This window comes from Zosterops lateralis, assembly GCF_965231275.1.
Source record: "Zosterops lateralis genome assembly, chromosome: 14".
NCBI lineage: Eukaryota > Metazoa > Chordata > Aves > Passeriformes > Zosteropidae > Zosterops > Zosterops lateralis.
The window spans coordinates 867558-928375 of record NC_139774.1 but is presented as its reverse complement, the minus strand read 5'-3'; the positions used below and the strand labels follow the sequence as shown (position 1 = coordinate 928375).

Sequence of the window (60818 nt, the reverse complement as noted above, 5' to 3'; positions counted from 1 at the left end):
CGGCCTAAGGCACAGATTAGAACTTATTAAATAGAACTTTTTATTAAGTAAACAGTACAACAAGCAGAGTCATCGCATGAGTCCATGTATCACAGAATCCCAGGCTGTTTTGGGCTGGGAGGGATCTCAAAGCCCATCCAGTGCCACCTCCTGCCATGGGCAGGGACACCTTCCACTGTCCCAGCCTGCTCCAAGCCCCAATGTCCAACCTGGTCTTGGGCACTGCCAGGGATCCAGGGGCAGCCACAGCTGCTCTAGGCACCCTGTGCCAGGGCACGGAGGGATCAGATAGGGGGAGTCTCAAAGGCGCTTTCCAAGCTTTCCATCCCCCAGCGTCCTGCACCAAACCGCCGCCTCGGCTTTTCCCACACGGTTCTGCCCCGCTCGGCAGCCCCGGCAGCGCGGGAGAGGAGGCTCCGGGGGCTCCCGCCGAACCACGGAGGCGCTCCCGGCCCGTTCCCCTCCGCCGCTCCCGTGTGGGGCCCCTCAGGCCGCCCCTGCCAGGCCCGCGCCGCTCCCGGCACCCCCCGCGCGCCGCCCGCGCCCAATGGACAGCGCGGGGCTCCCCTGTGGGTGGGGCCGGGTGCGCCGGGGCCCCGCCCCTTCCGCGTGCCGTGACGTCGCAGCGGTCGCAGCGCGCGTGCGTTTGCGCGTGCGCGTGGCGGGGGCGGGCGGGCCGCGGCGGGGCCTGGCGGGCGCGGGGTGGCGGCGGCTGGGCTGGGCCGGGCCGGGCGGGCGGAGCGGCCGCCGCGATGGAGCCCGACTCGGTTATCGAGGACAAGACCATCGAGCTCATGGTGAGTCAGCCTCGGCCCCCGCGCACACCTTCCCGCCCCCTGTGGCTCCCCCCCCCCCGGCTCAGGCCCCGCCGGCGCGCCCGGGCCCGCGGGGTCCGACGCCGCCGCTGCGGGGGCTGTGCTGAGCCCGCGCCCGGCCCCGGCCCGGCCGCGCTGCCCCCGCGGGGTGATCCTCTCGCTCCTGCCTCCGCCGCGGCCCCGCGGCGCGCCCGGGGCGCCACAAGCGCCTCCGTTTCATTGAAAATAAATAAATAAATAACGACAACAGTTAACCCCCCGCAGAGGCAGAGCCGGGCCGGGGGCGCGGAGCGGCGCGGTTGCGCTGCGCGAACCGAAAGTGAAATGCCCCGGGCGGGGGGGGGCTCCGGGTCTAGCCCCTCCTCGACCCGGCCGGACCCTCCCGCGCCCCCGGGGTCGGGGATCAGACCCCGCCCGGGGCCCTCGGGGCTCCAGCCGGGGCAGCAGCGGTGCTGCAGCTCCGGTCCAGCACACACGGAATTACCTAACGAGACCTAATTGGTGTATTGGATATACCCCTAATTAACGCTTACGCCGCTAAATTCGCGTTAGTGAAGAGGCAGCCAGGTGGGAGCAGTAGAAGGAGTTGGTTTTGGTTTTGTTTGTTTTCTTTTTTAATCTAAGCAAATTAGATTTCTGTAGGCAAATACCAGAGGCCCCTCGTTTTACTGCCTTTAGGCATGAATAAAATTAAGTTAGGAGTTGAGAGAGAATAGTAATCGGTAAATATCTTCTAATTTATTTGTCATAAGCATAACTGGCTTTTCTCCTAAGCGTAATTTGCTTTCACATACAAAATTTCGTGCAGTTCTCCAGAACTGAGGGGCAAAAAGCAAGTAATTTCCCTTTAAGGCATTCTGAAGGTGAGCTGGGTTCAGTGGAGACATGAATGGGTTTTTTAGCCATTGGAGTTGTTGCTAAACTACCTGATCCAGAAAATATGAACTTTCTTTAAACGTGCCCTCTGGTTTCAAAAAGCAGAAATAAAATGAAAAAGAAAAAGGGGAAGCCTACAAAGCCTTTGTGTATCTTTCATTATTTTTACTGATCACTGAGGGAAGGAGTGTAAAAGCCGTTCATAGGGAGACTCCTCCCCGGTGCTGTGATCTCTCACCTGCCCCAGGGAACATCGGAGCCATCGGTGCCCTCAGCAGGGAGAGCAGGGCTGGGCAGCTCTGTGGGGATCCGGCTCAGGACCAGCCTCCCGAATTCCCGAGGTGGGAAATGTGCTCTGGTGGTTTTTTCCCTCTGTGGAACAGTCACCAGCACTCCTCAGCTTTAGGTTCTGTGAGGTGCTCAAATAGCATTTGGAGCTGGAAGGTTTGGCTCTGTCAGCTTTCAAAAACCCACACTTTCTTTGTGTTTTTGCAAGTGCTCTCCCATTTTAGTGTCTCCTCTTTGTGGCCAGGTTGTATCAGGAGGAAGCAAATGTGACTTTTACTGGTGAGTGTTGTATCCTCCACTTGCTGGAGCTGGGAAATGTGCTAATCCATGCAAATATCAGTGGGGTTAGTAGGAGTTTTAGTATGTAGTGGGAGGTTTTAGGAATACAGTTTTCTCTCTTTCACAAGAAATGGATAAATATAAAAATTGAGTAAGATGAACACTTAATTGTATAGTTTCCAAGAGAAAATGGTGCTCTGTGCAATGTAGTTGGTAGTTGAATTTAATGTTAACCTTAGTGGAGGCTTGCACAGGATCACTTGTGGAAATTTTGAGTGGGGATGTTTCCCTAAAATCGTTGAAAATGATTCCTAAATGCCTGTGTGGAGGTTTTGCCTTCTGGTGTGGTGCAGAAGGGGAGATTCTCCGGGAGATTTGTTTGAATCCCTAGGGCAGAAGCTGTTTGGGCTGAGTTCCCCGTTGGGAATTTCTGTGTGACCTGGAAACATGGGAGTCAGTGCTGTGGGAAACATCCCAAACCCAGGATCATCTCTGCCTGGCAGACTTAGGGGGATGCTGCACTTTTTAAGAGTGTTCCACATTCCTAAAAGCAGATGTTTCATGCCTCTCTTTGATCAGGGAGATGGTGTTTGGTGCACTTCTGCTCAATCCCTTCCCTCCAGTGCCAGGGATGGATCTGTAGTAAATATAGGAGCAAATGTGTGATGTGAAAGTTCTGAGGAGCAAATACACCATGATTCTGAGGGGTTAATAAACAAGAGGTAATGTGTCAACATGTTAATTGTATGTAAGTTTCAGAACATGCCCTTCTAGCCCTCAACTGTGCCTTCCCTTGGATAGATCATTTGCATTTATTTAAAGTAAAATCAGTCATGGAAATAATACTGTTCTATTTTTAAGGCTGGAATTTCAGAGTAATATTTTTAAGTTTTGGAGTGACAACTTTGATTTGCTGCATGAAATTTTAGTGAGTGTTCCCAAGCCGCTGTGTCCCTCAGGACAGCTGAAGGCTCCCTGTGCCGTGTGCTGGTTGTGTGGATCCTGTTGTTAGTCATTCCCAGGGAGATGAGCATTGAGTGATGCCATTCCACAGCCTCCATGTGTGGGTGGTACCCAGCTGTAGGGGTGAGATTCCTGCCGAGGTTAACTGGGACTGACTGGGATGCCCAGGCTGAGGCTCACAGTGTCTGGCAGGGTTGGGGCTGGTTCAGTCGTGGACTCAGGGAAATGCTGGGTGAGCAGGTGACTGGGGAGTGAGGAAACAATCCAGAACAGATGGAGGGCCAGCCACAGTCACTGAAAGAGCTCTTTCTGCCCCTGGTTTTGGTTTTCTCAGTGAAATTAGGTAACTGTGACCTTTTTGCTCTTTTAAAGAACTGACCGCAATGCTTTGTGAAATAAGTTTTGTTACCTGCAGATCCGAGTTGTGTATCAAATCTGTGTTCAGTTGCATCAACCCCGTGGTTTGCATTTACCTTCAATACCTGCTAAAAGCCTTGTGTTCTTCTTTTCCCCAGGAAGCTTCCCATAATTGTTATTTAGTGTTACCAGCAGCTTTCAGTGTGTGGGGGAGATTAACTGCCTTGAGTTGTACTGAGGTGGTTGTAATGGAATACATCAGTGTGGCAAGTAGTTTGGGGGGCTTTTTATACATTTATGGGGTGGACTGTGTGCAGCATGAGATGTGCATGGCATAACAAAATAAATCTGCTGCTCCCAGACTCCTGTACTCACCAGCCACCTATGGAGATGGCTCCTGAGCAAGAATCCAGCGGTGTGGAAATTCTCCCACTCACTTAGCTTATGACCCTCATGTTTCGCTGTGGCCTTGCTGCCCAAGCTGCTCTCTAAACACAAGTCCCTGTGCTGGCAGGTTAAATTCAGCATTCACTGCTCTGTGGTAGGAGCATGAAAAGGTTTGGGAAAGGCTATGCCTGGGAATAAAATGGGCAAGCACTTGTTCACACTGCTATCATTTGTATCTTGAAGTTATATATATGGAAATAATCTTCGTAACACACAGCCTTCAGTGTTTATAATGCCTCTCTCTGGCTCTCACAAAAGCATCCAGTGTTTAAGTACCTCAGTAAATAATAAATGAAGAATTATAATTGAACATCTTGCCAAAAATCTTTCTGTTTCTCCTGGCAGGACTTTGATGTGAGGTGGAGGTGTTCAGAGGTACCAGTCTGAGAAGGAAGTGTTTCACACAGGCCTGCCTGAGCAGCAGCAGCTCCTGCTGTACATCACTCCAGGGGTACCTGAAGTACCTTGGGTTACTGCAGCTGGAGATGGTTGTGCCCCCAAATTATTTAAAGCTTAAAGTGCAAAATAAATCCCAACATTCTGCCTGAAAGCTGAAATACAGCTGCTGTGTGATCTGAGGGCTATAGTGGTCTGGCTTTTTTCTTCTCTGTCACAGTCATTGCAAGCCACGCAGGCAGTTGGATTTGTGGGATTATTTTTTCCCACATATTCTTAGAGGAATCCTTCAAAGAGTTGACTTTTGTAGTGACACAGATACAGGCAATGATCATCTTTGCAGCTGAAACAAAGGAGGTACTGTTCTAGCTGAAATGTGAGTGGTTCTTAATTGAAGCCTGGGAGTAGATGGAGTGTTAGTGAGGTGTTTGTAAACCTGTGTGTAACCTAGATGTGCTTTCTTCAGCAGGGTAAAGATCTGTTTGCTTTGCTGGTGTCTTTTTCTAATCTTCAGCTAAATGAGCAGAGTTGAGAGCTGCATGTTGGACAGTAAAGCATGCAGGGTTTCATACATGGGAAAAAAGGCAGTGGCTGGAGCAAACAGCTAAAGAGGTGGTGGTGGGATGGATGTGAGGAAGGCACAGCCTTGGGATGAGCCCTGGGGCAGGGGATGTGAGGTCTGTGCTGCTGCCGGGCTCTCGGAGTGACAGTCCCATTTCAGAGAGGGCCTCACAGAGGAAGGATGCATATCTGAAGAGAAGAGATTGCTGTGGCTTTGGCAGCGGTGCAGAAAATGGGAAGGAAGAGCTTAAGAACATGAATTAGAGCAAGGCAACTCCACTCGGAGCCAGCAGAGCGGTTAAAGAAGGGAAGTGCACAAAGGAGTGTGGAACGCTTTATCTTTTGGGAAGGGAAAGCTGAAGGAATGGCCTGATTGGGGAAATGAGATGGCAGAGGGAAGGAGGCTGTAAAGATGCAGAAGTGTTTAAAGGAAAGTTACCTGAGGTTTGTGATGATGGTGTCAGCAGCCATCAGATTATTCAGGTGAAGGAAAGCTGTAGATGTGCCAGTTGTGGGGGAACTTCTGAAACTAAATTGCTTTTGGTTCTTAATAAAAGGAAGTTACCAGTTCTTGGGGAGATTAAGCCCTGGTGTTTCACCAGAGGCTTTTTTAAATCTCATTCGGGACTTGGGGATTTCTCACCTCACAATGCAGTTACATTTTCTAACCTGACAAAATTCTCCAAGCTCTGCCTGGTGCTGAGCTAGTGAGGATCAGCAGAGGAAGTTCCCTGCAGCCTGGAACACATGCAGGGCTCCTCTGTGTGAGCGTGATCGGGCAACTTTTGGCTCCATGGGCTGCCCCAGAGGTCTGCCTTGGGGCAGGAGCTCCCAAAGTGAATCCCTGTCCAGATGTCTGTGTGGAACCAGATCCCATCTCTGCAGGCAGCTGCTGTGGGTGCAGCTGCCTTCTCTGAAGTGCTCTGGAGTTGCTGCTTTGAAAAGCCTTCTGCCTTTGCGGCATGTCAGATGGTGCCAGCTGTGTCCCTCAGTAGGCAGAGCTTCAAGCACTGCTAAGATTTGGGTCACCGAGGAGTGTTGTGAGCAGCATCACAGCAAAACAACCTGCCTTGTTACAAGCTGTACCCTCAGAGAGACCTGCGAATGTTCTTTGAAGGATGAATGTACCTTTTCATTTAATTTCATTTCATGTTTTATAAAACGCCTCTGCTGCTTGTTAAATCAACTTGTCATGTTTCTCTGGGTGTGCTGGGTTTATTGCTGTGTGGTTTAGAGCTTGCTGGTGCTTTGGCATTTGCAGTTGCCAATCCCTGGGCAGCTCAGAGTGCTTGTGCAGCAGTGTGCTCAGGGAGATTGCTGATGGCTTTCAGATGAAATGGATGTTGCAGCAAATGTGCCAATGCGAGAGGAATGATGTGTGGGAGAGAACAAGAGACTATGCTTGTGAGAGGGCTGCTCCGTGACAAGGAGGTTTTTTTTGTTGCAGGGCAAAAAATGAATTGAAGGGAAATGAGAATATTGACTGAGTTGTTTAAATTAATGTTGATTGGTAAAAATCCTTTCCTTCCAGCTTTTTCCTTGGGTGACATCTTCTTTATATGAATGCCACTGTTTATGTTGTTACATAATCTGATTCAGTGGTTTGATTTTTATGGCATCATTGTTCACATAAAATCCACTTTTTCTGGGAAATACCTTCCTTCCCCAATTTATTGATGTATTTATGAGCTCAGTGGTGTGACATCTGACAGCCTATTCCGTTTTCCTGTGCCACTTCCACATATTTCCCAATATGAGCAATGCGTGAACGAGAGCAGATAATGCAAAAGTAACATAATGCCATTAGTGTTTTGACAACAAAAAGCACTGACTCTTTCTGAAAACTTAATTTGCTTCTCATACAGGCTAAATTAACAACAGGAACATTTGAAGGCATGTTGTTTCTTTGGTACTTTGTTAATCCACATCCCTACAGGACTTGCATCCTTGTACTTTCAACCCAGGAAATTAAAAGTTTTGTTTGGGATCAAAGAGTAGTTCAGCTTCCTGGGCCGATTTGTAGCATGAATGCAGATGGAAATTTGTAAGATGTAGGTAGGGACCTACTTGCTACGAATAGGGAGCGATGTGTTTTCTGGGTAAAATGGAAAAAAAAAAAGCCTTTTGGGTCAACTTCAAGCTGTTGGCAACACTACAGAATTTTGGTTTACTCACTGACTTAAAGGAGAAAAGGAGACTCACCATATATATATATTCAGTGTTGCAAGTTTGCTCTAGGTTTCATTCTGCTGAGGAGTTCTTGAATGTGGAGTTTTGGTACAAAAGTTGTGCCATTGTGCACTGTTTGCCTTTTTGAGAGGTGTGAGGTTGTATTTCAGCATAGTTTACATGATGGGCCTGTTTTCAAGTCTTCCAACCTTTGCTGTGAAGCCAATTTTCAGTTTTCAGACAAAAATACCTAAATGTCTTTGAAGATTTATATTCAGAATTTGCAAAATTTACTAAGTTCCAGCTTGGACTTGATAGAGAATCTCTTAGGACAGGGGAGGACTAGCCAGGAAAATTTGTTATTCAGGCTGTCTCCAGCACACCAGTCCTTTTGAGACAAAAATCAGACCTGTGCTGTTACACTTGCAAATAATGTTAGTTTGCCTTCATGGAGAAGTGTCTCTACTTCCAGCACCCTGCTGGCTCTGCAGTGACTTAGCAAATCGGTACATTTATATAATTTGATAGCTGGCTTCTTGCTGAGCTATATTGTACTCTGAAAATTCTGAGTCATATGCCTTGACATCCTAGCACTTTCCTTGGCAGCCTTAAAAATCATGCATTGGACATGGTACTGGGCCTACAGCGCTGCTTTGCCCTTGAAATGCTGCCCCAGGATTGACTGCCTTTGCCAGTGACTGGACAGCAGGAAATCACCCCACCGTGAAGATGCTTCTTTCTTTGGGGAGCTGTGGGCAGTCAGGGACAGTCCTGTCCTCATGGAGACAGTTTCTTGGCACACCTGGAGACAGTGGCAGTTTCTCCACCCTTCTGTGAGTTGCTGGAGCTTGAGATGTGGGGCACAGCAGTGGAGGCTGAGGTTCAGCTTTCTGGAGGGACTGCAGAGCAGAGGGGGTGAGAGGTAGTGGTGATGCGTTCCCCTGGGGATGCTGCAGCATTTTGTTCTCACTGCTGGTAGAGGAAGCTCTGTAGCCATGGCCCAAAGTTTTTGAACCTCATGGTGGAAGTTGCTCGGTTTGGTCTCCATAGGCTGAGCTTGCCGTTGCACATGGAGTGTGAGTTTTCTGCAGACCTCATCTTCTCTGAGGTGTCACTGTACCAGCTGTGTTAAAGTAGTCACACTCTCACTGCTGCTGGCAGGACTGGCTGGAGGCCTTTAATCTCCCTGCTTAGCAAGAGGGGACTGTCTTGTCTCAGGAGTAGTGTAGTGTCTTACTCTCTTCTGGTTCTAGCTTGTTTTCTGGAGACACAGCAGTACTGCAAATATACTGAATTCAGTTGTTCAGATCAGGAGTGTCTTGACATCTCCATCTTTGTGTTGCAGACATGTAAGGCAAATGAGGTAATTTTGAGTCTGGAAGCAGGGAAATAATCATTGCAGTGAAGTGCTTTAGCGGATGTTTATGACAGACCAGGAGAACTGCATTGAGCTGTTGTGCAAAACTGTTCCTGGAGCAGGCCTGTGAGGTGTGGGCTGGTGGTTGAAGCTTTAGGACTTGCTTTGTTATTTGCCTTGTAGCTTCTCATCTTCCTTAATCTTAGCAAGGTGAGCTATGACCCAAAAGACTTGTTTGGGTGACCCAGGGTAAGGGACGGAGCAATTTCTTGTCTGTAAATGCGTTTCTCTGTCTTAGATCCACCAATCCGACAGCCCCACTAACTTAGTTGGTCCCGGGCTGAGCAGGTGCCTGGGCTGCCTTGTCTCTAACAGCATTAGCAGTAATTGGGATTTCATTCAAGAAAGAAGTAGATACACCAAGCTGAAGATGATTGGCTGCTCTCTTTTAACAGACAAGTCTGAGAAGGAAAACCCATTCGAATCCCCTTTCATTCTGGATTGGTGGATCTGAAGCCCAGAAACAAAGTTTCAGGTAAGAAGTCACCCTGTACTATATCTTGCTGCTTCTGCTTAGATGAGTTTATCCACACATTCAGTCTCTCGCTTTAATTGCTTGGTGTCCCCCAAGTGCTAGGGGACAGGGAATCAGCTTCTGAGCTTACAGTTAGACAGGGAGTGGCCAGGAAATACAGTACAGTGGCCAGGAGCAGTTCTAGAGGCAGTTGCCAGTCTGCTGTGGAACACAGGCCTGGGAACACGAGGTGAACTTCTGCATGTGCAGGGCATGGAGCCATTGGGTGCCACATCCTGCTTCTGGAAGGGGAGAGCAGCCTTGCCAGTGACTGCCTTGGACTCCCTGTGGAGTTCAGGGAGGTGCCAGCTCTGAATTCTGTCCTGTCCTCTCATGGGTCCATCAGAACTGGAGAGAACTTACCTGGTTATTCCTAGGACAATTTCCTCTAGCTTTTCCTGCTGAAATGCACTTTGAAATTCTGTTGTGGGCAGCAGTTGGAGCCAGTGTCCTAAGCCCTTCCTGGGCTGTCAGTGTGAAGGTGTGGCCCCAGCTGTTTTGGGACAGATGTAGGGCCGGGGTGGGAAGAGGAGCCTCACAGCCATAGTGGGTTTATTTCAGAGTAGGGGAGAGCGATTGTACTTGGAGTCACATTCCTCTGAGATTTGGAATGTCTGCAAAAGACTACAACAAGTTATCTTGGAGATGAGTTTCAAAGATATTTCTGTGCCTCAGGAAGGCAAGCTGGGTCCCTGGCTGGCAGAAAAATAAAGTTGTGTTAGTTCAATATCATATCCGGTGTGAATGGGAGAGCTGCAGCTCCCAGTGCCCAGCTTTACTGTAAGTTGGTGCTTTGATGGATTTGACAACTTATTTATAAAGTCATATGAAACAATGTACCTGGATTCCTGTGGATAGTAACAGCAGTAATGCTCAGCCTTGTGTGTCTTCTCCTTTGTAGGCAGTTACTGCAATGAGTGATGAGGCCTCAGTTTCTCCTGTAGCAGAAACTCCTGTAGGTGCTGTTGATCTCATGCATGGTTTTAGTTCTGTGTTTGTTTTGCTGGTGTGGTATTTTGTACCAAAATTATATTTTAATTTAATTGATAAGTACATTTATAATGAATTATCTGTGCAAAGGGTGCTGGTGTTTCCTGGTTTGATTTTTCAAGTAGTCAAATTTTATTTGGTCAGGATGGAGAAGTCTTTTTTAGTGTGACTCTTTAAAATAAACTGGAGGGAATATCTAAGCAAAATACTTACTAACCTTAGACTGATACTTTTCTTGCATTCTCATCTAGTATCAAATTGAATTTGTTCCATATACCCATCAGACTCACTTTGGAGTTAAAACTGTAAAATAACATCTTTCTGTGGAATATTTGCTGTTAAGGGTGTGCCTTTTTCTAATATGAGAGAACAGGGAGGCAGAAGTGAACTTGGCATCTTTAGTGATGAAAACTGAAAAAGAGGAAATAATTTAAAATACATTGAGCAGGGAAAAAAAAAGAGGAAGCATAAATGAGTGCTCCTGCTGATCAAGATCCTCAGTGTTATTTAATATTGCTTAACTTTTGTGTTTTGAATGTTCAGAGATGTGAGGCAGCTGTCAGAGCTGTGTCAGTATTCTGTGCAGCCTGGGATGTGCAGCCCCTGCCTGGGAATCCTGGGCTTGTTCCTGGCAGCCCAGGCTCTACAGGCATCGGAACTTGTCGAGTGCTTCTACCCTGCCTTGGCTGTTGTAGGATTTGTTGCTAGCTCTGTTAGGCCTCAGCCTTGAAAACCTAGCACAGAAGGGTCTGAGACAGCTTTTAACATGTTAGACAAGTTTCAGCCATGCTTTTCTCTGTGTTTGACTTGCTACAAGTTTCTCTTGTGTGATTGGCAGTGCTGGGTCTGTGTTCCCCACTCAGGATTTGTCCTGAGCTGTTGGCTGGAGATGTGTGTAAGTCTCTGTTCGGCTGCAGGAGAGCAGAATGAAGTGTTTTGCTTTAGAAATGGCCTTTTTAGTGTAACACAGGGGATGTTAGTGCAGAAAGATGTATCACACAACTGTGGGAGTTGGAGTGTATGTACATGAAGAAAGCAAGGGCTAATCTAAATGCTGTGTATTTTGGAAAATTGAGATTATTTCAGTTAATGTTCAGAATGACTTATGCAAACATCTTAGGATTTTCTTCCCAGTCCTTTGTATCTTCTTGAAAATGAGCTGCTGCATCTCATGAGTCTTATCCTGATGAATAAATTATAATGGAGTAAGATGGGTATTCTATTCAAAGAAAACATTTAATCTTCTCTCCACTGAACCCATATTCCTTTTGTAGCATTGACTGTGTGTAGCACACACTTTGATCTTCAGGAACAGAGTGGGACAGCGTTATCCATCAGCCTCCTGTGAATTCAGTGTCCTATCTAAAGCATCGCTGTGGTAATGAGGAGAATTTCTCTGCTCAATTATTTTCCCTTGTCTTGCTTTAAATTTCCTGATTCCTCACTTAGTGTTTTTCCTCGAATGCAAGTGCTTATATGCAGATCTTGAATGGCTGTTGGAAGATTGTTCCATTGAGCAGTTTTTATTGTGGATGGCAATGATTTGGCTTAATTGATTTTCCTAATGGCACTGTGAGTCAGCTATTGGTTATCTATTTTTTTGAATGATCTGATAGCAGTAAAAGAATAATGAAAAAATTTTCACAAGTTAAAAAGAGTTTTCTACTCTGTGTGTATTTATTTTTGAGAAATTCACTTTTACATTTGTAGTTCATGGAAGGACAGAAATAAATACGAGAGTAAATTACATTCTAAAACAACTTTGTTGACCTGGGAGTCCAGTTCTGCTGAAATTGAAGCAGATTGCTGGAATGCACATTTAAAACTCCCTGGACTGTGGAAATGTGTTGTATGGATGGTACTCCAACAGCCTTCCAAATCCCCCAGGCCCAGTGAGGTTGTGTTTGGCTGTGGGAAAGGCAGTGATGTGATGGCACCGATTCCAACAGACTTGTGTGGAGCACGTGGGCACAGGGTATCTCCCTGGGCACAGCCTGGCTGTGGAGTGGCAGCAGGAGGAGTCCAGAGTGCTCCTGTTGGTCAGGCAGCCGTGTCTGTGCCTCCAGAGATGTGCAGTGCTGTGCCAAGGTGCAGGGACTGCCCCCTGCCAGCCGGGCTGTCCCTGGGGGAGCTTGTGTCACTGCTCCCTGCATGTCCCACACAGTGTTCACACAGAGTCTTGGATGTTCTGCTTTCCCACCTGTGCACACTCGGGGCACTCCTTCCCAGCCCAGGGCTTCACCACTACTCTGCTTGGCACTGTTTGAGTAAAACCCTAATGGGAAAAGTATCAGGTAAGATCTGGAGGAAATCCCAGCCTGCAGACTGGGAGGGAGTTGGAGTTGGCTGCTGTTCCTACTGAGTGTAAAACATTACTGAAGGCATTGAAACAGTGGTACTGCTCGTATTTTTTTATGTCTTAGTGTGGTTGATGCTGATTTTTGAGGAGATCTGAGCTTGCAGTTAAGTTGGACGTGGGAGCATAACGCTTTCCCAGACTGTCAGACTGCCCTCAAATCTAAGTTGGCTTTTCAGAGCACCCCTTGGGCTGTGTTAAACTGAGCCGTCAGCCATGGAGAGGGCTCAGTAGCACCACTTACCCATAAAATGATCAATATTAAGTGTTGATGGAAATAAAGAAATACCAATTGTGTTGGTCCAGGCCTAAATCAAAGTAAACTAACGAGGAAATCACCAATGTTGAGTATCATTTGAACTTCTTGTAGCTAAAAATCTGAAAAAAAAAATCACAATGAAGGTTGAGGTTATTTGTTCGTGCCTTTTTTGCATATTTTTGCCTTAAGACTGGAATTTCCCAAGCTGTAAACACACCGATAAATTCGGATTCCTTAAATTATCTTGTACAAATAAAACGAATGCAGTGAAAACTTCCAAGATGATAATTTTAATATTTTATAAAACTTGCAGCATAAATCTGGGTTAGGTAAATGCTGTCATTCTTGATTATGACACTGCAATATTGCCATGCCTGGTTGTTTTAATTCCATCAGGAATACAGGCTATAGGCATTTCTTGAGTGATTTAATGGACTTTAGAGGATAAATGGGTGAGGTTTTTTTAAGGGGTACAAAAGCGTGAGGATTTCTGCGTGACAGTATCAGATGCACTGAAAGAAATGATTTCTGGGCATTTTATAGTGCTTTAACCAAGGCTGCGCTGTAATCTGAGAGAAGTCCAGAGTGAAGGAAAACCTTGGATAGTTCAGGGCCCAAGAGGGTGTTTTTTATATTTCCATCCTAAAAGTTCCCAGCTACAAAGTTGGTTTATTGGATGCACACTGGTGTGTGCTTTGCTGTTAATATAAGAAGTTCTTAGCATTTAAGTCTTAAAGACATTGAAGTATCTTCCCTTTTTACTGAGTATTTACAGGTTTCACTGGGAATGCAGCATTTTGTATAGGCTGCTTAAATTTGAGATTTAAGATTGAAACGTAAAGCTTGAAATGTAGTTCCTGGGGCTAGACCACCAAAGCAGTTCTTTGTGTATGGAATTTACAGCAGTCACCTAATAATAAAATTAGAGTTCAAATCTCCATGAGTACAAAGCATTGAAGAGATCAGAACGAGGGCTTCTGTGTCTGTTTCCTCCTTGCCCTGGAGCTTGCAGCCCCTCTCAGCTCTGCAAACACGTCCTCCAGGTGATCCACAGCCCGCACAATGTGAGGCAGTTAAAGCTCTGCATCACTAATTACCTTATTCCTTAAAATATGAGTTTCAGTTGGCCTTCCCTTAACCTGTGCAGTTCTGTTCTCTGTGTTCCTATGTAATTCTGTGCCCGTTGGCCACTGGCACTTTCCCTTTCCCAGACTTTATTAAATAGTGCTGCACCTCCCTGGGCTCCTGGCGAAAGAAGGGCCAGTGCAAAGTGAAGCTCTTGGAACATTGTTAAGCTTTTATTCATGACAGGGTCAAGCAATAACATGTCAGGGAAGCACCCAAATATTTGCAGTTCCTGTTTTGGTGTGAAGTGGGACACAATATTTAATTTGTAGCATTGTGCAATAGCAGTGCTGCAGCTGAGTGTCCAGGGAATTTTTTTAACCCTTTCATGCAGGGTTTCGTAATGCTGTGAAAAGGTTTTTGTGTGGCTTAACCTTGGCGTGGAAGTGGCCTCGGTGTCTAATGCATTTTGAATTAATCTTTTTTTAAATGTTCTCAAGTCACTCATTTTTCTCTTAAGCACTTAAAATTCAGTTTATTTAGCTACAGTAGTTCCTACCCCCAGACCCCCTTCATACCCATCATAACGACTAACCAGTGATTTTTAGCTTATAATTTGTGGACAGCTACAGGTGTAGATTCATAATGAACATTATAGTCAACTTTGTACACCTGATCTGAACATCTCAGGAGAGGAGTTTGCTCTGTTTTCTATCAATGACTTTTATAAAGTCATGTGAGCAAAGTGACTTTTTTAAACAGGCCTGTATGTTTAAAAATGTTTTTGGGCTTTAATCAACACCTGCTGCAATACCCTGAATTTTGCAGGTTCAGTGTTGCAGAACACCACAAAGGTATTTTAGGAACGAAGAATAAGAACAAAGAATGAAACACATTGGAAAGGGAGTTTCTTGAATTATACCCTCTTGCTTTTAGAAACAGACCTATAAAAAGTGTGTATCTTTCATCAGTGGATTTTAACAGTACATCCCACCTTTTTTGAAAATATTAAAACCTCTTCTTTTTTGTTGAAGTTAAGGTAGTTTCCCTGTTGTCACTGGTTGACTGTCTTAGAAGTGTCCTGGGAGCTAGATTTCCAGTGTTAGTGTGAGGACATGTCAAAGTACTGCAAAGTAATTACAGATATACTAGAGTAATTACTTTATAGCTAAATCCCATTTCTCTAAACATTAAATAAACTTTTAAAAACTTACAGTAATTGAAAACTGTGGGTTTGTTTTGCTGTTAGCAAAATAATAATACAATAAAACATAAATATGACTATTTTTACCCCTGTCCATAAGGTATATGCTCCCACTCTTGCCATGCCAAGTGCATAGCACAGGATATCCCTATGGAATCAGCACCTTCCTGCTGGATAAGAGGGGGAATTTCAATGTGTTTTGGTGCTGCTAGGGGCATTCTTGTGCTGGTTTTGCTGTAATTTCTCTCCTTAGCATGGAGATGAAAAGATGAGCCTTTCTTTTGCTTTATTCGTAAGATAAAAAAAAAAAAACAAACAAACAAACAAAAGAAAGAGGTTTTAACCCCTTCAGGTGCTCTGGGCTCTTTTCCCCTCCTGACTCCTGGCACAACTGCTTTCCATGAGGCTTCACCTCCAGTTATTCCACTTTCAGCTTTGACCTGTGTGGGACTTTTCTTTTAAAGTTTTGGTGTTTTAACTAAATTGGAAGCCTGTTTGGAAAATAGTGAAAGCTTAGTCAGTGCCAAATACTGGAGGTGATTTTGTGTGCTGCTTAATGCTGAGAAATCAAATACTTTTCCCTAACTTTATCTGGTGTATGTACTACTCTGTCCTTAAAAGGAACTGGGAAATAATATTGGGGAGCTAGAAAAGTTTTGAGGAGTCTGTCTGCATCAAATTTCTTCAGCTTTAGAAAAGAAACAAAAGGGATCTCCAAACTTTTCCTAACTTCTTGTGTCAGCAGTGGGGAATTTGGTAGTTTAGCTTGGGCAGCAGGATGAGTAGTAAATGTAGCCAGGGGATAATTTGGCTTTAGGATATCTTCAACTATAATTCCAGTATTTTTCCCCAGTTCATTAGGATTCCTTGACTAAGCAGAACTTGGTCATGCAGTTTGAACTTAGCTAAACGTGGTTCCTCTCTAAAATATGCTCCCATTGTCAGGTTGTCTGTCCCAGATAGTGCAGAATAAAGAACCACAGGTGGTTTGAGAAAGCCGAGACACTGGGAGTGCCAAACCTTAATTCCCAAAACTCCTTCAGGTGGATTCTAAAGCCTTGCCACCCCAGTGGCTCCTCCTGGCCTCCTTCTGCAGGGGGATTGTGCGGGGCACAGCTGGGCAGGGATTTTGGCCAGGCTGGGTTGCTGGATGAGGCCTCTGCCCTAGAAGCTCTGCTGTGGGCAGCAGTGTGGGTGAACTAAAACTCTCCTGCTGCTGGGAGTCAGTTAAAACGTTCAGCTGGGCACTAAAGCCACGAGTTTACAGAGGGGGAAAAGGAGCTCAGGCCGAGGGATGGCTTGTCCTTCATTGCTGCACAGGATCCTCAGTGATTATTTTACCCCTGGCCGGTAACTGTGATGAATGTAGAAATAACAGATAAGTACCCACGTTAACATACTAATGAGTTGCCTGCCTTGAGTGATTTGTTGTGGCATCTAACTGCTTCTTCTCTTCCTTCCTTTTTGTCACCCTGCAGTGTTCTGTGCCAAGGTCTTTGTGGCTAGGCTGCTCCAACCTGGTAGAGAGCATGTGCGCACTGAGATGCCTGCAGAGCATGCCCAGTGTCAGATGTCTCCAGGTGCCTTTCTTCTTTCTTGTTGTAAATGTTATGCTGTTGAACTTGTGTTAAACTCTCAGGACTCTGTTTAATCAAATTGTTATGTCTGCTGAATGTTTTTTTGTGCATCCTTTTCTGAAATCTTCTACTTAACTGCATTGTAGGAGTGACTCTTTAAGGGCTTTCTGTGCAGTAGGGCTGGGGGGATGAGCTGTTGTGTTTTATTGCCTGTTAACTGAAGTTGTGATATCAGTAGCATAGTGTTCTGCATGTTGCCTGCTACGTTTTGCTTTCTCGTTTAACTTTAAAAATAACATAATGAGTTCTGCCATTTCTCTTAAATTGCAATGAAGTGACCAGCCTGTGATATTTGTGTGATCTAGTTTAGAAAAGGATAAGCTTTATATTTGCTCCTAAGCGCAGTCCTGGGTGTAGCCTTACCTTAGTCTTTGCACATGTTTGAATGCAGAATAGTGAACATGGAGCCCTGGGTTCTTTGGGTTGCCCTGTTAGCTCAGGTTTTTAACTTTTAAGAAGTGAAGAACTGGGGATTGGGCGGGGAGGGGGGGGGGGGCGGGGGGGGGGGCGTGGGGGAAGAGTTGGTCTGCATAGAAAACTACTAAATCCTAAGTTCTCTGTTGTTTCTCTTCTAGTAAGCTGTTGGAGCTGAGCCTGCGTAATTTATAGATGGGGAATTGCTGCTTCATTGGTTTGGGAGGGATTGCAAATGATAAAAAAGGAGCTTTTGGGACGAGTTAACAATTTTGAACTCCCAGGGTATTTACCTTGGAAGGAAAATGCCTGAACTTGTGTAGTAACTGTGGCACTTCCCGAAGTGTTTCTGAATGCAACAATTTTTAGCAGAACACAAGGATTATTTAACATTGGTCTGTTTGGTAACATAAGAGCATGATTCAGTAGTTCAGTCTTTCATGTGTATAAAATGAGTACTTAAAAGAGATTGCTTTTTGTGAATGAAAATGAATAATTGAGTTTTACCTTGGAGAATAACCAGTTATTTCAAAACCCTTCCTCTCACCTGCAAAATTTGGCCACCTGAAATTCAGCAGTTCTGATAAACAGTACCAAAAATTCCTTCAGAATTTTTGTTAAAATACAAATCTGTTTTTCCATTTGAATGATTTATGTTTCCAGTTTTGAAAGAATATTCAAAGAAAGGACAAAAACTCATGTCCAACATAAACTCATAGATGGATAAATCAATTCTATAGAAATGAATACTCTCATGGCCAAATAATGCTTACAGAAGAGTGCCTACAGTCATGCCAGGGCGGAGTCCCACAGCTTTGGTGTCTGTCTTGGCAATATTTGCAAGCTACTTCTAATTTTGACAGGGTGGGATTGTTGGGGTGTCTGCAGGGCCAGGAGTTGGACTTTGATGATCCTTGTGGGTCCTTTCCAGCTCAGGATAGTCCATGGTTCAATGAAATATTGTCCCAAAATAAAGGATTTTTTTTCTTTTATTAAGATTGGATTGTTATTGTAGAGCTGCAACCAGAAAAGGCTTTGAGACTTTTGGAAGTGTCTGTGAAGGATTATTAAAAAAAAAAAAGTTCTCCTTTTGGTGTGTGACTCAGTGATGCCTGAAGAGGAACTTGGAAGCAAAAGTGGCACCAGCTGCTTTCCCTATTTATTATTTTTGGCACGGTGACTTGCCTTTCATTGTTTCCTGAGCTCTAAGCTCACGTAGTAATCAGGTGGGGCACAGATAGCAGGTGCTCTTGGTTCTATGTCACACATTCAGTTAGAGTGAATTGATTAATAGGAAGTGCTGGAAGGGAAATACAGAAGCTCTTGGGTGATTCACAGAAGTTACCTGGGATTGTATCGGTTGTGTATGATGTGTGTAGAGTAACCAGTGAACAGGCCAGAAAGGGATAAAAACAGTCTTCACTCTGGAGCCTTGGAGGATCTCTTCAGGAAGCTCTTACTCAGTCCTGGGACTTTTTCAAACCTTTAGTCTTCAGCAGTCACCTGCCATCCACGTAAAGGAAGAAAGCAGGGATTAGGTTTGCTCTGCCTTTCTGTGGTGTTGTTTACAATCATCAAACCTAACAAGGCTGTTTAAAATCATGCCGTAGCATTTCAGCAAATCCCCTCTGCCCGTGGACTGGGAGAGGTGTTCCACTTCCTCAGTCTGGGTATATTCTGTGCTTTTCCTCATAGGGTAAAATACCTTCATAGTATCTGCAGTTTGCTGGTGAAATATTTGCTTTCTGCATTCTGTGAGCTTTTAGTGAATGCAGAAGAGAATCAGTTAATTTATTAAAAAATATTTACTCCTATTTGTGATACTTGAGGTTTGCTCTCATCTACTCTGGCTTTTGATTTAATGTTATTAGGAAATAAAGTCCCTGACACTTAACACTTGTTTCTGTTGCATGGAGAAGTACATATTAAATGCCAGTTCATAATACTTGAAACTGCTACAAGGCCTTAGTTTTAACTGCTTAGTTACCTCTAATGATGTTTTTGTACACGAACACACTGGTATCCAATAGCTCCTGCTTCATTTGCTTTGATATGGATTTTTCTGCAAGTTTAAAACCAAAACTCTTTTTCAGGTCTTTAGAGAAACTGATTGTTTTAGCAGGTGTGTGATGCAACCCTGTGGATACAGCACCTTGCGTGGCTTCATCCTTGGAGCACGGCAGGTTTTTGAGTGTGTTTTGTGGTGCTGATTTGGGAAATGGCTCCAGCAGGGCTGCCAGGCAGAGACAGGCAGGGTCCTGGGCTCTGTGAGTAAACTTGGCCAGTGTGAAGTGAGCACTGCTCATTGGGCAGCAGATGATAAGAGCCCAAGCATCACTTTGAATTATTGCATAATGTAGGAAGTGATGAAATAAGTCTTGGGAAGTGAATTATTAGAGAGATAGAATGAAATTAACCCAGTAACCAAATACTGCCCAACCAAGTTTCTTCCCTGTCTTCAGTTACACTTTTCTTCCACTTCTGTTTTTAAAAAAATCATTTTGTCTTTCTTCTAAAACTCTGCTTAGGCTTTTTCCTGCTTATTTACACCCCCCCAAGGTCTTTGGGGTTCTTAGAAAAGGTTCTTTCCTATATCCTTCCATCTGTTCTTGAAGTTTTCAGCTTAATTGCGTGTAGTGCCCTGCTCCTCTTTCCCTCTTGTGTTCACACATGGGGTGTGTGGCCTGGAGGCTTTAACAGAGTTCATTCACTTCAGGAACAAGAAATGTCTGCCCCAGTGGGAGATGTCAGCTTGTTCCTCCACAGGCCATATCTTAACATTCCTGCAGTGGCCTTTTCAGACTTGAGGCTCCCATGACTCCTCCCAGTACTCAGGAGGCTTGGGATAGCACCCTTGGCTTTCTTGTCCTTTATCCTTGGCTTCTGCCCAGCAGGATGTCCAGCTCCATAGGTACTCCTGGATCGGCATTTTCCTTTTCGTGGAGTCCCTATCCCCAGAGGTGGCACTCAGCGCTCTGGGCTGGGTATCTAACATAAATTTTCCTTCTTTCAGTTTAAACACAGAAATTTCCAGAAGGAAGTTTATCTTTCTGTTTATTCATGTTACAATTTGGCATTAACTTGTCTAAACTTCTGTTTGTTTTTCTTTACTGATTTTGAGTTTCTGTTGACGTTTCTATTTTGATACCAGAGGGAAGCACAACAGAAAGTGTAGTAGGAAAATCTTGTAGCTGAAAGCTAAGAATTGAACATGAAAACTTCTTCATCCTCTTTTCCTAGTACAAATTCAGGCCCAATGCAGTTTTCTTAAAATGACAGCGAATGCCAGAGATGGGCTCTGCTCAAACCTTCTCCTCTAGAGCATGAAATCACAAATGGGAAGTGATGAGTGGCCTGTCGCTCTGGAGCCTGCATCCCTTTGGAAATGTTATTCTCTGCAGCTGTTGAAATGAATTGTCATAACCAGACAAATGCTTTGCTGCTTCTGTTAGGTCTGAAGTAATTTACAAATACCTCTTTGACGTTTTCTGGTATTCTGCCTCAAAACAGTGGAACTGTTACCATTTCTTTTTGGAAACAGTCCAACAGATCCATTAAAAAGAAATACATACTCAGTTTCTTTTCTTTAAAGGAACAGAATGTTCTCTCCAATATCTGAAATATTTGTGCTTGTTCCCTGTGTTTAAACAGACTTTTCAGAGAGACAGAGCTTTTAAGCCAAGGCCAGCAGTGTAGAAGCAATTAAAGGTACTCATGGTGGGTCTGGGGGCAGTGTGGGCAGGGAGATGGCCTGGATTCCACAGTCCTTAGATCCGAGGTAAAAATGGCCAATTTTCCCTCTGGTAATCAGCAGTGGTGCTTTCTAGTGTTGTTCCTTCTGGCTGGAGTATCCTCTCAGTGAAAAGTGACACCAGTTTGTGGTTTGCTTTCAGCGGTTTCTTGTAATAACTTTTTTTTTTTAGTTCTCGATTTGGGTGTTTGAGATTTTGAGGCCTGATCCAACAGCTCAGTTTGGTGGCAGTTGCACATACTGCAGGTATTTTGCAAAGGATAACATCGCATTTTATTCCCCCGGTGCTTCAGTGCTTGGCCATCCTGGTTGTCTCCACCGTATCCCAGCCTGTTTCCTTTGGAGTGCCTAAACTGGGATGAGTACTCTGGAGGCAGTCTAGGCATCCCTTACAGTCACTGCAGCTTCTTGTGGCGCTTCCTGGTGGTGTGGCCAGCCATGGCTAGGTGCTGCATCCAGACACCAGGAGGATGGGGAAATGTGAAATGCAAGGATTACTTTTTTCAAGCATGATTTGTTATCCAAAGGGAAAGGTTCTGATAAGCACTTCTCTGGTGTCCTTTGTGTATCTGTGTACTTTGGGCTTTATGGCTTTAGTTTTTAACTGAGCCTCTTCATTCTTAGAGGCAGGAAGGGGCCTTTTCTGTCTTGGGTCAGTTCCTAGTGTTCATTTGGAAGTGGAAGTGAATGGTTGCTCACTGGAGTAAATCCCAGGACTGAGCTCTGAGCCAGAGCTCTGCTCTTTGCTTTCCTCAGCTGAGGAGCAGAAATGTGTCCCTGGTGTGTGAGAATCAGCAAAATGGAGTAAATATCTGTGAGTTTTGATTCCTGGTTTGCCTAGGACATGGCGTACATCCGTCACTTGGAGCTGGCTGTGCTCCTGCTGAGGATTCCAGCTGTATTCCCTGTGGTCAGCAAATTAGGGAGCAGCCTGTGAAACCTTGTGGCAGGTTGGGGTCACCTATTGTGGCCTCCCCTGACTGGCACCATTTGGGTGCTGCCAAGCACTGACCTTTCTAATTGTGAGGAAGGAGTTTTGCTGCTACAAACAACATGATACACACAAGTGGTTTTTTTTGGACTTCGTTGTTTTCAGTGGTTTTTGGAGAGCACTAAAGGTTATACTCTTCGTCCCCAGGCTGCCAAGTGTGCTTGAACAGAAGAGTCCCCCCTTTCAGGAGCCTGTTCCTCTTGGTGGGCAATTCTCTCATCCTGGTCTTCTCTTTAGAAGTTGCCAGTATTCAGAAGTCAGTAATTGACTTAATCACTGGTCTTTATGAGGCAGATGAGGTGGAAGGGGTGATACAGTCCCTCTGATGTATGTCACTAAGCTGGTGCTTCAGGAGAGACTTCTGAACACAGCAAAAGTCATGGGAGCTTAGAGATCCAGTCCTTACTCCTTAGGGTGATTTGCTGGCCTGCCTTTTGTTAGTGTCTCTCTCCTGTTCCGTTCAGAGATCCAAATTGTCCACTCCACACTGGGCAGGATCTGTCCCTGTGGAGGCAGGTTCTCCGTGGTGAATTCATGGATCATCACGAGGCACTGGACCTTATCTTGGCAAATCCAATGGCCGTTGCCCAGAGCTACAACAGTGTGTGCAATGTCAGACATTAATTGTGTCCCTCAGAGAGCGCAACTCAGTCCCACTAAACCTGAGAGATTTCACAAGTGGTGGGCAGGAGCTGTTATTGCTGATGGCTCTTCCAAAGTGTCTGCAGAAGGGATGCTGTTAGCCACAGCCTTGTGTTGATGCTTTCTCAGCCTCCTGTGGAAGAGAGGATTTTTTTTTTCTCTCTCTGTTCCTGTTACGGTGGAAAGAAATGTGTTAAGAAATGTGCCTTGCTCCCTGCCTGCCTTCTGGCAGTGCCACGCTCATGCTGGGAGGGGTGGAAGAGGGAAATCTGCCTGAGGAGAGGAGATGCAAAGCAGTCTGTTCTGGGTGCGTGTGACAGTCCTCTTCCTTGCAGGTGTTGTCTCTTTCCCACAGAGGAATTTTCTAGGAAACAGAAATATATAATCAAATATTTCCCGCTAAGGTTGAAACTACATTTGTGCAGTGTCTTTGCACTGCAGACTTCTCATCAGATTCCCCTGGCCAGTAGGGTGGGTCCCTTGCTCACGGGAATTGAGCAGCTGTATGGGTACCAGTGTTGATGGTTTCGCTGATACTGATGGTGCCACTCTGAGTCACCATCAAAAGGACACTTACCCTTTCCATGTGACAAACTCCTGGGTGCTTAGCAGGCTGCCCATTCCCAGCTTTCCCTGAGCCTTTGTGATTTGCATCTAATGAGTTGTTTTATGTGCCTTCAAAACTGACATTTAAAAGTCTTCTCATAGGTGATTCGTTTGTGATCCTTTGAAATGGTGGGAGAATCCAAATGCATCAAGGGAGGTATCAGAGTCAAGGGTAGCACAGCTGGCTACAGACAGAGCAGGGGATTGAGCAAATTATACCAATCCCCATCTGACAGGTGGAGGAAGTGCTACAGCAGAGAAAGAAGGAACTATAACCTGAGCTTTTTACTCCTCTGTATAATATTTCTGTGGCAAAGTAGTCCTGTTTGCAAAGGCTCACTGTGGAAAGGCTTGGCTTTGTGGTGCAGGATGGTCTCCCACTGCTCCCAAGTGGATTTGGGATTCCTCAGAAGTTTGAGGTGATGTTGCCCTCGAGGAGCAATACTGTAACTGATCCGTGTTGTCCTGCAGTATCTGTGAAATTCTATTTCAGCCTTGCTGACTCCAGAATTACTCTTCTCAAAGCCCCCTCAGACTGTGGGTCAAGCCCCAGGAAGCAGAGCTAGGGCTCTCTGAGACTGTCCCTGTGTTCAGAAGTGAGGGCCGGCAGCTTTCCCTGTCAGTGCCATCCTGCCCAGGCCCTGGGGAGGGGATGCTGCTGGCACTGCCACAGGCACAGCGCTGGGGTTGAGGTGCACAAGGGGCCAGCTGGTCCTGGCTTTGGTTTGCCCTCTGCCACGTTTCTCTCACACAAGAAGCTGTGCTGTGACATCAGGCACTGATGTTGTATGGAATGAAAATAATCTTCCAAACTCAGGAATCTGAGACGTGGGGCAACTGTTCTTGCTGTTCTCAAATCCTGTTCTGTAGAGTCCTACAGTGAGGTGCTTTTGATTTCATCAACTGGATCTTGAAGTTGTAGAGAGAGAAGTGGTGCCGACCTTCCAGGTCAGGAACATTTAGCATCCATTATATAAATCATGTGAAATCTAAATTATGCAATTGCACATGCCTTTGAATAGCCAGATAAAATCAGCACTCGAGTGCAGAGTGTCTGCCTAACCTCAGGCAAGGCTGGGTGGATAATTAAAAAAAAAAAGAGTATTTTTTTACATGTTGTATTACTGAATTATTATTTTTCCTTTAGCTGCAGTTAGACTGCAGCCTTCGTGGAGGTAAGATTTTCTCCAGGTTCTGGGTTACTTGGATATCAGCAGTTCCAAACCCACATTTGTGCATAAACAAAAGCTTGTGTTTCAGACAATTAGTAAGTGATTAGAATTTCCTAAGGAGTTGTGAAGATTGATACACTTTCATGAACTGCCAAGTCTGGAATACACAGCCATAGGTCTCTGGAGGAAACAACTGAACTTCAAACAGGACAGGATTCTTCCTTGGAGTAGCTCACTGGTTCTAGGCTGCAGTTCTATTGAATTTTCATAGTGGTGGCTGCTTTTTCTGTATTTCTTTTCTATGCAAATACCTTCTGTTTTGCAGAAGATGAATAATTGAGGTTTACTGCAGGTTTAGTATTTCAGACTGGTCAGTGGCTTTGAGTAACCTTTGTGTAGCTTTTACAGTAGAAGTTTGTATAGAAGCCCGTTCAAAACCTGCTTAGAGTTCTGCAGTGTCTGAAGCCCTTGAGTGTCCCCTCCCTCTCACAGCTCTTCAAACCCGTCGTGCTGAGGGTTGTCCTTTGGGCTGGCAATTTGAGGCAACTCCCTTTGGTTTGGTATGGAAACAGCAGGAGAGATCTGAACCTAAATCCCCTCTGGGAAACCGGGAATAACCTTTGAAGTATTTTAACTTGGCACCAGGCAACCAAGTTGCAAATGTGTAGTTAATCTTAACTGAGGATAATTTATTTTTGATGAATTCGAACTGATCTAATTACTAGCTTAGCCTGAAATTTGCTTCCCAGATGTTACTTATCCTACCTTCAATCTGGAATAGTGTTAACACTTATTAATTGTGTGGGGCAGAGTGCTGTCTTCTGCCTTGTTTGTCCATGAGTGTGGCACAGAGATAAATCTCCAACTTTTGTAGCTTTTGGAATTTGATTTTGCCTTATCCTGGTGTGGGGGTGTCCACACAGCCCCTGGGGTTTTGGGAAGGCTGCTCCATGGGAATGGCAGAGCTTGTAGGAGGGGATGGAGCAGGTTCTGGGCTATGAAACAGCAGTGCTTGATGGAGCAGTTGAGTTGCAGGGATGCCTCAGCTGCCTCTGGAGTGTCTTGGCTTCTTCTGGAGCCCTGGAATTCAGCTGCTGTTCTGTGCTCAGCCCTTTGGTCAGATATGTTAATCTGAGCAGTCAGCACTGAAATGCAACTTTAAATAGTTTGTTTTCCTTTTAGAAGTCCTGTAAATGATAAGTGGATCTGAAGAGGTCTCTTTGTCTCTGCTCTAAAAGGAAGAAAAGCAATGATAATCTAGAAGCCAGTATTTTCCTTTCAAGTTCTCTTTTTTGGATGCTTTTTTAATACAGGAAATAAGGGCTAAAGGGACTCTTTACTAGACATTGAGGCAGTTTCTAAGGTAGTAAATATGACTTAATGTTTTCATTATAACAGAAAAAACAATCCCAAAAGCTTGACATACCTAATCCTCCTAACTGCCTAACAAAATGCAGTTATTTGGAGTAGATTTTTATACAGTTATAGGTGCAGATGTTCTGAACAAGTGTGTAGTGGTGTAGTCAAAACTTTAAAAACTTAAGCTCTGCTTTTGCTTCAGAACTTTTAGTGAGTTCACTGTGTAAGTAACATGGTTTATTACTTACACAGTAAGTAATGAACCATGGTTTGAAGTTTGCCCTGAGTCTTAAAAGTACAGAGGAAAAAATATCTACTTTGGGATGAATTAAGATTAAAAGTGCAGATTCTACCTAAATGAATTTATGTGGAAAATAGATGAACCATTAGTGCAATACTACTACTACTAATTCTATCTGAGAACTTGTGGTAACTTCTCTGCATTAAAAAAAAATGACATGAAAAAGCAAACCAATACCTTGCTCCTGACATCTGTGTCCCTTCTTACAGCCAGTTTGTCAGGACCAGGTTTCTGGTTTAAACATTTTGCTGTTAAGAAAAGTTAGGCAGAAAGGATTTCTCTTTTGAGGTATTTGGTCTCTAGAGTAGTGAAAGTTAATTGAGAGATGTTTTAGGCAAGTGACTGCAAGTGTTGGCAGTGATACATCAGTGATAAGCCTGGTGCTCTGATACACAATTTGAGTACTGAGATTTAGCTGCTCTGGCAGGAGTGTGGATTGGGATTCTTGCACATTATCAGTGTCAGCCAAGGAAGGCTGAGTGACTGGACAGTGAAAGGCAGGAACTGAGACACCTGGAAAACAAACACCACTTGTAGGCTGAAGGTGGAATTAAAGCTCCTGTTGGGCTGGACAGGGGTGTGAAAATCAACCCAGTTTTCATCTGGATGAGCCGCAGGTGAGCGTTTGCAGGGAGTCTTGCTGGCTCCTCTTACTGCTGGCTGCTCTTGCACAAACTGGGAGAGTATTACAATTATTATTATTTGAAAATTTCCCTCTGGCAGCACAAGCTGAGTATGTGGGCACCTTAATGTAGTCCCCAGCCCTGGCCTGGCTGAAGTGCCAACTGCTTTTGCCATTTCTCCTGCTCTTGCATCAGTGGTGCTCTCTGTCTGAGGGGCAGGTGGACAGTGAGTGGTTTCTCTGTGTATTAGGGCTCTGGTTTTCCACCCAGCACAAGGGTTTTCACCAAGTGCAAGTTTTGCAGGCCGTGCTTTGGTGCAGGGATGAGTCATCAAATTGCTACAATTACACAATTCCCTGCTCATTGTCCTTGTAAATACAGCGTGTTTTTATAGGATGGATACAGGCAAGTTTGGGTTACTGACTCTTTACTCCAGACACTCAGAATATAAAAGGAGAGTTTAGGGTGACTTTGAAACAGTTCTGCAAGGAAGGTGTTGTTAATGTGATTCTGCAGTACCTGTTGAGGTAATGCTGGCCTTAAGAACTAAACAGTTACTGCGTATTTAAAACCCAACAAAACCAAACCTAACCCCCACCGGATGTCTCTTGGGATTGCAGTAATTACATTGTTTTTCTGGTGACATCAGCTTGCTGTGTGGAAATGGAGGCATGCTGGAAAACAGCTCAAAGTTGGACAGAAGTTAAATTGTTTTATTTCTTACGACAACCTAAATTGAACTAACAGTCAGTCAGTGACTATTTTTGATGTAAATCTTTTTGAGAACTTGTAATACATTGTTTCAGAAGTTCTAAAAGCCCCAGAGTGATTTTGCTGTTACGGTTTTCCATCAGCTGTGGTCCTTCACCTGCTGGGGTAAGGAATAAATTCCTGCCCTGCCAGGCAAGCTCAGGCTGCAGTTTGGGCACACAGCTGCCTGGTAAAAGGATATGCCATCACCAAAGGCTCACTGGTGCAGTTTGAGTCCTTGCTTAGTGTTTCATGAAATTGGATCAGAAAAGTAATCTTGAGCTGCTGAGCATTTTCATGTATAATTTCAGTTTAAAAACAAGTTATATGTTGTGACTCTGGGCACATCCCACACTCACCTGACTTCTGAGGGCCACAGCACTTCTCTCATGAGGAAAGGCTAAGAAAATTGGGATTGTTCAGCCTGGAGAAGGAAAGGCTCTGAGGAGATCTGAATCTGACCTTCCGGGAGCTGAGGGAAGAGCTGACAAGAAACATGGAGAGAGATTATTTACATGATTTTATTAGTTGCATGTGAAGTCAGACATACTGAATACTCAAAGAAATACAGTTTTATGCATTTATATATATACATACAAGATTAGCAAGTTAATTTGTAATGACTTTAAGGTGAGGACTGATACTCTTGAAACAAAGTGAAAATAGTGCTACAAACTGCCAATCATCAAAGCATTAGTGATTAGGCAGAGTGATCTGCTTAGTGACTGCTTGCAGTCTTTGGAACCAGCAGAAATAACTGTTCTGGAACATTTAGACGAGGAATGGCTTGAGATTTTCCTTCTCTGAGCAGAGGCAAGAGCATGCAATTCTAGCTTTGGGGAATTTATTGCTCTGGCCAAAACCTCCTGCAAAACAAACCCTTGAGAGGTGTCAAACTGGGGTATGAAAGAGCATTACATATCTTTTAAAAACTTACCATCTATAAATTGTGGTCAAATTTAGACTTTGTAGCAGCTTGAAACACAAGCTGAGGAGCTGTGGTGCTGAATTCAGCATGTCTTCCTTGATACTTTTTGGTGGTTAGTCAGAGGCCAAATAAAAATTGATGCCCTATTTTCAGTTATGAGGGTTTTTTTCTAATTTTGCCTTCAGCTGTTGGCTCTTGGTAGACTTTTTAAGTATTTTAAGTATATTTTTGTTTGAACTTCCAGCAATAGCTGCACTAAAATAAAAACCTGGCAACTGGGAGAGCAGTGTGCTAGGTAAGAGTTGAAGCATGTTCAGCCGAATTCGTGCAGATCCCCAGTTATTACATAAATAGTTTATTTTAAGCTGAAACAAGCAGTTACCAACACAGACATCAAATACAGGCATGGCCATGGTCAGCAGAGTAAACCTTAATGTCTGGTGGACAACCAGCTGTCCCTGGGGGCCAAGGAGGCCAATGGAACCTGGAGGGATCAGATTTTTTGTATTTCTTTGCAGACAGATCTTGAGGAGGGTGAGAAGGAGGGGATTTGGTCCTTGCTGTGAGAGGGGTTGGTTCCCGTCTTATGCAGTCTAGGTTTGGGGTTCTCCAAATTAATTTTGTATTTGTGCTACAGGACATTTCTAGTAAGAGTTCATTGTTCTGTTCGTTTGTCTTCATAGTTCAAAGGGGAAATCCCCTTTTATCCCTGATCAAGTATCAAGATGTTGTCAATAAACATGGTTTAACGGTTCCCGGGTTAGCAAATGCTGCCCATTTCTCCCTAAGGAGAGGCTCACATTCATTTGGAAATGTTCTGAAACGTTTGGCAGTTTCTGGCGCTATTAAAAGCGGGAAGCCGTGTGGGGCGCGTGCTCATCACTTTTAGCTGGTGCAGAGGGCTTCCCAGCTTCCTCCCTTGCTGCTGCCCCCAGCTGTCCCAGAGGATGGTGGATTCCTCACTTTCCCTGAGAACTGTGTGCTGGGATCTCCAGCAGTCCCTGTATGGCAGACCTGGCTTCAGGAGCGGATTGAAGCTCCAGCTCAGTGTACTCCACCTGCAGAGTTTGACTCTGAGGTATCCAAGTATGTATTAGTTTTTTTGTGTTTGTTCTTCAGCTTCTTCAAAGTCAGATGTGGTTTGTTAAAGGACATCAGAGCCTGTTTAGCTGGATTGCTTTAATTGGTTTTGCTAATTTTGTAACTTTAACTGGAATTTCCGGGTGTTTTTTTCCAGAGTGGGAATCTTGTGAAAAGTTGGACTGTTGAAGTTGGGTCTTTAACAGAGACGGGAATTACTGGGGTAGTTTTCAAGGGCAGTGAGATACAGAGGTTCTTACTTCCTTTCCTTTTTCCTTTTGTTAAAGCTCAAATATAAGACTCTCTTCTTTTTTTCAAGTAACACAGCTGTTGTCTTGTTCTTCCCATCCTCTATATCCTGTGAATCCTTTCTTTGTCAGGGAAAACTTTGTCATGAGAGAGACTTAGCAGTGTTATGAGCCTTGCTCAGTGCTGAAACTTGTGTGTCCTGTCCCAGTTCCCAGGATTTCCTGCTATCACTTTCATAATTGCTCTCCTGATACTGGAGCTCAAAGTGAGTTATGAACAAAGCTGCACCAGGCTATTCCCCTGCTCAGGCAGTTAAGTGACTCAAGGCACTCCCAATTCCTGGAGCCTGCTGGAAATCTGGAGCAGCCTCTCCTGGTTTGGTGGATTTCTCCTGGAAAAGGTGCAGCTTTTTCTGCACCTGCTGTGAGGGAGGGGAGCCTTGCAGTGCCACTCACCTGCAGGAAAACATGGGGTGCTTTTGCCCCTCACAGTCTCACATCCATGAAGTGCTGTGCTTCAGACATCAGTTGCTATCTTGGTATCCACGGGTCTTAATTGACGCTCATTAGGCTTGTCAGAACCTCTTTCTCTCCAAGTAACTTGTGAACCTGTTTTTGCCGTGGTTTTCTGCACCCCACTAGAAATCCCAGAAACGTGAGGTATTGTGGAGCAGAAAGACTAAAGAAAGCCTGAAGTTTCTGCAGGACTAAGCAAGGAATGTGGGATGCAAATCTCCAGGAAATGAGCTTTTAAATTCGCCCAGCTTGTGGAGCAGTGTGTGAATTTTACTGCCATTTCTGGTTACAGTCAGTGGAAATAGAGGCTGGGGCATGTTCCTCAGTGTAACTTGATTTAGTTGGGTTTTAACAACTGTGAGGCAGCAACAAAACATCCTAGTTTGGACCCATTGTTATCTGTTGGCTGTTGCTGCTGTTCCCAGTAGGGATGGAAAGCACTTACTCAAGGCTGACTAATTAAGGAATGACAGCTGGTTGGAAATAATCATTCTACTTTTGCAAGAGCTGTGAGCAACTTCACGAGAATCTCTGGAAAAAATGAACATATAATTGACAATATTTAGAAGATGAATTGACAATATTTAGAAGCTCTCCTTGCACTGTGAGAAGCTGCAAGGCTCCTGTGAGGGTCGAAATCACGCCTGGGAAATGTCTGCAAGGGCAGCTCGGCCTTGCTGGGATCACTGGGATGACATGTCAGTGCTTCCATCAGGCCTTGGAGCTGTTCAGCAGCAGAGCTGCAGGGAATTGGGGTGAGTTCTGTGGTGATGCCACTTCAAAGCCACTTGAGAAACTGGCTGTATGTGGAGGTGGGTGGAGTGAACACGAGGTACTGCTGAGGGAAGGGAAGAGCTGGACTTGGAGATGCCTATCTGTGTTCTTGCACAAGGGTTGGAGCCCAGAAGCCAGGACTGGTGACACCAACTGTCAGGAATTCTGAAATCCTTTGTCTGCCGAGTGCTGGGAATGGACAGGTCAGATCAGAGCTGTCTAATTACTTCTTTCAGACAACAGGGCAGGATCCACCCATCATCTCCTGGTCTCCAATTAGTAGGCTTAAGTGCTGGAGAGAGAGACTGGAGTCTGAATTGGGATGTGTGTCATGACCCCAAAATAAAGTGTTTTAAGAGAGAAGCAGAACAAGTTTATTAGGAAGAGAAGGTATAATAGGGGAGGAAAAAAAAAGTATTTGGGAGCAGAAAGGGAAAGGATGAAAGATTGAAAAACTAAAATATAGTAAAAAAGTATGGAATGAGTCAGGATGGGGAAAGAGAGAACACAAGAAACTGTAGTGGTAGATACCATTAAATTAATTCACCTGCCAACTTCCTGGTGAAATATCTGGATTCTGTGTTCATTTCCAGCCTAAAAATCAAGTGTTATCTGCCCTCACAGTTACAGCTCAGATGGTGACAGGACATGGGAGTGTCTCTGGGCAGCAGTGCAGTTTGGAGTCCCCATCCCTGGAGGTCCAAGGAAGTGCTGGAGGTGGCACTCAGTGCTTTGGGCTGGGGACAAGATGGGCATTGGGACTTGATGGTCCTTGAGGTATTTCCCATCCTTAATGATTCTGTGATCCTGTGACATTCGAAGGCTGTAGTCTATCCCCATAGCCTGCTGCCCAGTTATTTCCCTGGGCAGCAGTGGAGGCACAGTGGAATTGAGTAGGGGCACAGCACAGAGGGAAACTCACTCTACTGTCTGCTGGTTTGGAAGTCTGCTGATTTTGGAGACATTTGTGTCCCTCCACTCTGTGTCACAGTGCTGCTGTGCTGTGGTTTTATTGGCTGTTCCCAGAATGACATAATCTTTAGGTGGTAATTCTTAGTCTCCATTCCTGGGAAAGCTAGCAAAGGTCTCTGAGATATTTTCTGATAAAGGGAGAAATGCAACGGCAGAGTCCCACCATAGCCTGCTGAAGGAAAGTTAGGGGTATAAATGGATAAAATATGGAATTTCTGCTGAATTTGCTGACCCAAGCCACCTGTTTGATATTCTCAGTGTTCCTTCTTGCTCATAGTGAAGCACTGATTTAGAAGAATTAAAGAATTTAGTTAAAATAAATATTGCTGAGGTAAGGGAGCTAAAACTTCCCTTTTGTTAACAGAAGCCAGACTGAAGGAACTGATAAATCATGGAAGGAACTGATAAATCATGGAAGCTGTCAAACTAGGCTTTTGCATCCTGAATAATCAATAGACCTCATGAATACAATACAATCATAAATCAAACAGTCCTGGAAAACAGGATTCAGCTGTCAAAGGTTAAAAAGTCAAAGAGAGGAAGACCCATCTTCTTCATTTTAGGACCCTACCCCATAAAAAAAGACCACCGACCCATTTCAAAGAACAAACTATGCATGCTTAATGGCTTTTTGGGCTAATTACCATACAAAGCAGGGAATGGGATGTACCAGAGTTATGAATATGCATTTATGTTTTGGGTATTCAACACTCCTGTACATAAAAGACCCTGTGATCATCTGTAAATTGCGCGTGTGTATTTGGGAGCGATCCCGCACGCTGCCTGGCGTCATAATAAACATACACTTTCTAACTTTAAACTGTTAGAGAGTCTTTGTCCAATATAGTTGGATATTGGTATTAGATCAATATCCATAGTTTTTTAGTCAGTCATTAGCTCCCAGGATCCATGGGTTTATTTAGCCTTCAGCTGCCAAAGGAGATGAGATGTTCCTTACTCATTTAAGGACACACTAATTGGATGCACTGTTAAAAACATATGATCACTCTAATGAGTATTTTTAGCTATTCATACTGAAAGAAAGTAAAATCAAAGACACCCTGCATAGTTTCCTGGTGGCATGTTTGCTTTTCCATGTTTGCTCTTCCACTGCTCACCAGTGTAAGTGGTGTGGGCTGACTGGGTCCCAGTCAGTGAGGGGCTGCTGTGTGTTCCCTGCTGTGGGAGAGCACCCCTTGCAGCCCCAGTGAGAGAGGCTGCTTGGGACTTGTGGATAGCTGGGATGGTCCTGCAGAAACTATGGCTTCAAAAACCATGGAAGATGTGGCTGTCTGTTCTGTGTATGTCCAGAAACACTAAAATCCATGCTTTTGTGGAGTCACCCCAAACACCTCCTGTATTTATCCCTTTCTGGATTCTCCTCCAGCCCACCTCCTGGGCTTGTACATCTCATTGTCATGTGTGTCAGAACCAGGTAGTTGAGTCTTTCCATCACCGGTGGCACAGTTTTTATCCTGTCATCCAAAGTCCATGTGCCACATGTTTTTCCACACCTTCAGGGAGGGCTCAGGGTAAGCTTGAGCTGAGGCAGGTTGGGCAGGGGAGGAAGGGTTGCTATAGACAGGATACTGCTCATTTTCCACGTTCTCTGGGTTTGTGCGGCATGTCCTTATGGAAGAGAGAGGAGGAGATGAATGCTTTTGAGATGGAATTGAGTGGGAGGGATGTAGTTTCTAAGAATTATCCATAATCCAAGATGGCAGGAGTAGGGGAATGGTGTGACTTATTCCATTGTGTTTTACCTGAGCTCTTGTTCCTATTTCTGTTGAGACAGAAGGGAAGAAGGCTGAAATAAATACAGTGTTTGAGAACACTCAGTTTGTCCTGCTAACCCTCTGCCAGTCTCCTGGGCACGGCGATGGGGAGGGCAGGACTGGGGGAAGCTGGAACTGCCTGGGAATGAGGGGCTTGGGAGCAGGGAGGAGGAGATGGTGGCTGTGCAATGGACAGCAAAAGGGAGCAGCTCATCAACAATGGTGGCAGAAAGGGGGGAAAGATTTTAGGAGACAGAGGTGAGCTCAGAGAAGTGTTTGCAGCTGGAGGTTTATAGAAATCCTTCCATCCTTTGTTGGTGAAGGAAAGGGAGGGAAGCAGTAGTAAGGAACAATTCTGATGTGAGGAAAACACTGCAATAAAGGCAGAGGTGACGGCCAAGGGTTGTAGATACAGCCTGGGCAGTGAGTTGCAGAGATGATTTGCAGAGAATGATCCCTATTCCTCGAGCTGGAGAAAAAAAAGCATATTCTGTTGCATGTAAGTAGTGTATAGTGCTCTTTTTTTTTTTTTTTTTTTTTCCTAGCTGTATGCAATTTAACTTTGGCAGAAAGTGCTGGGTGAATACATTGACAGGTTTAATTGCTTTGGCTTGAGTAGGATGAAAGTGAATTTATTTCCCAGTGAGAAAAGCGTTTAAAGGCTGCATGAAAATCTGTCAAAGTAAATTGAAGTGGAGTTGGGGAGTTATCTCTACAGTAAATGGAATTGATAAACATGTCAGTTAAAAGGGGAATTTATTTATAATACTCAGGTTTTGTGGCCAAAAGTCTTTGAGAATTCCATTCACTGGGAAAATGAATTTTATCTGTTTAATTGATTTGCTCTTTTGTAATGCTTGTAGAGCAATAAATTATCACAGAGTAAAAAGCTGAAGTAATATTTGTTCTTCTTTTCCAGAACACGTCAGTAATGGAGGATCAGAATGAAGATGAGTCTCCAAAGAAAAATACCCTGTGGCAGGTAGGACTAACATGAATGTAGAAGGAGGGATGCCAGGATTTTGTATGTTCCTGCTTTTGAGAAATGTCCAAATCTCGGGTCTGCATAATCATCCTTGGATGTCATTGGCTGTATTCTCCTAAAATTAGCTCAGCCTTAAGTGAAGGATGATGCCAGTGGATAATCCTTGAGAAATTACCAGTTTGGCTCAGATTTTGTAGTTTGTGCCGACCTTGGAAGGACAGTGCTGTGTCAGAGCATCCTCAGGAATAAAGTTCATTTTTATTTCTGAGCATGTGACTGTTGTTTAAAAAGAGAAGTTCAATATGGCAAAGACTCACAAACCATACACTTCGAAGAAGTTTGGGATTATATATTGGAGCTCCCAGTTGCTCCCCGGCAGCCCCTTGGCTCCTGCGGGCCTCACAGGAGCTGGCATCACTCTGACGCTGTGCTGTCATTAATTAGCAGTGACTCCTGCTGGGGTGTTCTGGGGCAGGTTCATCTAGAAACCTGACGTGGAGCTGAAGCTCCCAGGATTTTCATAAGGTGTTCATGTGGATGTCCCAAACATTGACAGGAGCTGTTTTACAAAAACAAACCAAGCCCTTGATTCTCAGTCTTTATTTATGGACAGCCAGTGCAACACTGACACAAGGGTCTCGAATTCTGATTTTAACTGCCAGAATCTGGGCAAAACATTTGTGGAGACAAACTGCAATGTGCCCAGAAACCACTGCTTTGAGCTGGGAAAGGTAGTTCTAAAAACAGTTACATCCCTTGCAGTTTAAGTGGTAAGAGGTGTAAGGGAAGAATTCAAGACTTTCAGTGTAAGAAGTAATTTAGGAGCAAAGTCTATGAAAGACTTTGAAAAGTCTTTGAAATTCATCTGATGTAACTCATTTTCCTGAAGAATGTGTTTTAAAATTTAGTTTTGATTATTTCTTTGCAGCTTCTTGCATGTCTCTTGAGAGAGTATTTTTTTAAGCTGTTCCAGTAGTTTATATATAAAGTATCAATATTTAAAGATATACCAACATATAAATAACGTTCCTTTTCCAACCCCAGATAAGTAATGGAACTTCATCTGTGATTGTCTCAAGAAAAAGACCATCGGAAGGAAACTACGAAAAGGAAAAAGACTTGTGTATAAAATATTTTGACCAGTGGTCTGAATCAGATCAAGTGGAATTTGTGGAACACCTCATTTCCCGAATGTGTCACTATCAGCATGGACATATTAACTCTTACCTGAAGCCCATGTTACAGCGGGACTTCATCACTGCGCTGCCAGGTAAATCCATGGCATGGAGCAAGGGTTTGCTCTGAGGTGTGCAGCCTCTTGGGAACATCCTCCACATTACCATTGTTCCTTAGAGATCCAGTGCCTCTTCCTGGTGCAGAGAAGAGCAGCAGGGTGGCTGAATCCCTTCTGTGATTAATTGAATTGGCCACTGGATGCCAGTGTTGTTCCACGTTAAAATATTTGGACTTGTGTATCCCAAAGAATTTGTGCTGGAATTCGAACTGAGTTGTGATCAAAAGTTGTGTATCTGCAAGCTTTGGTCTGAAGTCCTTTTTCCTACAGAAAATACTACTGCAGAGGTATTTTAGTTTAGGAGGTCTTATAGTTTAATATTGTGCTGAGTTTCTGCTTAGATGAGTGCATCTATTTTGTCTACTCTTGTTGCTGACCTAAGAGCAAAAACACTTGTGGATTTTTATTGTGTTGTCCAGCCCTGATTCTTCCTTTCAGTTACTCAACCTCTTCTGACACCCACAGGCGTCAGGCTGTGTTGATGTGTTCAGATAGAAAATCTGGTTTTATTCTTGCTATATGCGTTTTTTCACAAAAATGCAAAGCAGCAAGAAAAGGGTATATAGAATCTTTAGTTTGTAATCTGCTGGTAAAGTTGTATTTTTTTTTTCTTTTTACAAGAAATTGTATTTCTGGATTTTTGCTTCTGGGGATATTGATTTGTTTGTTGGAAGGGGGAATGTGTGGACATTGTTTGTAGAGTGGGAAATCAGCCTAGGTGAGTGATCAGTGTGTTCTGTGTGCCCCTGGCAGCCCACTGGTACAGCCTCACCCTGCAGTGTGTGAGCAGCTTCTGGGGTTATGCCAGGAGTGCCAGGGCAATACTGAACACTGAGGGTGGAAGAGGAGGCCATGCAAGCCTAAAAGCTAAATCCTAAAAATCCAAATCAGCTGCTCCTCCTAGGCCTGACTTTACAGACCCTTCATGTGCAAGTCTGATATCCAATTAAAATTTTATTTTCTTTGTTTTTATACCTCAGGGCTGACACAGAGCACACAGATCTTTCATGTTATATATTTCTGCCTAAGAAAATTTTAGGATCTTTATAAAATGACACTTGTTTACACCACGTTTATATAGATCAAAATACATCTTTACAACTCCTGTTGCTTTTTCCCAATGTAAATATTGGGAATTGTTCCCATATTCAGCCTTCCTTGAAAGTGCTGTGGCGTGCGAAGAACATCTGTCTAAATTTACCCAGGAACTTAATCCCAGCTGATTGAAATCAATCCTGTGTTGGGCTGCAATCACATTAAAGGATAACTGGAGTACCACTCTAAGGCACGTTGAGGTGTTTTTGGGGTTATCCTGTGCAGGGCCAGGAGTTGGAGTTGATGATCCTTGTGGGTCCCTTCCAACTCAGGATATTCCATGATGCCTTTTTAAAAGATGGCTTCGCTTGTCTTGAAGAAGTCAAATTCTTTTATTTCAAGTAGTTTTTTTGAGTAGTTTTTGCTTACTGCTATCCTGACCATTTTTACACCTGTGAGAATGTAGGAAAAATGGAAGAAGAGTTGATGGAATCTGACTTCCCTTGTTTTCAGTGACAGAGTGGTAACTGTGGTGTGTTTCCTGATCTAAGTTGGCTGTTTGTATCTAACGTTTATCACGTTTAGAGAATTGACAACACACGTTTGGGTTTCATTTTCATACAGAGTGATATTTATACATGGACCTTTGAAATCCCTGTGAATTTTAATTGTTTAAATTTATTACTGAAATTTAACCAAACCTTCAGCTGCTCCCTCTAATCAGAAATGGCTTTTTTTACCATTTCTGTAAAACTGCAAAGACTCTGTAGAGGCATAAGGGATGGGTGTCATGTTTTCCTTTGAAAAGTCTACCAATAGATGTCAAATTCATTTTACTTCAGAAAATGAATCGGTTTTAGTACCTATTTCGGAAATTTCCTAAAACAAATCACTGTCTTTCAATGAAAAATAGGGATATGCAGCTATTTCAGGCCTTAATGTGTCTTAAACTTAGTCCTGCATGCTGTCTGACATCAAATCTATTCTTGAGATTTTTACTGCTAGGAGAAGTGCACAGATTTAAATTGCTACATTCAAAAGAGATGTCAACTGAAATATTTACCCTAATTAACATAATAGGAACAGGTCCAAAGCACAGACACGAAGGACAGGCCCACTAAGCTTATGTTATAGTTCTCTAAATTATGTAGAATAAATCAATATATGACTAAGACTTACAAAAATTAGTTTCTGCTTTCTGCTGCTGTTCATTTTTATGAAGGCCATGTGAAATTCAGTGTGCAGTGGAGGACTGTATGAACACACTTTCTTCAAGCTTTAAAAAAATAACAGTAGTTCCTTTGATTTGTCAGGACTATTTGAAGCCTAAAGTGGGCTGTCATGAGATAAAGTGGAAAATAAAAAAGGTCGTCATCTCTTGGTTTGAAAGATTTTTTTTTTATGCTTGGCCAAGGGGTGTATGTTACTCATGAAAATGAAGTTATTCAACATCTCAGGTTCAGGGGAGCTTTGTGGAAAGCAAAATTGCAGGTCCTTTGAAGGAACAGACTTAGCAGTGACTTTTTCACAGGGAGGAATTACACTCCAATATCCTGTCTAACCCTGCCCTCTGGCAGGGAAGCCATTTCCACTTGTCCTGGCACTCCAGTTCCTGATACAGAGGAACTTCCTTGTAGCCCTTTTTAGATGCTCACAGGGGCTCTGAGGTCTCCACACAACCTTCCCTTCTCCAGGCTGAACATTCCCAGGTCTCCCAGCCTGGCTCCATAGGGGAGCTGCTCTAGTCTCTGGAGCAGCTCCATGGCCTCCTCTGGACTTGCTCCAACAGTTGCATGTTCTTGTGTTGGGGACATCAGAGCTGTGATCCCTGCTCCAGGTGGGATTTCAGGAGAGCAGAGTGTAGGGGAGAATTCTCTCCCTGGGCCCGCCCACGTTGCTTTTGCGGCAGTGTTGTGCTGATTCTCCCTCAGGGGCAGAAGCATGGTCCAACAGGCAAGAAAAACATAAAACCTTGGAGATATTTTGGTGTCTCTGTGTGCACTCACCTGTACCTGGTGCCTCTGCCAATGGCAGTGTTCTCTTGTTGCTGCCGGGCCCCAAAGCCCTGGATTCTCAGTGTCTTGCAAAGCTGGTTTGGTTGTTTCTGTGCACTCACTGACTGCTCTTCATTTCTTTGTAGAGCAAGGCTTAGATCACATAGCAGAAAACATCCTTTCCTATCTCGATGCCAGATCCCTCTGTGCAGCAGAGCTGGTGTGTAAGGAGTGGCAGAGAGTCATCTCGGAGGGGATGCTCTGGAAAAAGCTCATTGAGAGAATGGTACGCACAGACCCGCTCTGGAAGGGGCTCTCGGAGAGGAGGGGTTGGTAAGTACCTGATCTCACCTGCTGCAGTGTCTTCCTGCACAAATCCTTCACAATGACCTCTTCCCAAAAGGAAGTTTAGAGTAAATGGGTATTGCTGAGCTCCTGATCTCTGCTGGATCTCTGGGACTGGGGACCAAAGCTGTCAGCTCCCCTTTCTGCTCTGGCTTTGTCCCTATCCTTTTGTGCTCCCATGTCTGTCACTGTTTTTTCTTGCTTGAGTCTAGGAAAATTTGGAATTTCTGTATTGCAGGGAGAACTGTCAATTCCATCAGCTCACAAAACACAGTAGCAGCACATTTGCAGGGCTTTTTCTCAAGTGAAGCATTTCTAGTTTGACTTTTTTTTGTTTGTTTGTTTGGTTTGGGTTTTTTTCTTAAAGTATAAAATAGCAGCTTGTGCTGCAGAAGCCTCTCGGAGAAACCCTTGCTGTTTGTGGCAATGGAGTTTTCCTGTCCTTCCCAAGTTTCTGGAGAGCTATTCTGCCTCAGAAACCTGTTTCCCTGTGCTCTCTAGTGGTGTGCCTGAGCAAAGGCATGTACAGAGCAAGGGGATGGCACCCTGCTGCCTGGAAACCTTGTGGAGCAGGAAATCAGAACCAGAAAACACTTATCTTTTTAACCTTGGACATTTTAAATATTTGTCAAATTGCAAAATCACAAGGGTTGTAATAATGATACTGAAAATTCTTCCAGTTATTTCTGAGAATATGTGCTGAGAGTTTGTTCTGGGTAGACTTTGAATTCCTGTGAGGTTTGGATTCTTTGTGGTACACTGAAAACTGTTTCTTCTTTCCTTCTAGGGATCAGTACCTGTTTAAAAACAGACCAACAGATGGGCCCCCCAATTCATTTTACAGGTCCTTATACCCAAAGATAATCCAGGATATCGAGGTAGGTGTTCTAATCCATCCTGTCTGCAGGACAGATAATGGTGGTGATTTTGGAGTTCCAAAGGAGGTGAATGTTGGAGCAATGTATCTGTGTCACTGGTGCTCTTGGGATGATGTAAAAAACACCCTCAGCATCTCCCTGCCACAGCAGGTGCATTGGTTTAGGCATTAACTTTTTTTTTTTTTTTTTAATTAGTTTTGGAACTCTTCTGAGACTATAGATTTCAATAAAATAGCAGGTTTAGGACACACTACTCCAAGATAATTCCTTGTATTGCTGAATGTTCAGTATATTGGTCACAGTCACTTAGAAGGTGATCTGAGGTTGATGCCTTAAACACCAATTATTTAAAATGTGACTTATCACTTCTAAGGCGGTGACTGAATGTTGCAAATGCAGCTTTGGTTCCCATAGGGGATTTTTCCTTTCTGCAGTGGTTTGATGGGAACAATCATCAGTCCTATGATGATAAACCTACAGGGACATCAGTGGTAAAGAAGCTTCAGATATAAAATTTTGCTTATCTTGTTTTGAGATTTACAGAGCTGGGCTTGCTTGGTGGTTTTGGAATATTTCCGATAAATCAGGATCATCCCCATGTTCCGCCAACAGGAGAAAATGTCTCTTGCTCTGTTTGCTGTACCCACCACAAAGCTCTGAAGTTACACCACAGACTGTCATGGATTTATTTCAGGATAGGAAATTATTGGTCTGAAATTCATTAGTGGGGAAATGTGTTTTGATGTTGAAGACAGATGTGAACTAATGGAATCACTCTGCAGAATGGCAATTTGTGCTGCTTGGCACTCAGGAAGCAAAATTATCCTCAACTCTGAACCTAGCTGTAAAATGGTTCTGCTGGAAGCGATAATTTCCAAATACGTTTCTATAAACCTTGCTATATAATTTATAGACATTTAAAGATAAAGAACTAAGCATGAAATATACCTTAGGGCAAAATATGACCAAACTTGATATTTACCTGTGAACTGAATGATCCACTTTGTTATTAGAGGAGAGATGTATTTTCCCTGTAGGGAATGAGAGTGATATTGCAATGATAAGAAGCCTGTGGGATCAAAAGCTTTAAGTGTGATATTTTCTTGCTTTCTGCACAGTTTCGGCCTAATTCTGTAAAGAAAATGGGCAAAAAGCAGCATGAAAATGTTTGCATAGAGCACTAAAACAGTTTGACATTACTGTAACTCACACTTTTAATGTTATTCTTCTGAAGCTCATTTGTGTAAGTGGAACATTTATGTTGGCACTATTGTTATTAGAGATGGAAGGACTCCTTGAAGGTGTTCTGAGGGCTTTTGAATACCCCAGTCTGCTCTTTATTGCTTTGGTCCTTTAGTTCCTGTAGATTTTCTTTCCAGTGCACAGAAACAAAGCTCCTGAATTGAATACTTCTTGCTAGGATTAAGCAAGTAGGAGAAACCCAAACCCCTTGTGTTTCTCTCATCCCCAATATCAATAATAAATATAAAAACAGTCAGTCTTTGAATAGCTGAGAATGGGAAAAGAATAGGATTTAAAACGTATTGTAGCAACGAGTATGTTTCTGCCACAGCAGATTTCCCCCTGCTTACCTATTCCCTCAAGCCCTCTGAAATATTCCTGTTTGCTAGGTCTCTGACCTGGAGTGGAGTTGATGTTTATGCTAAAAGTCAAGGGCCCAATAATTCTTCCACTTCCAAAAGTCTATAAGAAGTTTTCTAATAAATCACCCATTAGAGTACTTTTCACAAATTGCTTCCCTAAAGGGCTGTCAAAAGAAGTTTTTAACACTGTTTAAAATGTAGAGAGTGAGTAGCAATAGCAACCAAACTTAGCTTTAAGATTAACTTTATCCTCCTCTTACTGTTTTTGTTGCTTTTCCAAAGTTTTGTACTTTCCCCATTCTTCTGCGTTTCACAGCAATATGCAGAAGCTCTTAAATAAGACTTTGATCTTAGATGTGATGAAGACCTTTCTGTCTCTGAATACCAAAATGTTTTTTCTTCAAATATTTGCCTGGATCTTTAATAAGATCTTCCTGTTTCTGTCAGAGGGTCAGAGTTTAGGGACCCATATTAGCATTTACAGAATTATATATCTGTTGAAAACAAATCCAAAGGATGTGATTTTTTTAATACAGTAAAAGATATTCGATGTAGCACAGAAATCTTGTCATTTGGTATTTTACCACAAAGATTGACGAAATCCTGCTAGATTGTTTCCAAGAATGAGAGTTAGGAATTTACTGCAGCTGGTGCTGAATTGGGTTGTGGGCTGAGATAAGCTCAAAGCAGAATGTGCTCTCTGACTGTAAGAATTTGAAAAATAATCCCAAACCTGAATTAACAACTGGAAGGAAAAATGAGGAATGATAAACAGCAAATATGAATTCTTTCCCTTGGGCTCTACTTGAGTTGTGGGTCAACAGTTCATGCAACCACAAAGTGGTGGGAGCTGAAGATAACACAGGCAGGGGTTTGGCAGAGGGAGCTTCCCTTGCCTCCCCAGAAATGTGGTGGTGCCAGTCAGTGTCTGTTTACTTTGTGCCAAACACAATTTAGGAACTTAATGTCACTTCTGAAGTCATTTGATTTGAAAATAAGAGGACATTTAGAGATCAGAAACCAAATTCTTGGAAAGAGTTGGTTACTTCCCAGTTCCACTGTGAAGCCAAATATTTAATTAGGTTTCATTTCACAAGAGGTGGTCCAGTCCCTCCAAACATTTCCAAGTCACATGCTGCACTGCCAGGGCTCTTCAGGAGCTTTTTTTTAAAGGGAAAACCTTTTTGAGTTTGGGGGTTTTCCTGAAAAACTGGACTTGGTGTCAGCTCTTGTTTGTGGAGAGCCCCCGGGTGAAGTGGGGAGTCCTACTGGCCCGTTCGATGGGGCCCTGTCCTTGGGCAGAGTGCCAGGCTGGGAGGTATAATCCTGCTGATTCCAGAACCCCAAGTCCCTGGAATTTTTCCATATTATTTGTGAAGCTTCGCCAACTATTGTGTTGTCCCCTCAGGATTAGCACAAGTATCTGTTTCTGGTGATCAGTTGAGAAGACTTCATTTCATAAATGTTCTCCTTATCTTGAGGCACATGGTGAGTGCCCTCAGTTCATTTCCATGGAGACTTGGGTCCACCTAATTAAGATGAGAATAAAAATCTGGGTTTTTTGAAAACTTTAGGAAAATGTGGTGCCAGGCCATCAGATAAACACTCTGTGTTGTTCTGATTTCTGAAAACGTTCAGATTTTAGGACTGAAACTGAAATTTTAAATCCTTGGGACTGTTTGAAAAGGGGAAGAAGTCACTTCTTGCCCCAAGTCCCTGCCAACGTTGGGAAATGGCTGTTCATGAAGGTTGCAGGGTATAATTTCTGAGGGAAATGAGTTTGTTTAGTACTGTTTCATGTGCATGTGTGGAGAGAATCTGGTCAGTATTATATGCCTAGATTTTTTTTCAGCCAGCCTTTGAAATCTCTATTCCACAGACACTTTCCAAAAAGCATTTCTTATAAATGAGGCTGGCCAAGGAGAGGGGGGGCTTTGGAGCAGGAGGGACCAAGTTCTTGTGGTGCATGGCACAGATTGCAGCTCTCTCCTGCAAGGGCAGAACTGCCCTTTCAGCTGCCCCAGCCACAGGGTGGGGCCCTGGCTTGGCTTCTTTGGTTCCGTTTGCCCCACATCACTTTGGCTTTTTTAACACAAAGGGGCTGGAGAGCAGCCCTGGAAGGGGTCCTGAGGGGTCTTTGCTTATCAGACCCTCTCGACTTCATCATGAATGAATTATTAAACCCTCTCTACCCTGGTTACACAAGTTCATTTACTTCTGCCTTCTCTCTGCCATAGTCAGGAGGGATTTTTTTTTTGTTTTGTTTTGTTTTTTTTTGGTGGGTTTTTTTTTTTTTTTTTTTTTTTTTTTTTTTTGTTTTTTTTTTTGTTTGTTTTGCTTTGAGGAAATCATGAGAAGAACAAACGGTTTGACTTTCATGGCCTAATGCATCAGGAGAAATCCCTACATACGTAACAAATGTGGATGTTCCTTTTGCTTTTTCCTGCCCCACTTGTCCTGCTGGAAAATTGTGTATTCAGAAGGAATAGAAACTCCTTGGTTTATGGGATTAAGATAAACCCACTTACTCTGCAATAACATTCACAAGCATAAAAATGCAATTGTTAGCCAAGGAGCTGAATACAGTGTAGATTATCCAATGGTAAAAAAACCCCTCCTGTTCCTAGTAGATTATCCTTAACACTTCCAATGTATAGTTAATGTTCCAGCTGTTAATGCGGATGAATTGCATTTCTTCACTGTGCATCTTTGCACCAGTGAGTGTATTCTGGCATGGTCAAGACTTGGCTACACCTCCACATCTTGGACTATTTTCTGTTTATACTTTTCTCACTAAATGCCTTTTTTTCTTTCAATCCATTTGTGCACCACTTTAGCTGCCAAATTGCTCTCCTGCTGTGGCAAATGCTTTGGCAGATGCTTGGTCTTTATCCCTTGTATGTCCAGATATTGTTGGTTGTGCAGCATTTGTGAGCTCCTCACTGCTGTTGCTCTGGTGAGCTTTTAGGAGAATGTGAAAAACTGTGGGTATGAACTCAGAAGACTGTTCTGTCTTTTACTGGGAAACCTGAGTTCAGAGGCAGAGCAGACTTCTGAAGGCATCTGTAGAAAATACAATAGTGTTGGTTTGGAACCATAAATTCACAATATAAATTCACATAAATTCAAGCCTGACTCCCTGATGCTCATGAGAGTCCACAAACACAGTGATCTCCTCATACCTGCTGTCCTCCCTGCCCAGTATATTCAGTTAGGGTATCTCCTGGCACGGAGGTGCAGAGGAAGACTTTCAATCCTGCACCATGGAGCAATGACCAGAAATTCCCTGCAGCAGAACCTTTCATGTGGTTGCCAGTTCTTCATTAACATTTCTCTTGGAGAGTCCTCCACTTGCCCACCCACTCAGTCTATTCAGTCATCCCAAATATTATTTCTCGGGATGTGCACATCTGGTTTCACTCTGCTGCCCAGGGAAGTCCTGCTGTACATTCTGTATGTTGTGGCTGCTTTCCCAGCATCCCAAGAATTAAGGCAGCATGAGGGGATTGTACAAGTTCTCCAAAAACAGGCACTGTTTTCCCACAGTAGCCACACCACATAATGGCTACATGGAATGAAATCTCCTCACAGAACTGAAATGTGCATCTGTGCGTACCTTACTCAGAGATACACAAGACTGTAGCTTCCTTTATCTGAAGGCAGCATTTTCTTATGGGAAGCAACTGAAGAAGCTTCCTATAGTGAACTTGTGAGAATTGAGCCAGCTCATTTCCCCAGTGCCTGGTGAGCAAACTTCCACTGCATGCTGCTCTGTTTGGGAAGTTGTGACCAGCAGCATTTCCGATTTTTGGGGTTCCCAATGTATTCTGGAGCTGTTGAGAGTGGCTGTCACAGGAAGCTGAAGTGTGGAAGTGTTCACTGGGCATTCACAGCTCCTCTGGTACCTGCTTGGTGCAAGCTTTTAGTGCAGACCTTTCCAAGAACAGGGCTTTGGGGAAGCTCTCCCTGAGAGTATCCCTGGAACTGAGTATTTGAACATAAATAGTTTCTAATACTGTTTCAGTTAGCTGACTGGGATCTCTAATGCCTTATCTCCTGTGTCTCCAGTGTTACTATTGCATATTTAAATCTGCTGCCTTCAGATCTATAATTATATTGGTTCCTGCTGTTAATGCCTGCAATGCTCTCCTGTTTCTGAGGGGCAGAGGAGTTGACGAGTTGTGCAGTTGTGCCCTCCTAGCCCAGATGAGATAAAGCTTGGCAATTGCCTGTCCTTCCCCCTCCAACCCTGCATTCCATGCTGAGCAAGGAGATGGGCTGGGCTGACCTCTCCAGAGCAGTGTCACGTTTGAGCCCAGTTGACAATCAGCAGGGCACTGGCTGGCCAGGAAAGCTGATCCCAAACTGCCATCCCCTCTATCCTGAAATAATTGGCTTCCCCACAAAATTGGAAGGGAATGAGGGGGGATGAGTGATCTGTCAGCTGCTCCTCTAGAAACATCCCTTCATATTGGTGATTTAGGTAAATTCCTAGGGCACATCAGGTTTGTATTAGGACTGGGTATAATTCTCTCTCCAAATTGTATCATGAGAGACAATTGGAGGAGCAAACACATGAAAAACAAAGTGGAGAATCAGTCTTCCCTTGAAGCAGACATGTTTTCCTAGAATCAGGATGTCACAGTCACACTCCACTTCTGTCTTTACTGAGTTAGTTTTAATCTCAGGGCATCTGCAGAAGTGCCTGCTACAGCTTTGGAAGTTAGGATTACATAATAAATATGCTTTTCCAAACAAACTGCCAGCCTGTCAGCTTCTCCCCACGTTTCCATGCAGTATTTAGGGAGAATCCCAGGGAAATAGCTTAACAGATGGCCTGTTGGGGTGAAAGCACCCCAGCCTGCTCAAGTGCTGCAGGTGTTGGCCTGGAATTCTGGGCATACATTCTCTTATGGTTGTGTTAGGATCTTCCTGTCCAAAACCCTACATTTCTTTGAATCCCGCCTTGATTTTCCACAAAGGAATAAAGCTGATTTAGACCTGAAAATCGTGCTGGTTCTGCTGTAAATAGCTTTTTTGAGGTGTGCCAGGTCTCTCTCTTTAAAAATACCTCTCAGAATGGAACTGTTGAGAATTACTCTTCCACAGATTTCAAGTGGGGGGAGGAAAGCAAGTTTGGGTTATTTGAAACCTTATAGTTCCTGTTCAGCTTTATTTTTATGAGGGTTTTAGGTACTTCCAGGAGGGTTTCATATTTCAAAACCTCTTTCCAAGGTGTGTAAGTACAATTAATGGGTGATACGGCTGGGTAGGGGAAGGGAAGGCCCGGGAAGTCCCTTCACCCACATGTTGGACTCAGCAGTTCTGTAGTGTTGGTCACCCAGGTGAGGCTAAACAAGGCACCAAGTGAGCTCCTGGTCTCATTTTTGCAGCTTTTGTTGGTCGGTCACATAAACATGGGGGAAAAGGGTTCTGGAATGTATTTGTAATGGCTCCTTGGGTAATTCTCATTAAGGCTGGTTGACCATGATTTCCTCCATAAACATGGCCTTTGTCATGACAAATTACAGAAGTGCTAATGGTAATTCATTGTGGTTCGTGTGTGTTTATTAGGAGCAGGAGAAGAGATTAGTCCTTCAGATTTAAAGATGGTGTGTGTAAAAGTGGGAAGCTGGGGGGTGTGGGACAGACCTTCTGCAGCCTGAGGCCCAACTCCTGTTTTTTTCCCTCTGGTCAGACTATAGAGTCCAACTGGAGGTGTGGGAGGCACAACTTGCAAAGGATCCAGTGCCGCTCTGAGAACAGCAAAGGAGTCTACTGTTTACAGTATGATGATGAGAAGATCATCAGTGGCCTACGAGATAACTCCATTAAGGTGAGCATTTCCCTTTGTCTTTTCCCTGGGTGTGAGTGGGGTTCTGCCCTGGGAGCTGCCTGTGCTTCCTTGTCTCTGCATGGGACAGTGGCTGTGTGTGGTTGGTGAGGGTGAGATGTCTGAGCCTGGCGAAGTCCTCACCTGCACTCTGCTCTGGAAGCTTGGAGCACTGCCAGGGATTACTTCCATTGACTCAAAAAATGTTCCCTGAAATTAGTGTTCCCCTGGGAGGGGGAAGTATCTGTGTGCTACTGGCTTTGGCTGTGGCTGTTTCATTGCCAGGACTATGCTTCCATGCTCATCCTCCCTGGCACTTCCTTGGCAGACAGGCTAAAGGGAAGGACAAGACCCACTCATGGGGCAGACTCGCTCCTCATGGAGTCTCTGGTTTTCCTCCTTTCTTCAAAGCTGTGACAATGTTCAAGTCTTGGATCCATGTTCTTGATGTTGATAAACCATCTACCCTTCTTGTTTCTAACAGATTTGGGACAAAACAAGCTTGGAATGTTTGAAAGTATTAACAGGACATACTGGCTCAGTTCTTTGTCTGCAATATGATGAAAGAGTTATTGTAACTGGATCTTCAGATTCTACAGTGAGGTGAGTGTTAAGTTCTTGCACAAAAATCAGTTGAGTATCAGGGCTGGGAATATTTTCAATAATCTCTAAATATCAGAAAACATCCCCAAAACGAATGTGATATTTGTATTCCAGAAGCAAGATACTCGTACTTGGCAAAGCTTCATATTAAATAATTTTTTTTCCAAATATGTTGTGTTTTTTCAGCATTAGGAATTTTGAAGGAATATGACCTGAGGGATTCAAGGCATATCCTGAAGTTTTGGAGTGGCCGATGGCCAACTATACAATAATTTCTTCAGTCCTAACTGATTTTCTTGTACTGCCCTCTGACATGTTGTAGTTGTGACTGTTATTGAGAGGGTGTTTAGTACACACAGAGCACTGCCTGACTGCAGTTCTGCTGGCAGTGAGGACACTTCAGCACCCATCTTCCTGCCTTGCCCAAGCCCTGACAGGGGTTAGCCAGCCAGAGCTCTCCTGTGGAGACTGGGGCAGCCTTGTGCCTGTTCACACCCTGCAGAGCCATCAGCTTCCCTTGGGATAACACTGTTCTCTCCCTCAGGGTCTGGGATGTAAATACTGGGGAAGTTCTGAACACGCTGATCCACCACAACGAGGCCGTGCTCCATCTGAGGTTCAGCAATGGGCTGATGGTGACGTGCTCCAAGGACAGGTCCATCGCCGTGTGGGACATGGCCTCCCCCACAGACATCACCCTGCGCCGCGTCCTGGTGGGACACCGCGCTGCTGTCAACGTGGTGGACTTTGATGACAAGTACATCGTGTCAGCCTCAGGGGACAGGACCATCAAGGTAGGTGACAGAGCTCTCCTCCAGGGCTGTGTGGCTCCGAGGAAAGCGCTAGAGCAGCTGAGGGATTCAGGAGCAGTTCTGGCCCCGTGCCTTTCTGGTGTCTCTCTCTCTCCTGCTGGCAGTTGGTGACTTTGGGCACAAAACTGCACTGGAATATTTTCATGGCTTCTGCTGTACAACTGCAGAAAAGCAAAAACCGTTTGCTGTTTGAGCTCTTTGTCTCAAGATCAGTTGCTTTGTTAAATGTGGCACATCCTGTGCCTTTCTCCAGTGGTATTTTTAATTTCACTTGGCAGTTCTGTCCAGATATGAAATTCCTCAGCAGTGCCTTTCCTCACCACACCTTCCCAGCAGCTCAGCCAGGCTGTGCCATGTTTGAAGGATTCAGAAGCTGGATTTGAAGGCTGTTATTACATACCAGAAGATTTGAGTTACCCAGAGAGCACTAATAGAACAAAGGCATTTCCACCCTGCCCTCTCTGAACCAGAGCTCCCTTAGCCTGGGCCGAGAAGTTCTTGGCAGTTCCATGTCCAAATCTCTGCCAGAGATCCTGCTGCACTCAGTTTTGGAAAATGAGCCACTTGATACTCTGCATTACAACTTAAATTACAGTTCATTAAAAATGGGCAAAGTTGATTGAATCTTTTAATATTAAGGCCAAGCCTAAATGCCATTTGGACCTTCTATTACTAAGAACTTCCTAGTAATTTCTTTGGTTAAAAAACGTGCGAGTTTTTTGTTTGATAACTCTAATTTTAAAAATTATTCTTACCTTATGGAATGTAATCAAGGTTTTGAAATCATTTGGAGCAGTCTCTGCCACTTGAAAGTATTTTATATACAATGCCCAGTTTTTCTCAGTGCCATAGCAGTGCCTGTGGCTCTGTCAGTGCTGGGTCCCTACTAGTGCCTGGGCCCTGCTCTTTACCTCTGAAGATGCTCTGTGAGTTTTCACTCCTCTGTCAGCTTCAGGCCTCTCTGTCTGTGAATTCCTAGTGGCTTCTTGTGCAGTGCAGAAGCCTTGTTTGGTGCAGCTCTCAGGGAGTTTGTCCCGTGTGTCCCCAGGTGTGGAGCACCAGCACGTGTGAGTTCGTGCGGACCCTGAATGGGCACAAGCGTGGCATTGCCTGCCTGCAGTACCGGGACCGCCTCGTGGTCAGTGGCTCCTCGGACAACACTATCAGGTAGGTGCCACCAGTTGCTGGCCATGTGTAGCAGGCCTTCTGGCCTGAAAACAGGATTTCCCTCAACTCTGATGCTGCCACACTTCCTTGGAGTGGCTTGCCGTTGGAGCAGATGGTTTATGAATGGGGCTTACCTCAGTGTAGGAGTAAACATTTCACAACCCTGTGAATGAGTGGGACACTGAGGTTTCAGAGTGAGAAAAACCCTTACCTCCTGCTATATCACCTGATCGTCTGCTGGGAGAGATGAGGAAGACATTGCTCCCTAGTTTTCTTATTTTCTGAACTAATCAATGGTTTACAGAAAATAGAAAAAACTCTGTTAGAATTTCCCAGAATAATACATATCTGAGCTTTACTTGCATGCGATTTTGAATGATTACATTAATTTTGATGTGTGTACTGCAGCTGCTCTGAATGACACCTTTCAAAGCAAATTACAAACCTCCCACAGCAAACCAGGCAGTAGCTGCTTAACCCTGGGTGTGGGAATCAGCCTTTCTTCTGTATTCTCCCCAGGCTCTGGGACATTGAATGTGGTGCCTGTTTAAGAGTATTAGAAGGCCACGAAGAGCTGGTTCGGTGCATCAGGTTCGACAACAAGAGGATTGTTAGTGGAGCCTATGATGGGTAGGTCTGAAAGCAGTTCCCAAAATTTAGCCTTTCTCTTGCGGGACTTTCAAGAGTCTGCAGACCATTTCTTTGGGGCTGAAGGCAGGACTCCTCTCCAGAGCACCTCTGGCATTGCATTGTGGATTCATGGCACTTACATCCATATCCAATTTCTCCATTTCTTTCTCTGCCTGGAGAGTTACTTAAAACAATTCTGGAACTGGGTTTGGCTGTAACCTTTTATTTGGGCTCAGTATCTGCCTGGGATTGCTGGGCCCAGCTTCATTCCCACATTGCAGAGGGGAATGTGCAATGTCAGCTTGTCTGTCACAGCCATCACAGAGTCATCACTGGTGCTGCAAAGAAACACAAAACTACCTGACTTTAGAAGCTTGAGCATTAGTATTTCTCACAGTGTGCTTGATCCTGAGAAAGTAGTTGTAGGGAAAACCTGGCAAGCTTTCTGGGGCTTTGGATGTTATTTTCTATGTTTTCATAATGATTTGCTTCTCTTACTTTTAGGAAAATTAAAGTTTGGGACTTGCAAGCTGCTCTTGACCCTCGTGCCCCAGCAAGTACGTTATGCTTGCGTACGTTAGTGGTAAGTAAAAATTAATTTATTTGAGGTTGTCTGGGGTGTTTTAGTACTGTATTGTGGGATAGGTGGGAATGTCAGGATGGTTTATGAATGAAGAAAAAATGTATTGTCATATATTGAATGATTTGCATCTGAGCTTAAATGAAAGATTGAGTTTTTTTGGTTTGAGATTCTCAGATACTCTTAAAAAGAAATCATCATGATGCTGTATCACATCACTCTGGTTATTGGTATGTTTCCCTAATATCACTGTAGGGCTGGTTTTAAATTTCCTCTTATTAAAAAAGGAACAAGAATCTTATGAGCCTTTCCCAAACATTTCTTCTAACCCTTGACTTTGGAAGGAAGAGTTGGGAAGAGAGAAGGGAGGCTGAGTCCAACAGATTGCCACAGGAACTCTCAGCCCTTCAGAGGACTGTCACATTTAAGGCTTAAGTTGCTTAAGTTACATTTTTCTTTGTAATGAGGGGTTTGGCTTATGACAGCAGACTTAATTAAAAGTAGATGGAGGAACGAATTCCTTGATTTTTTCACCCAAATGTGTGGGGAGCTTTACTTCAGGAGTCAGTTTGACAAGCCCATAGCAATTCAGAGTCCTTGGCTGTAGGTGATGCATGTGCTTGGCCTTTACAACACCTGGAGAAGTGCTTATGTAGCTGGAAGTGCTTCTCCTTTTTCTTTCTCTTCAGAAGTATCAGTATAGAGTTAAGATTTAACTATTCTTTTATTTAGTTTTAGTGAAAAAGTTGTTTGTTTCCGTGGGTATCCTGTAGCTCAGGTTGGAGGTTGAGATTTCTCTGCCAGCTTGGGCAAGCTCTCCAATAAAGGTAGAGTCCTCTCTTTAAATTTAATGAAAGTGGACAAGCAGGACTAAGGGGGGGAGAGCCTTTTCTGGACTTCTTGTACCACTTAGAGATTTGTTGGAAGAGCTGCTTCAGCATGTGCTCTCTGTCTTATTGGCAGTGTTTGAATTCCTGGCTGCTGGTGTGTGAGCCCTGAGGATCCTCTCAGCAGGGTGGAGCTGTGATGTGCTGGTTTGGGGCTACACAAAAACAGAATCAGTAGAGAATTCTGCAGGAGAAGGAGCACTGGCAGAGCATCAGTGCCAGTCAGGGGCCAGAATTGCTGCTCCTTAGTGGACAGAGAGCTTCCATCTGGAATAATCCCAGCCTATGGCTGTGGTGAACCCACTGAGGGAGGCTCAAGGTACAGCACTGGATTTGGGAGCCATGTGTTTTCTGTAAAGAATTTACCCACAAAGCAGCATTTCTTCAATCTGTGTGTTACTGTGAAGTTTTTTTAGTCAGCACAGCAGAGTTTGAACACATCTTCTGCGTCCAGATGCCTGTGTAATACCAGTGCACTGCAGTGTTTCCCTCTTGCCTTGCTGACTGTTTGCCTCTTGCCCACAGGAACATTCAGGACGTGTCTTTAGGCTCCAGTTCGATGAATTTCAGATCATTAGTAGTTCCCATGATGATACAATTCTGATTTGGGATTTCTTAAATGTGCCACCGAGTGCCCAGAATGAGACCCGCTCTCCATCTAGAACATACACCTACATCTCCAGATAACAGTCTGCACTTTACTGCCCTCAGAAGGTAAGGCTCCCTTGTTTGATGGATCTGGGAAATGTCTGAAATGTTCCCTCTGCTTGCAGCTTGGCTTAGTCAAACAAGCTGAGGTTTTCCTTAAGAAAATAAAACCTTTTAATGCCACTTCTTTCCCTATCTAGTCTTTGTGTGGTCAAGTCCCAACATGTCCTGTTGGCTTCCCCTTCTGGAATCCCTCCTGGTTATAAGTGGGTGTTCAGGCATGTTAGAGACAGCTGTCATGTGTTCACAGCATTGCTGGGAATTGAGGAGCCTTGATGTGGCACAGGCATTCCAGCTCTCCCATGAAATGGGAGGTGTTGGGAGCTCTCCATGTACCTGCTGGCTGTGGGGAGCTGTGCAAGGAGCGGTGCAGGGTCTCTGCAGGGGTCTGAGCCTGAGGCAGTAACAGCAGCTCTGTGAGGAGCACAAGTGGCAGAGAGAGAGGTGGCAGAGCTCACCAGCACAGCTCAGAGCTGTCTGAAACAGAACTTGCTGGAGTTTGGTTCCCTTTCCCAGTCACTGCAGTAAGTGCTCAAAGCCCCTTCTTGGGAGTGTGGATTCTTCTCTCTATTGCTGCCAACAATTGCCTTCAGACTACACCTGCCTGTGAGTGCTGGGGTTGCAAACACAGGCACTGCCCTCCAAAGCACAGCAGGCTCTGCCAGTGCTTCTGAGGAACTGGAGATGCCACAAGAGGAGCTGGGAGTGACATTGCCTCAACAGGAAAGATTTCTTTTATTTGAAGTAGATAATGAATAGTTACAGTGTGGAAAGCCTTCCTGTAAGAAGGGGTTTTCATTATCTCTCTTGATACATTTGTCCGTGCTGTGGCAATGTGTTCCTCAGATTTTTGCACTCCTGCAGGATCTCTATGTCTGGCTGGGAAATCCCTTCCCTTGTGGAGACACACTTTGAGGTTCTCCTCCTAGAAGATGAGTTTTCTTTCACCTCAGGAAGGGTTGGCTGCCCTCCCTGCTGAACTCGTTTTAAAACCACCAGGGCAGTGCCCTCTCTGGATCTCACACTGGGATCTGTTGGCACATTGCTTTGCAGGGAGGGTCTGAGCCAGCAGTTGGCCACTGCCAGGCTGAGCTGCCTCAGCATTCCTGTAGTCAGGCCCTGGAATAAGGAAGAGCTCTAATGCTGTGAATATGAGCCATGTGCAGATCCCAGCTAAACCTTCCCTTCAGAGCCGGTTTTAAGAACCCCGCTGCAGGGGGAGCTTAGTGAAACTCATGGACTGCTTGTCCTTTCCAAGGCTGCATTTTATAAACAGTCTCCATCTACCTTCTTGCATCAATGCTTGCTTCTGTTAACTCAAATGATAATTTGAGGTGGACAAATTCTGTTTTAAAATTACAGATTGGGCAGGGTTCTTTAAAAGCCACATATAGTGTGTCTTAAACACAAAAGAAACACAGAATGAACACTAGCCTGAGTTTAAGGGACCCACCAATCCAGCTTCTGGCCCTACACAGACACCTTGACAATCCCCCCTGGGCATTCCTGGCAGTGCTGTCCAGATGCTCCTGGAGCTCTGGCAGCCTTGGGGCTGTGCCCATTCCCCGGGGAGCCTGGGCAGTGCCAGCACCCTCTGGGGGAAGAAACTTTCCCCAAAATCCAGCCTGAGCCTGCCCTGGCCCAGTTGCAGCTGCTCCCTCAGGTCAAGAAATGAGGAGTTGTATAAAATTCCTGTCAGTTCCTTGGGCAGCACCATGCTAGTGTCACTTGGCCATGCAGCGCACACAGCTCTGTCTGTGGGTGTGCCAGGGCAGTGGGAGATACCTTTGGCAGGGGGTTCTGCTCCTCACATCCTGCACACTTGGCAGTTGTGCACAGCTCAGTCTGCCTGGCCCAGGAGGCACAGCTGGGACCATGCAGCCCCCAGGTCCTGGTGTTGGTAATGACAGTCCCTTAACAGCTATTTCCTTTAATGCAGAGATGCTGTGATGTCACTCTTTGATAGGTTTGTCTGACTTCAGAATCCAAAAACCTTAAATCTACATAAATTTATGGTCAAACACCTAATATTTCATCATGATATTTAATGAAACAGTTTTATAAGCTTTCAGACATCACAGTGTTGTGAGTTTTGAAGCAGCCCTGCACACGTTTTTACAGGCCTTGCAATGCGAGCCTCTTCAAAGTGGATCAATTTTGACAGTCCTGGCAGTTGGCTGTGAGAGTTTTATTGCTTTCCTGCAATAAATTGTTGAATTCCTGTTGTTTATTGAAACATGATAAAAATTGTTACCATATGATAGTCTAATATTTTGGTATTAAGCATTAGGCCTTGGGCTGAGGGAAGGGAAGTCAAGGGGAAGTGCCTAAGGATGTTTTAACGTTTCATGGGAATGTTGCATCAGAAGAGGGAAGTTCTCCCCAGTCCATTAAAGATGGTTTTGGGAAATGGCAGGTAAAATCAAAACTCAGATTTAATTACACTCAGACCTTACACTGCCTCCAAGCTCATAACAGGGCCATCAGGCTAGAAATGGCAATATCAAAGTATTTGAGATTTTTGTCTGTTTTCCTAAGCAGCTGAACTCTTGCCTCCTGTGCAGAACTCCTCCTCTCCAATGTGAGGAAGGATAATGTCATGGCCATTTGGGGTTGGGTTCAGGGGACTGAGCTGTAGGGTCCCTGGCTGTGCCCACCAGGCTGGGACTGTGGCTCTGTGTAAGGAAACTGCCTGTGGGTCCAGAGCCACACAGAGCCTGGCTCTTGCTGCAGTGGGGCTCAGAGCACACCCCAGAGCTCCTGGGGCAGCTCCCCTGCAGGAAGGGCTGCACTGGGGAGTTCCTAGCCAGCAGCCCTGGCTGTCGTGCATGAGTGTCACCTCCTGCATGTGCTCTGCCCTTCCCCTCTCAGCCTGGATGCAAAGGATGCTGTGGGCCTGAGCACCTCAGGATGCTGTTCGCCGTGAGCCTCCTCTCAGTTCCCTTGTCTTTTGTCTTTTTCAGGGTTCCACAGTCTTGAACTACTGGATTTTTGGCTACTACATGCCTGAAGATGATTGACAGCTAAAGTCAGAATTGGTTCTAGATGCTGTGTAGATGCAAAGCAGCACAATTCTATATCTAAATTTCTTAATCTTTCCTGCTCTCAGTGGTCGTCTTTGAATTTGCTACAAATTCACTGACTTGGAGTAGATGAATTTCAGAAGCCTATCCTTCCCTGCTGTGAGAAATCCAAAGCTTCACGTGTAAATTGTCCGTAGAAACTGAACTCTGATGGCTTGTTTTTCAGATATAAATCAGAAGTCAAGAAAGGACTTGGCCTAATTTATATTGCTTTGCACTTTTGTCTGACTTTAAAGGAAAAAAAAAAAAACAAACATTCTCCAATGAAATTTGGGTGCCAAACACATGCCCAGAATGTACAGAGCTTTGCTTTCCAGTCACCACTGTCCTTTAGGCGTTCCCCATGGCAGGTTCAGAGCCCGTTCTGTTCCGTAGCTGTACGTTGGACTCTTAGAAATATTTCTGACTTGCTCAGTAATATTTTTGGATTACAGTTTACTTGTTTCTGCACCAATAATTTCTTTTAAATTAAAGATTCCCTGTAATTCAGGCTAGGTTATCTGAACTAGTTGTATAGCACTGTCTTTTCCTTTGCCCTGTGCTCTGTACTCGCCGTCCTGTGCTTCCTGATGTTTGCTGTAGTCCCCCTCCTCCCTGTGTGCTTCCCTCATCTCGGATACTGTGTAAGCATGTAGATACCTTGTACATACAGCAGAGCCTCTGGTGCCAGCCTCAGGGCGTCCTGACACTACACACTAACACTCAGCGTGGTGGCACTTGGCAGCAGGATGTCCTGACCCCTGGCACTGGCGGTAACATGATTACCTAGACATTGTGTGCAAAAGGAGGTTTTCGGTATTCATTAGTTGGGTTTTTGTTTTTGTTTTGTTTTTGGTTGGTTTCTTTTTTATGGGAACTACATATTTTAAAATGTAATTTCTAAACTTTTTAAAAATTAAAAATTGTTTAATTTATGTTCTGTATCTTATATTTTTGTGCCGTGGGATTTGCAGCTGTGTGTCCCTAACACCAGTGGGGCCTCACAGCCCCCGCTGATGTCCTCGGTAGCATTAGTTTGGCTGCTCAGTGGAGAAGAAACCATGGGCCAAAGTTCCATTATTTATGTTTGATTTGTGGCACTTCCTGATGGTGAGAGGAGCCCATTCCAGTCACCGCTCTGCTTCCTGTGCCTGTTCCCGTGCTGGTGTCCCAGGAGGATCGGCTGCCATGTCCTGGCTCCTCCATGCTTTTGTTAGGGACTTTCCATAGCTGCTTCTTCAGTTCTCACAGTGTCCCCTGTCACCTCTGTGGTCACACAAATGCCCTGCGTTGTCCTTGGGTCAGGAGGAGACATGGAGCAATGCAAAATGAATTTTCCGTCGGCGTGAGCCCTGTGGCGTCTCTGTGCCCACGTGTGGGTGCGGCGTGGCCCGGCTGTCCTGGGGAGGGCACAGCTGGCACAGGCTGTGCTGTCATTCCTTGTCTGTGTCTGTCTGTGCTGTTCTGTGCTGCCAGCAGCTCTTGGCTCTGTTGGGTTTTTGCCTTTCCCTGTGCAGTCCTGAGGCCGGGCGGTGCCCAGGGACAGTGGGGAGCTCGAGGTGTCACCAGCCAGCCCCTCCCAGGGGTCACTGCAGGGGCTCCTCTCCCCACCCTCCCGGGAGCCCAGCTCCCTTCCCCGTGTTACTCCAGCTATTTATTCATCCAGATGAGCGAATGCGATGAAGTCCAGAAGAGCAAACTCGCTCCTGAGCGTCCATGAGATCACATTTTGGTAAGCTTGACAGTAGTTCGTGCAAGTGTCTTACTTTACCCTTCTCATCTAATAGCTTTAATATTAAACTGTTTAAAAAAGAGAGATCTGTCGCAGCCCTGAAGAAAAAGGTTCTTTGTTTCTGGAGAGCGGAGTCCTTTTTTTAAAAATGCATGTGTAAGATTTAAATTCCTGTTTTTCCTTGGGAGATAATGGTATTTGAACATGCAGTCGAAACTTCTTTGTGCTTTGTGTAACATAGCAGTGGACTTTTGTGATTGGCACCCAAGGAACTCGACTCCTGGGATTCATGGTAGTGATCCTGGCTGCACTCTGGACTTTGTTTTGCTAACCATAATTGAGCAACTGTACATTACTGCGATATTAATGTTTCAAAGCACTGGGATAGTCTAAATCTAACTTGTAATTATGTTTGCCAATTATCTGTTTGGAAAGTTGGTGTATGAACAGCTTCTTGAAACTGTTAAATTGTACAGATATCGTTCATGATCTAAAGCTTTGTACTGTGGAATGTGCTTAATAAAAAAAAGTTTGAACCTAATTTGTCACATGAATGGATGAGTGACATCACCTCAGCAGAGTTCGGGTGTGAGTTAGGGATGGGTTGAAGCAGCCTGGCTGGGTGTGGTCCCAGCCCAATAAATGCCCTTCCAACCCAACCCCAATGGAAGGCACAGGGCATGTGGAGCCCAAACCCATCTGCCACAGCCCAGCTGTGCTCTGGCACGGGGCGGTGGCAGGCTGCTGGTCCACCCTTCCTTTTTCTGGGGACAGACTGGGAGGAGCAGTGAGACCTGGAGCTGAGCTCACTCACCCACCACAGAGGTCTGAACCCCACTGCCTCTGCAGGAACATCACCAGGATTTCATTATTTCTTTACCAAGAATGCAGATAGAATTTTTAAAATCCTGCCCATCTCCTGGCTTATTGAAGCAACCTTCATGCCTTGGGCTCTGCAGAGTCTTCCAGGGCTTGCTCTGACTCAGGAAAAGCTTTGCCTAGGGCTTTCCTTAGCTGCTGTGCAGTGACTTGTTCAGTGTTGGGTTTGGTGAGTGTCTATGGGAGGCACCGACCTGAAATGGTTTTGGAGGTGCCATGAACTCTGCTAAAAATATGAGCAGTTCTGGCTCAGCATTGGCAAATCCAGGTCTCAGGAATGGCTCCAGTGCAGCTTGCCCCACTCTGGGTAGGAGTGTTGGAAGTAGCGCTGCTGCTGTCAGGCTGAGGCTGCCCTGGAGCTGAGTGAGTCCAATCCCCTGTGTTTGGTGCCAGGAGTGCAGTTTGGAAGTGCAGCCTGGCTGAGCTCGTGGTGGGGTTCTGAAGGGCTTGCTGGGTATCATTATCCGAATAAGCCACAAAAGCTCTGGGATGGATCTGCAGTGTAAACCTTGAGGTCAGGCTTTAACATTCCAGCTCACCTGGGTGGCCTTTGGGTTTTGTTGTTCTGTGGGTTTTCCCTTGCAGTTGCAGCCTTTAGCAGTTGGCTGTTAATTTCCACCAGAGAACTTCCCAGAGAAGTTGTGGAGGCCCTGCTCCCCTGGGTGCTCCCACCCATCCTGGAGGGATTTGGGGCCCCTTTGGACTCTCCCCTCCTGCCAGAGGATGGGAGCCACACGCTGTCCTGAGCATGGAGTGCCCGTGGGGCTGGGCAGTGCCCTGGAAGGGTGGGCAAGGAGGGCAGGGCTGGGCTCCAGGGGCCCCCACAGGCACTGGGGTCTCACTCAGGCCCAGCATCTCCTGCTAAGCCCTTCCCAAACTCCCGGGCCTGGCTATGGATGGGGTTAGAGCAGCACAATTCCAGACGGAAAACTCCATCCAACCTGGGCTTGGACACTGCCAGGGATCCAGAGGCAGCCACAGCTGCTCTGGGCACCCTCTGCCAGGGCCTCAGTGCCCTCCCAGGGAACAATTCCTTCCCAATATCCCATCCAGCCCTGCCCTCTGGCAGTGGGAAGCCATTCCCTGTGTCCTGTCCCTCCAGCCCTCGGAAACTGTCTCTCTCCATGGTTCCTGCAGCTCCTTCAGGCCCTGGAATCAGGGATGGTCTGTGGGATTTCTGTGTCAGCACAGGGAAGCTCCGTGCCCACGGGTGACCCAATGCTCTCGCAGGTCTCTCTCGTCCCTGATGAGCTCTGCAGGTCTTGCACTCCCCACCCTGCACCTCCTTGGGGGTAGATTGAGTGAGAAAGGACATGGGAGTGCTCTGCAGACATCTCGATGACTCCCAGTGCCGGGGCTGGTTTAGCAGCAGGCAGGGACATCCCGCAGGGAACATCCCGCTGGCTCTTTCCCAGCCCCTCCTGGGCACCCCTGGACCCCGCTGGCTCCCAGCCTGGCCCCAGTCCCAGCAGCTGCCACGGACTCAGCTGCGCAAGGGAAGGTCCGAACCACCCGCATCTGGTTTGGACACAAACCTGTCCCTCCAGACCGGGTTGCTCGGAGTGAGGAAGAGGAGGGAGGCGCAGCGCGTGGCCGGGGCGGGTTGCCCCAAACCTTTCCTTTCGCTTGGGTGGGAGAGGAAATCGCTCCGGGTTCCGCATGTGGAGCCTCGGTTTTAGAGGGAGGGAGAGAGGCACAGATGGGCGAGCGCCTGCTCCGTCCGACCCTTCGCATCCCCCGGTCCCTACCCTGTCCGCTCCCCTGGGCTGGGCACCCCATCCCCTCTGCCCTCTCCCTCCGATCCTGGCTCCGGGGCCCAGGGCTGGGCGGCGGATGAAGGCAAGGGAGGAGCAGCCCGCGGGCTGCCACGAGCACTGGCGGCAGGGAAGGAACATTTTCTCTGTCCTGACCGCACTAATTTCTTGACGAGGTCAGCGTGGTTCTTGGTCAGCACGTCCCGGGTGACGGAGGCAGGGGACAGTGACAAGGACAGCCCGGGTAGATCGTATCCTTCCCGAGAGCCGGTCCGCGCTGCTGGGCCAGCTCACACCCGGCTGCGACGATGCTGAGCACAAACCCTGCCCGGATCTGCTGCTCCCCGAGGCTCCGCAGCCCCTCAGGAGCTCTTGGCTGCCAGGACCCAGCCGGGCGGCTCCAGGTGACCGTGGAGCCCTGGAGCGAGGGGACTCCCTTGCCTCGGGGGTGGCTCTGCCCCTGCTTCTCCCGAATATCCCTCGGAAGGGAAGCTCAGCCCCAAAGCCGAGCCCTGGGAGCCACTGAGCGCGGCCACCCCCA

General features: G+C 45.1%; 1 protein-coding gene across 2 annotated transcripts; it reads left to right on the top strand.

The window, feature by feature from the left end:
• Positions 1-694: 694 nt before the first annotated feature.
• Positions 695-58185, top strand: FBXW11 (F-box and WD repeat domain containing 11). Of its 2 annotated transcripts, XM_083871531.1 has the most exons (14): positions 696-797; positions 8964-9043; positions 34415-34477; positions 35525-35750; positions 38950-39136; positions 39936-40026; positions 47329-47466; positions 47948-48066; positions 48611-48860; positions 49927-50045; positions 50565-50675; positions 51180-51258; positions 52668-52856; positions 55814-58185. In XM_083871531.1, exons 3-13 carry the CDS (start codon positions 34427-34429, stop codon positions 52827-52829), a joined length of 1533 nt encoding a protein of 510 aa, XP_083727657.1. In that variant the 5' UTR covers positions 696-797; positions 8964-9043; positions 34415-34426; the 3' UTR covers positions 52830-52856; positions 55814-58185. The 2 variants fall into 2 exon arrangements, with proteins under 2 accessions (XP_083727656.1, XP_083727657.1); XM_083871530.1 differs by lacking the exon at positions 8964-9043 and having other exon boundaries at positions 695-797.
• Positions 58186-60818: the final 2633 nt, after the last annotated feature.

Excerpts from the sequence above, each read along its gene's own strand:
- FBXW11 (XM_083871530.1), top strand. The coding sequence starts at position 753 with ATGGAGCCCGACTCGGTTATCGAGGACAAGACCATCGAGCTCATG. Across the intron at positions 35,751-38,949 it reads CTTCATCACTGCGCTGCCAG|AGCAAGGCTTAGATCACATA; the intron begins GTAAATCCATGG and ends ATTTCTTTGTAG. Across the intron at positions 50,046-50,564 it reads TCCTCGGACAACACTATCAG|GCTCTGGGACATTGAATGTG; the intron begins GTAGGTGCCACC and ends TATTCTCCCCAG.